Below are 72089 nucleotides of genomic sequence, written 5' to 3'. Positions count from 1 at the left end.
AACAGGACCAAGGACTTAGTCCCTATAATTCTGTAATATGAGGAAGTAACAGGTTCAGTAGTGAACTGGTGGGCATAAAAGCTAGTTGCATGAGGCTAAGATGTAACAGAATTGAGGAAGTGAAGTAAATTAATATTCTTTTGAGGACAAGCATGATGATGGAAAGAGAACGGAGTGACAGCTAAAAAGGGAGATTTAAATTTTCTTTTAATGAATGAGGACTATTAGAGCATTTTTCTAGGTGATGAAGGATCCAGTGAGGGGAGATTCAAGATAGTAAAAGAAAGTATAACAGTCTGTTTTCCAAAAGTCTCATTGTCATGGACATATTATCTGTAACTAGAAAGCAGGGGTTCCTCAGACAATGTGATTTCATAAATATGATAATCAAAAGATCGCTCAAATTATTTTTTTAAAATGAAAACTTTGGGGCCAGAGATATAGGACAGGAATTAATACAATTGCTTGACAATTGGTCCACCCTCTTTCAGTTCTTGGTACCTCATGGAGTCCCCCAAATATTCCAGGAGTAAGCCCTGAGCAGCACAGAGCTAGAAGCACTGAGCATAGCCACATGCTCCTCCCCAGATCATAATAAAATAAATTAAAACCATTAACCTAAAATGGTCATATCTTTGCATTTGGATTCCAAGTCAATAGGTAAAGTGAAATTTCAAGGTAACTTTATGTGGTTCAGTAGAAAGCCATTTCCAAGGGCCATGGGGAGTGGGCCAAAATGATAGCACAGTGGTAGAGCTTTGGCCTTGCATGTGGCTCATCCAAGACGAACATGGGTTTGATCCCTTGAATCAGATATGGTCCCCCGAGCCTGCCAGGAGCAATTTCTGAGCATAGAACCAGGAGTAATCCCTGAGCACTGCCGGGAGTGCCACCCCCCCAAATAAGGGAGATGGGGTACATTGGTGGCGAAGTTTGCATTGGTAAAGGGTATATACTTTTTTTTGTTTGTTTTTCTTTTGTTTTTTGGGCCACACCCTGCGGTGCTCAGGGGTTACTCCTGGCTGTCTGCTCAGAAATAGCTCCTGGCAGACTCGGGGGACAATATGGGACACTGGGATTCGAACCAACCACCTTAGGTCCTGGATTGACTGCTTGCAAGGCAAACGCCGCTGTGCTATCTCTCCGGGCCCAGGATATGTACTTTTTATGACTGAAACCCAACTACAAACATGTTTGTAACCATGATGATTAAATAAATATATTATTGTTGAAATAGAAAACTATATCCAGCACCTAAAAATGGTAAAATTTGAGAAATTTATATTCAAAAGTTATTCCAGGAATACTTTGCTTCTATTCATAGACCCTGTCATGTAACCTTGATCACCTCCCCCCTTGTATCATTTCTTGGATCAATTCCATCCTACAGACACTCCTAGATTATGACAGTTTGATATATAGGACATTTTGATAACAAAAATTCTTTAAAAATATTTTGAACTAGAGAGATTGTACAATGGATAGAATGCTTGCTTTGATGTGTTCCAATGGAGTTAAATCCCTGACATCCTATCTATTATCTTCAGAGCATTTCCAAGAGCCCAGATCCCTGAGCACAAAGCCAGGAGTAAGCCATGAGCACCATTGGGTATGGTACATCTCCCCCCAAAATTTTTGCCTTAAATTTCCAATTCCCTCATAATCTTTGTCCTGCTTCAAGTAAATTTTACTTGAGAAGTCAGATCTCATATAAATTAGAATGACACACCTTTTCTGCTCTCCCTTCTTGCTTTTTATCCAGAAGAAAGAGACATGTAAATTACTGCTTTTACTGTTTTTATCAAATGTAAATGCATACATTGTTTAAAGACTTAGAGTATCATATTACTGGTTATTTAAAAAATAAATCAGTTTCCACTCTTCTATTCCCTCATCCCACTTCAAATTTTTCAGAGAAAAATGCATATAATACTTCAACCAACTTTTGGGGGGCTAGGGAAAGTACCACATCTCTTAACAGTCATTTCCTTATTTTCTCTTTTGATTTTCACAATTGAATATAGGAGTTTAACTTTCTTCTTTTCTTTCTTTTCTTTTGCTTTTGGGCCATACTGGGTGACTCTCAGGGGTTACCCCTGGCGATGGGCTCAGAAATTACTCCTAGCTCAGGGGACCATATGAGATGCTGGGGATCGAATCAATCTCCATCCTGGGCAGCCTCGTGCAAGGCAAATGCCATACCACTGTGCTATCACTCCAGCTCTCTTCTTTACTTTTCAAGCAAAAACAGATTTTACTCAGAGGTACTGGAGTGAGAGAATAATGTGTCATGGGCTCAAGAAATAGAGAGTGCTTAAGAGCTTCTCCAAAGGCAGAAAGCCCTGGTACACAATCCAGGGCTTGAAAGCATGAAAGTAGTAAAGTACACATCTAAAGAGAGGAGAAGAGCTTTGGGCCACATGTGGTTGGCTACCATGTCACCAGGCAGTACATGTGCCAGGAATACACACACACACACACACACACACACACACACACACACACACACACACACACTTCCTGAACTTGTTTGCCTATATCACTGTTGCAGACAGCAGTGGGGTTTGAACTTGTGACCACAGCCTTGAGCTTGGCATATCAGCTCTTCAAGCACTGAGTCATCTTCCGGACCCTTAGACCTATATCATTATGAAATCAAATCCGCGTTTATGTTATTTTGATCAAAATATTATATATATACATATGTTGTATAGTTGAGTATAATAATTTGCTTTCCAAAAGCATTTTTCTCTCTCTGGAGTTTCTAACTGTGCCATTTGTCACTTCCAAGTTGTTCATATATGTCCCTGAGTTAATCTGGTTGTGTAAGTCTCCTCTTAATATATTCCAACCCATTTGGCCTTCCATCAATTTTCTGATAGAGAAAGGTTTGCTGAGCCTTGAAATCTGCCTGTATTTAGGACTGGCTGAATTCTAGGTCTGCTGTATAGTTGTCATTTTGGAGTCCTGCTTCACCACTGCTGGAGAGTCCCTGTTACCTCTTATCTTGCACATTTTTATTCCAGAATTCCACCTTTTCCTCTCCCTTGACTTTCATGAAATCAATGAAGACGCCATTGCTTTTCCCCATTCTTCTGTGGATCTAATCCCCCAGTACTTTATTGAGAAAAGGTGCAGGGAAGATGCCATTGGCAAGGATTTCTCCTCCCTGGGAGAAAGCCTTCAGTGAGGACACATGAGAGTTATGTGATAAATACCCCAGTTTCCTCACTCATTACCAGGAATAATTCTGAGGCATAATTTCTACATTGCTCTCCTGGAGTTCCCCAAAGGAATGAACTTCACAGTAACTTGCTGAATGTATTAACTTCCTTGTTTCACTTCCCCGCTATCACACAGTGTTTCCTGGGATTAGGTCCAATTATTTTGCTTTTCTTCCTTCCGTTTTCCATCTCTTATCTTTTTGCTTTACCTATTACTTGCCAAATCTTCAATTGCCCTTTGTTTTGCTTTGCAATCATATTGCAATTCTAAGACCTTTTTTTCTGATTTCAAAGGGACCCTTCAAAATGTGACCTTCTGTTGTCATTCATGTTTGCATCAACTCCTCTTATCTCCCTGAGGACCTTAGTAATTTTTTTCTTTTTCTTTCAGAAATATTGTTGTTTTGGGGGCCGAAGTGATAGTACAGTGGGTAGGGCACTTGCCTTACAAGAAAGTGCATCCCATTTGGTCTTTTGAGATGTCCAGGAGTTATTCCTGAGGGCAGTGCCAGGAGTTATGCCTGAGCAGTCAAGGTTGCAAGCAGAAAATAAACAAAAACAAAAAAAGAAATGTTGCTACTTCTGCATCAGCTTTATGACATTTTTCTTCTGTGAGCCAGGATCCCAGAGAAGGATTTTTTAATTTTTTGGCTAAATGTCAGGTCCTACAATTTGATTAAGGTTAACACTTGCCCAATTTTTAGAAAAAGGTCACCCAATGCCATCCTATAAATCTATCTTCCTTAAGTGAACAAATAAGAAATCACCTGAAGCTAGTACCCCCTGATCAATCTAGCACCCTGGGGAGCATCTCTTGATTTGGGAAGGTGGTAGGTGTCTAAAATAAATATTTTAGCCTTCTACTCCATTATGTAATCATGTTTTTACCCCTTTCTGGCTCACCCTTCAGTCTTTAGCTCTGGTAGGGAAGAGCCAGTTTCAAGGAGATTTTGGGAATCTCACTGATTCTGAGCTGACTTTCAATTCAGCCTACTAATTTTAGCCACACTATTATTTGCAAAATTCTCTCTAAACTACCTGGAACCTAACATCAGTTATCAAGCAGGAATATTGCAAAATGTACAGCAAATTTCTCTAGTTTTCTCTTCTGCTGCCTTAAATTTTAGCTTCCTTAGATCTCCTGATTCAGTTACAATTCATTCAGACATACCCCAGTTTTTATTTAATTCATGTTCTTTGTTTTTATAGATTTTCTTTTTATTAAAAAAAAATCACTTACCAAATGTTTATGTATTTCCATAGGTATGTAGAAACCAAAAACTAATGACAATGTCCATCTGCACAGGAAAAAGGCAGAACCTGGGCCAAGGAGAGACATGGATGGGGAAAATGTTTGCTTTGCCTTTTCACAGTTTTTGGTTGAGAGCAAAGTGAATATATTATTTAATCAAACATTAACTTTTGACTGAGTTGTAGGAGAGGGTGGTACACACCTCAGGTATTTATTCTGCTGTCTTTTAAACCAGAAATCTCATGTTGTTTTTTGAATTAGTAGTTTCAATGTCATGACCATGAGAAACTTACCAACCAAAAACCATCGGAAGCAAATTTAGAAGCCATAACTCAAAATATGGACAAATTCAACTTCATGAAAATTAAATGCTTCTGCAAGGTTAAAGACAAAAATAAAATTAACTCAGACAACTAAAAAATAGGTGAGAACCGTCCTTCTGTAGGAAGAACAGGCGCCTTGCCTCCATGCTATCCCTCCGGGCCCCACTTTATTCCTTTAATTATGCCCTTTATTTAATCCTTTTATTTTCTTTTAAGAAACTCTTTTTTCTTTAGATATGTGTGAGCACATATATTTTTAGCTTCTGTCATGGGTCTGTTTTCTTCTCTCTCCACCCCCAAATCCACCAGCAATATAATGTAGCACCACTTCTTCCTGCAAAGGCATATTAAAAATAGGGGAAATTTTACCTACTAGGGATAAGAACTTATACGTTTTTACAACACAAGGACATCTCCCACACTGAATGTATGTCATGGGGAACCAACCTAGACTTCAGGGAAATAGGCACCGACCGTCCAGCCTTGACTCCTGGATCCCAGACATAGAAACGACAGAGTTCTCCACAACAGCTCCAGGAACCAAATCCCCTCCAGGGCAATCATAATGCTGCTCTGATGCCAACATACGCCAGTCCTAAATTGATAACCTGACAACGAGGAAATGGGAACAACTAGATCTAAGAGCAAGTTGTCCTTCCTCACCAGCCAACGATAAGACAAAATCAGAAGACATGTCACCCTTTGATCTGTGCAAAAACCAAGATTGCTATATACAGGTGACTGGTTGTTACAACCAGGACTGGACAGTACGCATCCCGGGACCAACAACAACAGCAACATAAAGCTCTAACCTAGCTTTTGGTCTACAATCTGTTCAACAAACAAGATCTCCAATTTCAGAGGTCTGACTGAGACAACTGCAAGTGAACAGGTCTTCCAGAAACATAACGAAAGACTCTGTCCCAGGCTCCATCCTAGGAGCAACATAATGACCAAGAACACCTACTACAGAAGATGGATTAAAACGACACTGAAGAAGCAGAACTGCTAGAACCACAAAGAAAGAGTCCATCATTAACTCCTTTCCTTGAGCTGCACAGTCACCAAGATCTCTAGATACAGAAGACTGATTTTACCAACCATGACGAAGCAGAAGTCTTCCATACACCACAAAATCACTGAGGGGGAGAATAAATGATCATGCAAGGAGTCTATAGTTAATCTCATGACAGTATACTTCAGGGATGGAGAAACCCTGTATCTCCTAGGCCAAGGGAATTCCCCCTATAATATCCCCAATAGTTACTGTGCCTATGCAGGGGGGGGGGAGGAAAAAAAGCACAAAATAATCATTTTTCCACATATATATTTATTGATTGATTGGTTTTTTTTTTTTGACGTCCTTATTTTAGTGTAGATATTGAAGTTGATGTCTCCTTTTTTATTTTATATTGTTTTATCTTGTCTTTTTCTTTTTGCACTCCGGCATGATTTGAATTCAGAACCGAGACTATTGTGTGGTGTTTCTCTTTATTGCTGTAGGGCTCACTGGATATTTAATTTGACATTTATTTTTGTATTGTTATGGTGTTTCAATTACCTTTTTCAAGTCCTCTCTCAAACTGAGGTTGATAGCCACTAGAAAGACTCCGCCCATTTTCAGCATTTTTAAATTTATTTTTATTTTTTTCTTCTTATTCTTTACCCCATTCTATTGCTTTTCTTTCCCTCAAACAAATCCACATAACTCGATTTATCTAGCTTAGCCTCTCAAATAGAGGGAGAAACAAGGGAGGGCACCAGGACCAAACAGATGTATGATCACTGATAGTAAGCTAGACAAAGAGGTGACCACCTACTCTAGCAGCCGGGGGGGGGGGGTGTGGTGGTGATGGTGGGGGATATGGTTGCAGGAAGGGAACGGGGATGGGGGGATGACAAATTTGGTGGTGGGTATTCCCCTGATTCAATGTTAATATGTACCTAAAAGACTACTGTGAAAGATATGTAAGCCACTATGATCAAAATAAAAATTAAAAAAAAAATAGGTGAGAAAAATTCAAGAAAACCAAAAGTCAATTGGGAAAAAATACTTGCGATATATTTGAAAAAGAATTTGCTTCTTTTAAAAAACATTTTTTACAAAAGGATTTAAAACAAACCACCCAGGTTCGATCCTCAGAATCCCATATGGTATTCTGAGCCTGCCAGGAGTGATTTCTGAGTGCAGAGCCAGGAGTAACCCCTGAATGCATAAAATGGGTGTGGTCCAAAAGCCAAAACCAAAACACAGTAAAACAAAAACAAACCACAACTCGACAGAAAACAACAGACAAATTATATGCATAGAATACCTAGGTAAATAAATATAATTGTTACTTAAACATATGAAAAATATAAGACCTCACCCAAAAATTAAGACAATAAACCAACCTTTTACCTTCAGATTGGCAAAACCTGAAAATACTTAATTGTGAGCCAGGGATTTAGAAATATAGGGAGGTCAAGATATTGAAAATTGATGTATGAGAGATTCAAGGCCCACTTTGAAACAGTCAAAAATAAATTTTTTTTTGAAACAGTCAAATTTTTAAGGCTATACCCTTGGTATATTTTACAGCCATAAAACATATCCTGTTAATATTCTTGCATCACACATTTAGTCATATTGAAGACATATTTACAAGACATACAGCCTTATGTATAGTCATCAAAATGGCAAGGAATACAACTGCTCTTTGTAGAAAGTTAATTAAGCAAAATGGAGTATTGTCATTTAATGAACCACTTAGCAGTCATTAACACGAGGAACCTATTTATTTATGGTACATGGAATGCTGCCAATATGCATTGGTACATTTAAAAACAACCTATAGAAGAATGCATATGGAATGAATGCACTGGTATAACTGGTGCTTTATTTTCATTGATTTATGTGTTAGTAGACCTCCCAAATGGTGCTCTAGAGAACCAGGAGTCACTCCTGATGCTACTGATTCAGAGTTGGACCTGGTAATGTAGCATTGCTCAGGTCCAGAATAGGAAAGGTCACTAAGGTCAACTCTCTGAGGTGCAGAGGGTAGTAAATGGTGCTGAGGGACAGTGGTCCTCAAACTATGGCCCGCGGGCCACATATTGTATTTGTAGCTGTTTTGTTTCTTCATTGCAAAATAAGATCTATGCAGTGTGCATAAGAATTCGTTCCTAAGTTTTGTTTTTACTAGAGTCAGACCCTCCAATGGTCTGAGGGACAGTGAACTGGCCCCCTGTTTAAAAAGTTTGAGGACCCCACATGCAAAGCATACTCTCTTCAGGTTATCTCCCCAATCCTGAAGGTTTCTGAATTCTTTTCTTATATACACAAAAAAAATATCTCTAGAGGAATATATTTAAAACTAGCAATTATGGTTAACTTTAAAGATGGAGATTACAAAAATAAGAAGTCAAGAAAGAGAAGGAGACTTGTTTCTGTTTGGTGGAATTTTTTTGGTCTGAAATACATATTTTACATTTTTTTTTATCCAAGTGCATGTTGGCTGTTTTTTATTTTAAAGTTATGATACAGGGACATGAAAATAGCTTAGAGGTAGAACATTTGCTTTGTATGGGCCCGGAGAGATAGCACAGCGCCGTTTGCCTTGCAAGCAGCCGATCCAGGACCAAAGGTGGTTGGTTCGAATCCCGGTGTCCCATATGGTCCCCCGTGCCTGCCAGGAGCTATTTCTAAGCAGACAGCCAGGAGTAACCCCTGAGCACCGCCGGGTGTGGCCCAAAAACCAAAAAAAAAAAAAATTTGCTTTGTAGACATGAGGCAGTGAATTTGATTTGTAGAATCAATCTACATGCTAAGTTTGAGCCACATGTCATGGATGCCACAACTAAGCATGTGTGTGCTACAACCCAGTGTTGAAGGCCTGGTTATCACAACAATAAGCACTAAAGAAAATAAATAAATAATGGACCTATTAGGGACTTGGGTTGCAAGCAACAGAAAAAAATGCCAGATAATTTAAACAGAAAGAAGAGGAATTTAAGAGTATTGGATAGCTCACTAGCTCTTCAGAAGAAATAGGGACCCACACCTAGAAACAAGGTAGTTGAAAATGATGTCCACGGCTATTTTATAGAACAACCCAGTGAAAATATTACATGAACATCAGTACTCAGATGGTAGACCCCTCATGTCTTGATGTTGATCCTTTTTGCTAAAAAGACTGCCGCTGAAACATCTGGAAACTATTTGTGGTTCTTGCAGTTAAATTCACTCTTTGCAGAACAGACCCAGCAGGCTTTGCAATTTAAAGCCACTAGTTCCTGAATCAAAGTTCAATGCAAATCCTTGTGTCTGTGGACAGCTGCAAAGGAAGATGAAAAATAAGTGTTTTTCATTTTCAGGTTCTAGGTTGGGAGACTGTCTTTGGTTAACATCAAGACCCATAATTTAGGGGAATATCCCCAATCCAGAGAATTTAGATCAGTGTTCTTTAATCGCCATGCTGTCTACAAGTTTCTATTGATCCACAAGGATATGAAGATTGAAAACTACTGCCTTGGTTATCATCATTTGTTCATGGATTGGTTTGAGGAGGGTTAGGTGTAGGTCTACAACTATAAAAGATCAAGGAATGCTGGTTTAGATAGCTAGAATCAGGCAAGGAAGAGAAAAGTATAGAGAAAGGAGTTTCTCAATTTCCACTAAACTTTGAAAGACAGTATAAAACTCTCTCCTGGTCCTCATTAAACAGCCACTTTATTGGTTGAATTTACTGTAGGCACTGTATTCAAAAGCATAGACTTTTCCAGGACAATGGCAAGATAGGTCATTTGGGTTAACTTTGCTTAATTATGGATAAATCCAAACTCAAGTTCAGTTTGAGCAAAACAAATGTCCAAGATTAGCTAGTAATAGTCCATGATGTGTGGTAAGGGACTGTTAATTCCTGTCCCTGTTCTTTATAGAACCTTTGTGTCCTTCAACAAAGCCTCTAGTATATAGTATCAAGATGAATAGTTTCTCTGGTAGGGTCCCTTTATAAATAAACTGGTACTACTTTTGATAAGGATCACTTAACTATTTGAAAAGAACTTGTAAGATTTATTTAAAATAATTATATTTTAATTTCTAAATGATTTACTTATTAAAACACACAGTATAGAAGAAATTAAAGAATTTGTTTATTTTTATTTTTTTTTGAAATTAAAGAATTTAATTTAAGAAATTAAACCATAAAATTTGTAAACTTTTTTTTTTTTTTTTTTTTTTTTGGTTTTTGGGCCACACCCGGTGACGCTCAGGGGTTACTCCTGGCTATGCGCTCAGAAGTCGCTCCTGGCTTGGGGGACCATATGGGATGCCGGGGGATCGAACCACGGTCCGTCCTAGGCTAGCGAAGGTAAGACAGGCACCTTACCTTTAGCGCCACCGCCCGGCCCCAAAATTTGTAAACTTATACAATGCTTTTTACCTTCTAGTAATATGTTAAAATTGTGGTGAAGATTTCTCAATTATTTCTACGGCTTTATACATAACATTTATATATTTTTATAGATGCAGGTAATATAATCTTCATACATAATATGGCTGTTGTCTCAGTCTATCTAAAACTTGAGATTACACATGCCAGTGAGTTGATGGCAGGCAGGTTAGAAATTTATATGAACTTTCTGTGTCTAAGAGGCTTATTAAATACATATTAAGAAAAGTTTTGTAGCGAGGTGATATTTTCCATGCCATTGTTCTCACAGAGTCATTCAAATGGTAAATTATCTCATGTAGAAAATGGTCAACTTCTATATTCAAGGCTGTTTCAGAGCATGAGAGAACCTCCAAAATCATCTGTTCTAACCTGACTGGTTGTAAGGAAAAACTTTCCTGGGGTAGGTGCAAGAGGAGAAAGACAAATATGAGATTTCTCCCCAGATCACACAGCCATAAGATTGTCATAACTAGAACTTTCTCCAAGATCCTTGCTCATTGTGCTATTTCCTTCTGTATCTTTAAAAGAGAGAACAAGAGGAAGGAGATGCTTAACTTAAAAACATGCTGATGTCCAGATCACATGTGATTTCTCAAATGGCAATATGGTATTGTCTGACTTTGCGCTCTTGAATTCTTCCATGCAGTTTAACTTTTGCCTGTTTTATAAATTACTAGTTACCATTAACTATGTTCTTCCATGAAGTTTTCCCTTTGCCTTATGTAGAGTTATGTAGTAACTCTCTGTCTTGGGACAACCTATCTTATATTTTTCAATCTTTCATTGTGATGCACATTTTACCTCTCAAACACCGTTTTATTATTTACTCTGGTCTTGGCAGAATGCTGAATGAAATATCATATCAGTGATAAGAGGAAAGGAGAAAATAAAGACAATCAAACTCAGATAGATACCAGATCCATTAATTATATATCCAAAAAAAACCCATAAAGCCATATTTTAAAAATAGATTCTTGTAGTTGACTGCAATGTAGATTGGAAGGCATCATTTTAAGCAATGAAAGAGAAGGAAGGACAGTACCAAGCGAAATCACTCATCTATGCTATAGAAAAAGACAGAGCAAGGAAATAGTATCAAACAGAAAAAGGACAACCCCTCAGCCTTAGACTACAAAACTCAACTCAGATTATAATCTGTAGTAGAGGAGGGAGCCATTTTGGAAATGAAGAGGCAAACTAGAAGTAATATTGTGTCTGTGGTACAGGACCTTGGCACTTCTGTGATGGGAGGATGAAGTAATTTATACATCAATACCATAAGTGTTAATAGATTGTAACCAAGGTATCTTGACTATCATTTTTTCAGGTAAAATATTCAGGGAATGGTCATTTAGTGTAAGGTAATTACAATGGAGGCTGGACTATGATCAGAGCAGGATGTTTAGCCCTCAAGAAACACACTTTCAGGCCCGGAGAGATAGCACAGCGGCGTTTGCCTTGCAAGCAGCCGATCCAGGACCAAAGGTGGTTGGTTCGAATCCCGGTGTCCCATATGGTCCCCCGTGCCTGTCAGGAGCTATTTCTAAGCAGACAGCCAGGAGCACCGACCCTGAGCACCGACGGGTGTGGCCCAAAAACAAAAAGCAAAAAACAACAACAACAAAAAAAGAAACACACTTTCCATAATAGTTTCCTACAAACTTTCATCTGGTCACTCTATCAAAAATATTGAAGATGCACCCCAAATAATTGTATATAATGATAGGCTATATAGTTATATAGAGGCATTTTATGTATATATATATATATATATATATATATTATACTGGTACATTTTGCAAATATACTCATCTTTAAAGATCATAAAGATTACTTTTTCATATTTATCACTTATAAATAAATCGAAGTAAGTAAACAAGTATTCACATTGTTTTGTTTTGGATCATACCCACCAGTGCTCAGAGCCTACTACTGATTTGGTGCTCAGGGATCACTCCTGGCAAGAATCAGGGACTAAATGCGGTGCCAGGAATTGAATCTGGTTCAATCAAATTTAAGAAAAGTGTCCGCCAGATGGACTATCTCTCTAGTTCCCACCTCTCTCCTCCCTACAATTTAATTAATAATCTTAAATACCCCATTTAACCCTCTGTTTTGTAACCTACTGTTTTAATAGAATTCTGTCATATCCTTTAAAAAAAATCTACAGAAGAGTCCAAAGAGGCTTTGAATATCAGAATAAATAAAAACTCCTTAGACCAGCCATCAGCCACTGCCAAAAAAAGAGAAACTGAAGTTAAGACCAGTCCTGAGACTGGCTGGACTCCGAAGCACATGCTCTGCCCACTCAGCCGGCCTACTAGCCATTATGCCCGCAGAGGTAAACAAGTAATCTGAACCCCCGAGTTACATAGGAAGCCCTGCTTGGCTGAAAATAAGTTTCAGTGGTCTAGCTCCAAAACAAACTTTTCTCCACCGCCCTGCAAGCCAACAATGTGAATTGGGTTAGCAAGAAAAAGTAGAGGAAGAGAACCTGAGAGTGAACTTCTCTATTTTTATTTCCTAACAATAATTGTAATAGTCAGGAAAGAAGAGCCTGAGATGAGAAATGAGAGCAGGTTTGCCCCAAACTTTGTGTCTTTGGACATCCTGCTTTGAACTGACGTTAGTTTTCTTTATTAGGGACACTAATAAATTATTTCTTCAGGGTCTTCTTGCCTAACTGTCTCCCAGCTCCACTCACCCACTACTCAGCATTCGGTCCTTGCCCTAAACTCTGGAGGTACTTGAGAATAGGGAGACAGAGACTAGGGTAAACTGGGACTTACTAAATTTAGTTGGGGGTGGGGGGCACAACAAAAGGTGCATTGAGCCTGTCCCCAGAGCATCTGGTGGGTGGGGGCCAAGCAGTCATGAATTATAAAGCGACACTGCAGAGAAAGTTTCTGTAGTGGTCATTTCCCTTGTTGACTTTGGGCAGTTCTGTCACTTTTTAACTGACCCTTCCCAGATGAGATGGTTGGTTTTTTCAGCGGGGAAAGTCAAAACCTGGCAACTGGATGGGGTGTTTGAATTCTCCGTGGCTCTGCAGTTGGAGACCCTGGCAACTGGGTCTAACCCCCTCCTTCTGGGAAGTGAAGCAGGCCTGCAAAGTTGCTGACAGTGGCCAGCGGCTGCAAACCAACACATCCCCCTCTCTTCCATCTCTTTGTAGCAGTGAGAAACAAACAAAAGCCACAAGCTTTCCACAGCAGGGAAGGCTCCGGCCATTCCCTTCTCACTCGGGGGTACAAGGTTCTAGTTGCAGTTACCATGGATAAGTGCTGATCTGTGTGTTTGGGGGGCTGCAAAAAACTTCAGATAGTTTGGTGCAAACCCCAAAAGTGCCTTATTTCTTTGGCTTGGCTTTCCATATGGAGTTTGAATATTCTAGCTCTGGCTGTTTAAGAGTCAGAGTGAAGGAAATCTCATCTGCTTACTACTTTCCCTAAACTTTCCACTTCATTTTGGCCTTGGATACCCAAAGAATGGATTCTTTTACGCCTCAAATTGGAAACATCTGGCCGTGACATTTGAGTGAGGCTGGGCTGAAATGGGGGCAAAGCCAGGTGGAGTGACCTGTCTATCTGAATTGTGAATACTTAGCACTGATGGAACCAAAAGTTATGAAAATCAGCCTTTCTATTTTACAGGCAGGCCCTGAGAGATTAGAACTTAATCAAAACAGTGAGGATATAGGACTGAGCGAGCAATGTACGTAAATTCCTGCTGTCATAGAGCCCAGATTCTGAGGGAGAACCAAAAAATAAACTCAGAAACCAGATAAAGAGGCTAGTGCAATGGAGAAGAATAAAAGAAGGAAGGAGTGAAGGAAGGAAGGAAGGAAGGAAGGAAGGAAGGAAGGAAGGAAGGAAGGAAGGAGGAAGTGAGGAAGGAAGGAAGGAAGGAAGGAAGGAAAGAAGGAGGAAGGAAGGGGGAAGGAAGGAAAGAAGGAGGAAGGAAGGAGGAAGGAAGGAAGGAGGGAGGAAGGAAGGAAGGAAGGAGAGAGGGAGGGAGGGAGGGAAGGAGGAAGGTAGGGAGGGAGGAAGGAAGGGACGGAGTCAGGGAGTAACTAAGGAAGGAAGGGAGGAAGGAAGGAAGGGAGGGAGGGAAGGAGGGAGGGAGGGAGGAAGGAAGGAAGGGAGGAAGGGAGGAAGGAAGGAAGGAAGGAGAGAGGGAGGGAGGGAGGGAAGGAGGGAGGGAGGGAGGAAGGAAGGAAGGGAGGAAGGGAGGAAGGAAGGAAGGAAGGGAGGAAGGAAGGAAGGGAGGGAGGGAAGGAGGGAGGGAGGGAGGAAGGAAGGAAGGGAGGAAGGGAGGAAGGAAGGAAGGAAGGAAGGAAGGAAGGAAGGAAGGGAGGAAGGAAGGGAGGAAGGGAGGAAGGAAGGAAGGAAGGAAGGAAGGAAACTAGGAAATACTGAGTTACTGAGTCCGGGATGTTGAGTAAATTTGATTCCAGCAATCAGAGAAAGAAGTTCTCAAGTAGTGTTTGGAGGTTCATATGAGGTGCCAGAGATCAAACTCTGGGATTGGGTGTGTTGTTCTCTCATTCTATAGTTTATCTTAAGAAAATGAGATGTGCAAAAAGTTTGAGATCTAATCTAAATCTTGTAAAAGTTGGTTATCTATTTTAGCACCAACTATGAGCTCTGAGCGGAGATCTGTAGATGGTAAAGATGCAAGTCAAATGAGTACCTGGCAGAAGAAAGAAGAGTGAGTTCAAAATAAGGCAGGAGAAGGTAGGACAGCAGGAAATAAGAAAAGTGACACTCGATGAAATCAGAATAACAAATGAAGTAGGGCTGGGACCTACAAACTGTGGAACTGATGAAAGCTATGGAAGCTTTTATGTAGAAGACATTGACGTTTCTAAAGGATGAGCAGTTTAGTGAAGGTGACCAGGGACCAGGAATCAAGTGTGAAAGCAGATTTGCTAAATGAAATCTTCCTGTAGTTTTCCTGGTGAAAAATGATGTGACGGGTCCAGAATGGTAAGGAGGTTGTGAAAAGTAGTGAAATTTAGAATCTGGTTTTAATGTCGAGTCAGTAGAATAATCTACCATTTTTACATGTCAGGGGTCACAAAATTTGCTTCTATTTTAGACACATATGCAATTCTGTTTGGCCCTAGAAAAGATAACAAACTATTACAGTTTTAGATTAGATTTCAAATTTTTCGCATGTCTCATTTTCTTAAGATAAACTATTGGACCAGAGTGATAGAACAGAGGTTAAGGTGCTTGCCTCGTACAAACCCAATCCCAGAGTTTGATCTCTGGCACCTCCTATGGACCTCCAAACACTACCATGAGGGATGCCTAAGAACAGAGCCAGAATTAAATCCTGGGCAACTGATGGGTATTGCCCCCAAATAAAATAAGGTTTAGAAGTTGATTGTTGAATCAAAAAATGTGCTTGGTATTATAGTCATTTTACACAGTAAAAAATTTCCAAAAATTTTCCAAAACTTTCCAAACTCAAGCTTTTCTATCCTCAAATCCATAGCATCTCTGGTCTTCTTTCCCACTCTGGTTTTCTTTTGGGAAGAGGGAATGGGGTGAGGGAGAAAACGTCTTCTACTCTCCTTTTGGGGGTCTGGAAAAGGGGAAGTAAAACAAAGATGGACAAAGATGCCCCAGAGAGAGTGAAGAAAAGACAAGAAGGAATTTCTTCATTAATTTTTTTTTCTTGCTTTCCACTCCTGAAAAAGGTCCAGCTGTTTCCCTTAGCTAAGAATCTTCCTCGTAAGAATCAACAAATGAAGGATTCTGCTTGCTTACTCAAAGATCTTTTCATTTTCTTCTAGGGAGATCAATGAACTTAACAATTTCAATTATCTTTCACAAGGTCCCCTGGTGCTAGATCAAACTGCCTCGTCTGAACAAACATTCCTCTCCCCAGGATGGCAAGTTTACCAAACTTTTTGGCTCTTTTATTCCTCTACTCCCTAAGCTTGATCTCCGTTTTAAAAAGCCCCCCCTTAAGCCCCCAACACACACACACACACACACACACACACACACACACACACACACACACACACACACACACACACCCTATTACCACTTTTCCACACTTTCCGAGCAACTCAGACCTTCTCTCCCCAATCTCACTAATCTTAAATATGCATGGTTTTCTTACCATGTACTAAAAGTGGAGGCTTTCTGATAAATTTGAAGATCAAATTGTTCATTTCTGCTGATGCATAAGAAATACAAGGATCTCAGAAGAGCCAGGTAATCTTGAAAAACAACAGAGCTTTCAACAAATCTAATTTTAAAATTCAAAAGAAAAATGACAATAACCAAGACAATAGGTACTGGCATCCACAGACAGTGGATCAAAATTAAGAGCCTATAAGTAAACCCTGATCATTAAAGTCAATTACGTTAATTGACATTTTAATAGGGAAAGAATAGTCTTTTCAACAAAATATGTTAGAACAAAGAGGCATTTACATGCAAAAGATTAATTTAGACTGCTCCCAAATATCACAAATACAAACTAACAAACTCAGTAGATTGTAGATCTAAATGAATCAGATGAACCTAAAAGAAAATATATTTATGTTATCGATTAATATAAATATAGTATATAATAAGTGCAAATCTATACCATATGTAGATTTATCTTTTATAGAAATATATAACATTTATATTTTAATGTATTTATGTCATATATTTATATAAATATAATATATATGTTTAGGTTTTTAGCCACACCTAGCAGCTCTCAGGAGTTACTCCTGACTTGTGCTCAGAAATCACTCCTGGCAGGGTTGGGGACCATGGGATGCTGGCATCAAAACCAAACTGAGGTTGGCCACATGCAAGGTAAACACCTGCTATGCTATCGCTCTGGTCCAAAACCTAGAAAACTTTTAGAAGGCAATGCAAGAGTAAGTTGGGGGCCAGGGAAAGTTTGATCAGATATGCCACCAAATGCAAAATGACAAATAAGTAATCAATTGAACTTCATCAAAATGAAAACATTTTGTGTTTCCATTGACACTATGGACAAAATAAAGGACAATCAATCGAATGAGAGAAAATTTTGACATTATATATTTGATTTGTTGTTAGAATATTAAAAACACTTGCAATTCAACAATAATAGGACACATTATCTTTATATAATAGTAATGCAAAATTTTCCATAAAGAAAATATAAATTTATAAGAAGCATATAAAAAGTCAGTATGGAAAAAAATTGAAATTGCAAGGAAATACCACTACTCAATCACTACAATAGTGTGATTAAAATTGCAAAAACTAACAAGTTATGGAAGGGATGTGATGAAACTGGAACCTTCATACACTGCTGATGGGGATGTGAAATGATGCAGACTATTTTGAGAACATCTTGACAACTCTTTTATTAATTAATTTTAATTAGTATCTTAACAGGAAATCAATATTTATTTTGCTTTATGTATGCAGTATTTGGCAGACCTTTCAAATGTTAAAAACTAGAGTTGCCATATGGCCTTGACATTCCAATCTCAGGTGTCTACCTGAGAGAAATGGAAGCACAAGCACACACAAAAACTTTCAAGCAAATGTTTATAGCAGTTTTATTTGTATAGGAGTCTCAAAAAAACCAAAACAACCAATTGTATTGTCCATCAACTGATGAATTATATTTATAAAGTGATATAACCAGGGCCCAGAGAGATAGTACAGTGCCTTGCATGCAGACAAACAGGGTTCAATCCCCAGCATGCCAGCAGTATTCACTGACTACAAAGCCAGGAGAAACCCCTGAGCACTAGTTGATGTGGCTCCACAATTTAAAACAAAACCAAAAAAACAATAGAGGGCAATATTGCCATGTAATGCAATATTATTTGACAATAAAAATGAAGTTCATGGGGCCAGAGCGGTGGCGCAAGCAGTAGGGTGTTTGCCTTGCAAGCATTGACCTAGGATGGACCTCGGTCAATCCCCCGGCAACCCATATGGTCCCCTGAGCCGGGAGCAATTTTTGAGCGCATAGCCAGGAGTAACTCCTGAGTGTCACTGAGTGTGGCCCAAAACCAATAAAATAAATAAAATAATAATAATCATAATAATAGAACAGTGGTCAGAAAGAGAAAATCATAATCTTGCTATTAAGAAAACAATGGATCCACATTAACTTTCAAAGAAAGTGCTCCTTGGTCTATGAACAAATTCATGTCTATAATTTTAATTTATACAGCTTAATTTTTTGTTTTTGACTCCCAAGAATAGGATATTTTACTTAAAATTTTTTGTTTCTGAAAATGTTTGCCCTAAACTTAAACTTTTTTTTTTAGAGAAATGGATCTGAAAGTTTGTAAAAAATTGTACTACCTTTCAAAAAAGTAATTTTATTTTTTAAACTTTATTTATTAATTTATTGATTGGGTTTTGGGCCACACCCAGTGGCGCTCAGGGGTCACTCTTGGCTCTGCACTTAGAAATCTCCCCTGGTGTGGGAATATTGCATCAGTGAAGGGGGGTGTTCTTTACATGACTGAAACCCAAGTACAATCATATTTGTAATCAAGGTGTTTAAATAAAGATATTGGGCCCGGAGAGATAGCACAGCGGCGTTTGCCTTGCAAGCAGCCGATCCAGGACCAAAGGTGGTTGGTTTGAATCCCGGTGTCCCATATGGTTCCCTGTGCCTGCAGGATCTATTTCTGAGCAGACAGCCAGGAGTAACCCCTGAGCACCGACGGGTGTGGCCCAAAAACCAAAAAAAAAAAAAAAGATATTAATTAAAAAGAAAAAAGAAATCTCCCCTTGGTAGGCTGGGGGACCATATGGGATACCTAAATCCAGATTCAAACCAGGTCTCTCCTGGGTCAGCACCTCGCAAGGCAAATGCCCTACTGCTACGCTCTCTCTGGCCCCCCAAAAGTAATATTAAAATATGAATTCAGGGCATGTTAACCAAAGATTTAATGCATTGTATCTAGAATGACACACCCTCAGCCACCACACACATGTGCTTTTACACACACACACACACACACACACACACACACACACACACACACCTTTCTCCCAAAAGTTCAAGGCTTGTCAAGATATGAATCACACTGCCATTAGCCTCCTCTTTCTCCTTGTGAGTCTTGGTATAGCCTAGTCAGAAGCCCATCTCTTCCTTCACAGCTCTATGACACAGAAGGTTGAAGAGACAGACAAAACAGCTGTCACCAGGGCTTACTCATTTGTAGTCATCAGACAGGGATACAACAATCAACATCTGTAAAGGGGGTTGCTATATACACACAACTATTGGGCATTTGATTTCAATTTAATTTTAATCTTTACAGAAACCTCTCCCACTTCTCAGACAAAGGAATCAAAGCTTAGGAATGAAATGACTTATTTGCAATTTGTCACTCTGCTTTTAAGTACATTAGTCTGTCCTGGGTCAGAAAGATAGAAAAGCAGGGAAGGCCCATGCCTTTTACACAGCTAACCTGGATTTGAACTCTGGCATTGCTTAAGCTCCCCTGAGTACCCCCAAGAGCTATCAGTGAGTTCAGAGATAGGACTAAGCCCTGAGCACACCCTGTGGGGGCCCAAACCTCCCACCCCATTTTTTAAAAAGTCTAAATCTACCCATACAATATAAATTTAAATCAACAAACAAAAAACAATTCAGTTGAAGGAAAAAATTTTTATTTCCAGCTGACAGCTGACAAATCTCTTTTTTCCACAGATAAGTTTTTCAAAACTTGACTCACTCACATTCCCTGTCTAAGTCTCCTTTTTTCTTTGTCTTGTCTTTTTTGATTGTTTTGGGGCCCACACCCAGCAATTCTCAGGGCTTATGCCTTGCCTCACAGTGCTCAGGGGATTGTCTGAAAAGTCAGGAATTAAACCCAGGTCAGCAGGGCACTTAGGGCAAGCACCTTCCTTGCTATTCTCTCTCTGGCCCCACCTCTTTGCACTCAGATTATTCATTTTCCTTGGCCCTGAAAAGATGGTGCCTGGGAGGATCCATGGAGCTCAGATAGCTCAGAGTTAATAAATGCAACTTCAGGGTGTGACAAAAGGAATGTCTTTAACCATGAAGAAAAAGAAGCTTCGTTTTCTTTATATATAAAATATTTACTTAAGCACCATGGTTATAAGCATGATTGTATTTGGGTTTCAGTCATAAACAGAACACCACCCCCCTTCACCACTGCAACCTTCCTACCATCAAGGCCCCCTATCTCCTTTCTCTCTCAACACTTGCCTGTATTTGAGACAGGCATTCTACTTCTCTCACTCATTAACATTGTCAAAACAGTTGTTAGTGTAGTTATTTCCCTAACTGCACCACTACCCTTTGTGGTGAGCTTCATATTGTGAGCTGAATCTTCCAGCCCTCATCTCTATTGTTTCTGGGCATTAATAAAATAATGCCCTTAATTTTTCTTAAAACCCATACATGAGTAAGACTATTATGTCACTATCTCTCTCCCTCTGACTTATTTCACTCAGCATAATAGAGTCCATGTACACCCACGTAAAGGAAAATCACATGACTTCATCTCTCCTGATGGCTGCATAATATTCCATTATGGATATGTGCCAGAGTTTCGAAGAAAAAGAAACTTCTGTCAGGCTCTTGGATTCAGGAAGCTTGTAATATTCACTTTGAAATCCAAGGCCCAGTTCTACGTCTCACCCCAATGCCTTCATCCCCCTTCCTGTCTGTAAGGGAAGAAGAGAGAGTGGCTTTGGCTTCAAAACCAAGTAATCTGTCTACAGACTCTATTCACTTTCTCTCTTAGTAGATCCTATCCAACTCACTGCTCTTAAGGCCGATAAAAGAGATGTCATTTGTTTTTGTTTTTCTTTTACCATTTGAAGTTCTGGTCTCCTGAGGAAAGCTAACCTCTTGATTTTAGAATTATTGTTTCCTTCACTTCCTTTCAGAGTGTCTGAAATTCCTCCTCCCTTCAGATATCATTCGAGATCTAGATCTGAGGAAACATTTCTTGTTTGAAGAGACAAAAGAAACTCATGTGGATAGGAGGGAGTGAGGAAAGGGGGTGTCTGTGTTTTACTTCTTGCTCAGGGAATCAGTGCCTGTCCTTTACAGAACAGAAGAGTGCTGTGAAAAGAGGCCAATGTGTTATTGCATGGTTTGGGGGTACACACGAGTCAGTTCTCTCTGCCTTCCCCGCTGCAGTAACCAGATTTCCTGTTCTGTTATCTGAATGTGAGTCAGGCACTCTGTGAAGACACAAATGTCCACTTTCAGTGAAGCAAAGCAAACTCTCCTCAAGACCGACATGGTCACCGATAATCTTTAGTTCGATCACTCTCCAGCTGCCAAAACTGGGCCCAGATCTCACCCTTGAACCACTAGGAGATTTTGAATTCAAGAAGTTTCCAAACTTAACCAATGTTTAAAATTAAGCCAGAACCTATAATCTAGTCAGCTGAAAGCAAAGAAAATCAATGTATTCAGAGTCAGCTGTAGGCAAAGTCTTAATATCTGTAAAATACATCCCCAATGTTCCTGTGTCTTCTTTGTCCTTTTCCCTCTTCTTAAGCCAGAAAAAATAATTTAAAAAGAGCCACACATATTAATGTAATTTTACAGGTTCTTAACTGACTCTCTCTCTCTCTCTCTCTCTCTCTCTCTCTCTCTCTCTCTCTCTCTCTCTCTCTCTCTCTCTCTCTGTTTTTGGGTCACACCTGGCGGTGCTCAGGGGTTACCTGGCTCTACACTCAAAAATCGCTCCTGGCAGGCTCAGGGACTGTACGGGATGCCGGGATTCGAACCACTGTTCTTCTGCATGCAAGGCAAATGCCTTACCTGATGGTATCTCTTCAGCCCCTTAACCGACTCTCAAAGGACTTTATATTCAGTTATAAAATTCAGAAGTTTTAGCGTTTGGAGATAGTCCAGAAACCAACATGGGGTTCATTCCCAGTACCATCGAGGTTACCAAACATCTCTGGTGCTTTGCCTCATTAGGAGTGGCTTAAAGGTCCTTCTCATTATCAGGGCGTCCCCAGCACCTCACTATCTCAGCAACATTACATACATAAATCCATGTATTGGGACCAATAGGCCAAGAGTCATCTATGGAACTCCCAGAATTCCTGGGCATCCTTAGATATCCTTGCCCACCCTTCCCAAATTTGGTTGCTATAAGACAGTATTTTAGGCAGATAACAAAAGATAATTTATGGAAACCTGGTTGTCTTTGACCCCCTCAAGTTCTCTGTCAAAATATGATGAGATCTTTGTGTTCACAGAGCCAGATCATGTGGGGAGTCTGGGATGGCTGGGCCGCAGTCATTCTTTCTGTGGATTCTCCAGAGACATCTAGCTTGGGTGACATTTTTTTTTTTTTTTGCCATTGGCTACCTTTTCAGGCCACTACTTGGTGTGCCAGAGAGGATCAGGGTAAGTGGAGGCAGGCAGGCTGTTCTGATGATTTCTTAAACTCTGTGGCTTCTATCTCCTCCACCACAGTCCTCTTCAGTGGGTGCGACTGGGGTCACGCTGGGCACTCAGCAGCTTTGTGGTGGGTATCAGTTTGTGCTTCCTCCCCTTTGCTTTCGATTCAAGGCTTTCCTGTCACAGTCTGAGCAGTTGCTAACCGCAGCCCCACAGCAGCTTCCACGGCATGCAAACGGGATCTACTCAGAGCCAGAGTCAAGCAACTCAAAGGGCAAGGGTTGAGCGATGAGAGGTAAGAACAGGGGGTGGAAGAACCAAGTGGAAATGAAAAAATTCCCAAGAGGGGAGGTCATGATGATAAGTCATCAAGAAAGCATTCCAATAATTAAAAAAAAATGACGTTCTATCTCTCAATCAGGTCTAGTCAAAGTCAAGTCTGATCTAAATTCTTGAATTCATTTTCATTTGAGTGTACTCTTGAATAAGAAATATCCATGATGAAGAAAAAAAAAGAAATATCCACGATGAAATAACAACTGCTTTGAGAATAAGGTCAAATATTTATTGAACAATAGGGCTAATGAAGATAGTACAGCAGATAGGGCACTTGCCTTGCCTATGGTCAAACTGGATTCAATCTCCAGCATCCTATGGTGACTCAAGTACCAGCAGGAGTTATCCCTGTGAGCACTGCCAGGTAAGCCCTTAGCACTGATGAATGTGGCCATTACTGAACTTGTGAGTTCAGTTTTGATTCAAGTTGAAGGTCTATCTCTCTGGATCCCCAGAGGTAAGTGTTTTGCATATACAAGGACCCAAGTTCAATTCCTGACACTGCCTGGTCTTCTGAATACTGAGCCCTAGAGGACCCTTAGTACAGCTGAACTCAAGTGCCATTGGATTGGAGGGACTTAGTATTGAATCTCCAGTCTGGCTGATCATGTATGACAGGAGTGGTCCTCTCTTATAAGAACTACTTAGGAGGCAAAAACTAAAAAACAAACAAAAAGTTAACATGTAAAGGGGATTTGATTGGACTTGGTCATTAGTTGAATGTGAACCATAAGCAAAGAGTTATCAAGAATAAACCTACATTTCTGGCTGCTGGAGTAGAATGGCTATTGTAACCTATATTTGAATATAAATACATTGAAAGGTACTTCGGGTACATTAGTGTTGTAGGGGAGTGGTAGTGAATAAGGTCTGCTGAGCACTGCCAGGAGTGATCCCTGAACACAGATGGGTGGGTCCCCAAAACCAAAAACGAGGAAAAAGAAAAAGAAGAAGGACGAGGAGGAGGAAGAGGAGGAGGAGAAAGAAGATGAAAAAGAAAAAGATGATGATAAAGAAGGAGATGCAGCAGAAGAAAAAGAAGAAAAAAACAAGAAGAAAGAAGATGATGATGAAAGAGGAGGAGGAGGAGGAGGAGGAGAAGAGGAGGAGATGGAGGAGGAGGAGGAAGAAGAGGAGGAGAAGGAGGAGGAGGAGGAAGAAGAGGAGAAGGAGGAGGAGGAGGAGAAGAAGGAGAAGAAGAAGAAGAAGAAGAAGAAGAAGAAGAAGAAGAAGAAGAAGAAGAAGAAGAAGAAGAAGAAGAAGAAGAAGAAGAAGAAGAAGTTTCAACATATAAATCTAGGTCCATAGACTCATACATTCCATATAGATTCTACATAATCATACATAAGAATGAGATTTCTCAGAGAATTTGTCGAAGAAAGGAAAGTCTGATACAGGACAGGTCTTGAGAAGTTGGTAGAGAAAAGGATCTTGCAAGGACTACTGAAGTTTATGCTTAAAATAATGAATTTAAAAACATACTTGAGGGGAACTCAAAGGCAAATGATCAGGTCAATAATATGAGATCTAGCTCAGAGTGAGGTAAATAAAGGTCTGTAAAACCCAGGCACAAAGTTGATCATTGTCACCTAATAGGATCCCCTGAGCCTACTAGGAGTGATCCTGAGCGTAGACCCATAAGTAAACCCTGAGCATTGCTAGGTGTGGCCCTAGCAAAACAAAAGAAGAATAAAAATACTTTTTCAATCAGTCATGAAGGACGGGGTGAATACATTGCTATCCTTCATGAAATCCCTTTCAATACACTGGGTGCTAAGACCAGGTCAAACTAGGCATGAAAGAAAGATGAAGAAAGACAAAATTTGGAGTCCACTACTTGCGTGGGGTGTCCAGGCCTTTCCTTTCCCCTCAGATTCCTTTCCTACGAGGTAAAGTCATGTACATTCCAGGATAGAGTCGAAGTGAAGGAGATTTATAAACAAACATACTAAAAAAAAAAATCTAAGGAATATATTTTCCAGAGGCAAAGTCAGCCCAGGCTGGAAGTCAGGAAGTGAGTGACTTATTCCAGACACACCAGGCCAATAAAGAAGACTGTGCACTCCGTTGTGCCAATGTGGGGGTGTGGGTCTCCATTTAGCCAAGAATGTGATGCAACTCCTAAGAACAGGAAGAGGTTTGGTTGGAATGGAAAGAAGACCGACTGACTCAAGGCTGGCAGGAGAGGGGTGACGTGGAAAACAGTACATTTTTTTTTTCTCCCCAAAGAACACTCAAGTAGACAAAAGACAGAAGGAATTAAAAAAACTAGACCTGGGCCCGGAGAGATAGCACAGCGGTGTTTGCCTTGCAAGCAGCTGATCCAGGACCAAAGGTGGTTGGTTCTAATCCCGGTGTCCCATAGGGTCCCCCGTGCCTGCCAGTAGCTATTTCTGAGCAGACAGCCAGGAGTAACCCCTGAGCACCGCCGGGTATGGCCCAAAAACAAAAACAAACAAACAAACAAACAAACCAAAACAAAAAACTAGACCTGAAAAGGCCTTCCTATCCTACCTACCTTAAGGCCGGCAGACAAGGCATCAGATTTAGAAATAGATCTCTGACTTAGTAGAAGTGGGAAAAATTGCCTACCTTAGGACTTTCAACCTAGAGCCCCCCCTTGTTTTTTAAGCTAAAAAGCAGTGATCAATCATAGATGAGAAAAATATATCTGTAGTACAGAATACTGGCTATCAATTTTCCATTAAAAAAGCCTGCAAGAACACACCTTTTAATACTATCCAGAAGAGTTCAAATGTTAAATACTAGATTTCAAATGAGCTATAAAGGCACCAGGGTATTTTTAAACAAATGTGAATAATGAAAGATTAAGTTTGGCACAGAGAATTTTTGCTCTCAATGACTAGGACAGACAGATTTCGACACTGTTAGGAAATATTCTTCAAACTTAGGCAACTTAAAAAACCAGGCTAGAACAACTTATTTTTCTTTTGCTTAAAAAATTATTTTATTTGGCCAGAGAGATTATATAGCAGATTGGATGCTTGCCTGGAGTGAGGTTGACCTGAGCTCTATCCTGGGTGCCCCATATGGTCCCCCGAACACCATCAAGAGTGATTTCTGAGCAGAGCCAGGAGTTAGTCATAAACACCATTTGTCGATGATCTAACCAAAAAAGACCAAAGTTTATTTTTAAATTAATGGTGCTGGAAAGTTAGTACAGCAGGTAGGGTGCTTGCTTTACACGTGGCCAACCATGGGAGCCAACCATGCCCCCAGAATCTCATTTAAACCCATGAATCACATCAGAAATAATTCTTGAGAGCAGAGCCAGGAGTAACCCCTGAATATGCTGAGTGTGAACCAAAAATAAACCAAAAAAGAATATTTCCTGACATCTACAAATCTGGGTTAAATTTAGGTAGGGGTTTTTGAGTGCCTAGATGAAATGATTAAAGTGAGATGATAGAAAGTCCAAATTACTTTCCGAAGAAACAGAATAGGCAAAATAAGAGTTAAAAGGAATAAGTGTTATTGTGTTGACTATCATGAGGGTTTGCAGTCTCTATTTTCCTCTCACGTTGCTCTTGGAAATGCAGCAGAGAAGCTTCAGGCTGGCGACTTGCTGCCCTCTTCTGGGTACATTTAGTCATGACTTGAAAAAGTGGGAGAGGAAAATGCTACTGGTTTCTAAAGTTTCTGTATCCAGACAGACCTGGAGAGAAACCATCAAAGCATAATCATGGACCCAGGTCGTTTGTTTGCAGAGGAACAGTCAACACTGCACTCACTATCCAAAAATATTGTTTTTGTTTTTTTGTTTTGGTTTGGTTTTTGGGCCACACCCGGCGATGCTCTGGGGTTACTCCTGGCTGTCTGCTCAGAAATAGCTCCTGGCAGGCACGGGGGACCATATGGGACACCGGGATTCGAACCAACCACCTTTGGTCCTGGATCGGCTGCTTGCAAGGCAAATGCAGCTGTGCTATCTCTCTGGGCCCTATCCAAAAGTATTTTCTCTGAATAGTTAGGATAGTAATAGTGACCCTTCAGTAAAGGCCCTACCACATTCTCGGCTTTGTGAAGTACATTATCATTTCCATTTTTAACCACAGAAGCCAAGGCACATGACACCTAAATGCCTTATTTAAGGCTCCACAGCTGTAGAGAGGTGAGTTGTATCTAGAAGTCAACAATCCTAACTTGGACTGGAGAAATATATGCTTTGCATGCAAAGAAATTCAGGGTCAGTGTGTGATCCCTAAGCATGGAGCCTACTACCGAAAGAAAGAAAGAAAGAAAGAAAAGAAAGGAAGGAAGGAAGGAAGGAAGGAAGGAAGGAAGGAAGGAAGGAAGGAAGGAAGGAAGGAAGGAAGGAAGGAAGGAAGGAAGGAAGGAAGGAAGGAAGGAAGGAAGGAAGGAAGGAAGGAAGGAAGGAAGGAAGGAAGGAAGGAAGGAAGGAAGGAAGGAAGGAAGGAAGGAAGGAAGGAAGGAAAGAAAGAAAGAAAGAAAGAAAGAAAGAAAGAAAGAAAGAAAGAAAGAAAGAAAGAAGGAAAGAAGGAAAGAAAGAAAGAAAGAAGAAAAGGAAAAATAATCCAACCCCAACCCCCCAAATATAAACAGATTTATCAACTCCCATTTCAACACTATGTACTTCGATAGGCCACAGCTACATGTTATATCACTAATTTGTTTCTGAGTTGTCTCTCATGTGGTTTTATGTTTTTATCCTTCAGCTAAGTCTTATGCTCTAATATTCAACTAATTTAATATAAATCTGTAGCACAAGTTATTGTAGCAAAACATCTACATAAATCCTACAAACTAATGATGGTCTCTACTAGAATGTCCTAAGCTTTTTCCCAGAATTTTTGCATATGTGTGTGTGTGTGTGTATGTTTTTATATTTAGCAGTTTTGTTATATTTTAAGTCCTAACTTTGATCTTAGGGAGAACTGAGTTTGAAAAAGATGAAAGAGGGCCTGGAGAGATAGCACAGCGGCGTTTGCCTTGCAAGCAGCCGATCCAGGACCAAAGGTCGTTGGTTCGAATCCCGGTGTCCCATATGGTCCCCTGTGCCTGCCAGGAGTTATTTATGAGCAGACAGCCAGGAGTAACCCCTGAGCACCACCAGGTGTGGCCCAAAAATCAAAAAAAAAAAAAAAAAAAAAAGAAAGAAAAAGGTGAAAGAAAGTGAACATACCCAACTACTGGTAAGATAGCAAATCGATGCCATAAAAATTAAAAGAAGAAACTTGTTCAAGAGAAACAGAAAATATTTACTAATTATGTCATATGTTCAATTTGCAGTTAAAGTTTTAGTTGATGTTTGTAGTACATTAAAATTATATTTGTTGTTCCATCAAATAAATGATACCTTTGCTTGTAAAAAAAAAAAGAAAAAGATGAAAGAATACATAGAATGCAGACTAAAAAAACACATTGAAAATAAAAATTCTAATTGTACAAATAAATACACTGCATATTAATGTAAGTAGCTAAACAACATGGTAGCCTTTTAAGAAATATGCTCTCCAGTTCTCATTATAGATGCAGTACTTCCTGAACTTGCATGCTTTGACCATGGGATATCATTGCTTAACTTGCACTTTGTGCGTGTAAAGAAATTATTGGAAAAGTCTGGCGGATGCAAATGTGGACAGAATTAAGACAAACTCACCAGGAATTGAATGTGTAAGCAATGTGCCAGGCAAGCTTCCTATTCACTGTACTATTGCTTCAGCCTGCATTCTTGCACTTTTTTTTTAAAACAAAGATCTATAGGGCCACAGATGGCAGTGCATTATGTAAGCTGCATGCACCAGGGTCACGCCCATTCGTGGTGTGTGTGTGTGTGTGTGTGTGTGTGTGTGTGTGTGTGTGTGTGTGTGTGTGTGTGTGTAGACTTTGGAGAGGGGACGGAAAGATGACACAGGATAAACACAGGTTTGGAATGTGCTCCTCCACTTGAGCTATCTCCCTGGCCCCTACATTTTTTTTTAATAATGAGATTCATAAATAACACTGGACATATTTGCTTTGGACAATAAACATAGAAAGATAAAAAAAGGAATAAAGGGTAAGATAAATTACGATTAAAATGTAGAAAACATCACCATTGATTTTGAAGCTCTCAGAGTTGTAAGCAAGTATTTTCACTTAGGGAAATTAAATTAAATGAAAAGGTATAAAAATCAATAAGGGGGTAAAGTTGAGAGGGGGAGTAACAGAATGGGGGGAGGATAAAAGGAGGCCTCTTTTGGGAAGGAAATATTTCCCAAAATGGTGCTCAGGCCTAAATACTTGAGACAAAGTGAATGTTAGTGCTTTAGAGATTATCTACAAGTTAATTGTAGTAAATAACCATGCATTGCTCAGGAATCTATCAGTTCTGCCTTCTACTTATGTGCCCTTGAGTAAACTGGGAACACCAGTGATAATAATAAAACAGGAAAATACTTAAAACAAAGTGCTCAAGAGATGGAAGTTATTTAAGTGTAGCAACATTGTACAAACTTAATCAGTAGGTGGAAGTCAAATGTCCAACTATTTTCCTCGTGGATTCAATTTTAACACCTGAAATAAACCATATTAAAAGGAATTAAATAGCTTGAGATAGAATTCAAATCTTATCACGCATCGCTACACATTTGAGGAATTTTAGTCCAAACTATTTGGCCCAATCAGTAAGTTACAGTGGTAGCGTCTTCAGATCCACTGCTGTTTCATTTTTGCTGAGTTGTTTCTAGGGCCCAGTGAGTTCTGTTACATACACAACCCGAAGTCTTAATTACATAGCCACCGAATGTCAGAAAAATTCCCAGGAATTTGCAATCTAAATGGAGATGTTTGGGTTTTGTATCATATACTGTGAAACAGTATATAGAAATGGTCGTCCCTTTGCTTTATTTTGGGGCCACATGTCAATGCTTGGTAGGAAATTGCCCATTTGGGGAGCCATGCTGGTGACAGGCATTAAACCTGAGCATCGCAGGCTTAGAAAACATTCAGTTCCAATCCTCCAATCCCGTTTGATCTCTTCACTTGTTTTACAAGGCTCCTATTTATGGGTCAATGTTAGGTCACTAGAATCCTTCAAGTTATCATAGCTGGATAGTGTTCAAAGCATTAATGGACTCGCCTTTAAGTTTTTTTTTTTGTTTGTTTTTTAGTTTTTGGGTCACACCCGGCAGTGCTCAGGGGTTACTCCTGGCTGTCTGCTCAGAAATGGCAGGAACAGGGGACCCTATGGGACACCGGGATTCGAACCAACCACCTTTGGTCCTGGATCAGCTGCTTGCAAGGCAAACACCGCTGTGCTATCTCTCCGGGCCCAAGTTTGACATACTGTACATCTGGAGTCAACTGGGACTTGAGAGGATCATAAACAAACAGGTTTTGAGTTCCTGTCTACCTTGACAGTGTGACCCACAGTATGTATGTATATATTGCAACTTTCTGTGGCCGAGGTATCAAGGCTTTACGTTTTCCATAACTCTGAGGAACCATACCAGACATTTAATATGTTAAGTACAATGTGCTAGATATTACTACCTCTTAACTTTGAACTTGGAGGCAGGGGAGTGTGCACACCTGGATATGCTCTGGTCCCGCACTCAGGAATCACTATGTCCAGGGATCATATGGGATGCCGGAGGTCCAACCTGACCGGCCGTGTACAAGTCAAGCTGTACTACTGTACCACTATACTATTGTTCTTATTAGGGAATAAGATTCCTAAGTAAAAGTAGGCTGAGTTGTTTGGTAACAGCTAGAGGTTACCTGTAGTTCTTCTCCCTCTAGTTCAGTGTTTTAATCCTCAAACTACTGAAATTTTACTTCTCCCTTCACTACTCTTGAAGCATTTTTGCCTATATGATCAACATGACTGTTGAACTTAATACATTTTGGAGTACTTACCTATCAATAAAAAAGAATCAGGTACCAACCAAAGTACCTGGGTTGAAATCTTCGCTCCCATCAACTTTGGACAAAGCAGGATTCGGACAACCTAGTATGCCTGGAGCCCAGAGATGGTTTTATGCTAGAATACTTCAGGGGAAAGTCTCCTTGTATTTAAGCCAAGGCTTTTCCTTTCTATTTTCCCCATATTTTGCTGGGTCTATGCAAGCCACAATTGCCATTCTCATACCATTTCTACTGTATTTCTTTAACTCTTATCCAGAGCTTACTAAACCTTCTTCTGCTAGTGCTTGAATGAGTTCATTGGTGATTCAATTTTCAAAAATATACTCGCTTTTTCTTCGTTCCTTTCTCTTCTATCTCTTTAGTTTTTTGTTTTTTTTTTTGGGGGGGGGGGTCACACCCTGCAGTGCTCAGGGATTCCTCCTGGCTCTATGGTCAGAAATTGCTCCTGGCAGGCTCAGAGGACCATATAGGATGCCAGGATTCAAACCACCATCCTTCTACATGCAAGGCAAACGCCTTACCTCCATGCTATCTGTTCGGCCCCAGTTTTTCCATTTTTTTTTTAATAACTTTGCTTTAGGTCATGTTGAAACAAATGTATTAGGATCAGTTATGTCAACTATGTGATGCATTTTATTTAAATACATTTATTAAAAATTACTTGAAATTCTTTTACGCCTCTTAAGTGATCTACTTTCCAAAGGGTCAACTTTCAGAAGGTGAGAATGTCAGTGTAAGAGTAAGCTGACAAATTTGTCATTGGAGTTGGAATAGTTGCTTTTATTTTTCATTGTTCCCCCCACCCTCCCTCTCCTTGCAGTTGATGCTCAGGGGTTGCACAAGTGGCTCTTTCTGGTGCTTGCCGGAAGCTTCCCATCAGGTCAGTGCTTGCAGATGGTTGCGATCCGTTAGCTGTGGTGCTTACATACGTGGTCACCGCAAATGGCTCTCTGGTTGTGGTCTTCACACATTCTGAAGCACTTGCTGAAGGTTGCTGCAATGCTCACAGATCTGCTTGACACAGATGGCACCTACTGGCCCTAGTCTTCACACCTCCTTGTGGCTAGTGCCTGCGTCACACCCTTTCGTTGTAGGGCCTACACACACCTGACTGTGATACAGCAAGGAATTCACTTACATCAGCTGGAATCAGACAACAGTTACTAGACTCTAGCAGTGTTGCAGGGATTCTCAGTGCCTGTGGAGACACTACTTGTCCTTACAAGGCTGGTAATTCTATGTTAACAAGCTATTATGCCAGGTCCCGATAATTCTGGAAAAATCACCTGTCTCCTATACCTGACTTCAATGGCTCCTTAGATCATGACCCTACTTCCAGGGTTAGCCCTTTTCTAGCTTTCTGATGCCCAGAAGGATTTGAAACTATATATCCAAGGGCATCTCTTACCAGGTATCAGTAGAACATTCCCTAATATAGTAGGTAGGTTCCTTTAATATAGTCTACTTCGTCCTCAAGTCACAATTGGTTATATTTACCCTAAGAGCTATGTCTAAACTCACGGAAACCCTCCAAAAGGTCTACTCTTTTCATCTGTGATCTTGAACACGCCACTGGTTCTATACCCCGTTCACCTTCTCTTGTCACTCCCCCGCAAAGAAATGAGGCTTCCTTTCTTACTGTGTCCCTAGTAATCTCGTTTCTGAGATTTCTCACTTTCTACTTCAGATATCTGGTTGCTGATACATTTAACCTCCCACTAGAGTCGTGAGATCTGCTCATTACCTCAGATAATGAACAAAAGTGGAAGATGTTTTTGTCCTCTCATTTTTTTTTAACCATTATCTTAACATTACTTTTATTCTTATTTAGTTAAGATACTAAGTTCAGCAGAAATGTATCTAGAAAGGCTCTGTGTACAAGCATTAACTAGGTAACACTTCATACTGAAGGGGAGCATCCTAGATGCATTTGCTGCACTGCTGACCATCTGATGCGTGTGCATCTTCCAACAAGGTTACTGCTCCTTAGAAGCACCTGATTCTATGGTACTACTTAGGTAAACCTCCTTTCGAAGGCTTTCATCAACGTCAGTACCTAGAGACAAGCCTTGTAAGATCTTAATTATTATCTAGTTTTTAAAAAGTTGCTTGATTATTTCATGCATGGAACTCCAATTAGCAGATCCACCCAAAATGGAAAGGAAAGAATTTTAATTCTGATTCTGAGGATGGAGAATAAAAGCAGCATTACTCCTTGCCCTGTTAATAAGGATCTCCAGCCCCACCCCTCCCTTCCAATCGAGACAGCAGCTTCAAAGATCCCTCTGAGTCATAAAACTATTGACTGGTTAAAGTTCTTTGTTGAAGATGTTAAGTGGGCGGCTGGCTCATTATGCTGGACTACTTGAAGAACATATCTGCAGTTTGTAATGGCATTACAGATTATATTTTGGACTCGTCTTGACAATATGTAAAAGGCCCATTCTCCCTCTTTAAAAAATTCTATCTCAGAAGGTAAAAGGGAATACCCTCATCCCTGAGCAAAGACGGGGAAAAAAAAATCACAGGTACTTTTGTTAATAGAAGCTACTGCAAAGGATTTGGCTGCCTTTAAGATATTTTCTGAGAATATCTGTAAATCAGAATAGGTATGAGTTGCTCTCAGAGGCTTTCCTGAAAAACATATATGGTAATGTGAGTAGTTGCTCTTCAAAAATGTTATTTAACTGTACACTCAAGCGTCTTCCATCTTGAAACTGGATAATAACTCTACAAAAAAGTTTATGAGATATAAATCTATTGCAAAAGAAGGGACTCTTTAAAAAATGATGCTAAATTGTGGGAGAAGGAAAACAGAATGGGGAGAACTTTAACTGACAAAGTGAAGACGAGACAGGACAAAGTTTTCACTATGAACTGGATATTACCATTCGTTCAGGGGCTACTTGTTCTGTTTACAATCTTCACTCACACTTACAAATCAAATGCTGAAAAACTAAGAATTAAGAGTGACTCAAACTACTTTAACTCTTTCAAGGAGTAAATAACAGGAAACAGTTCGATTTCTTAATCAAGGGGTGCTATAATTTCAAGGCATCTTAATATAATTCATTTAACCCTAAAGCAATTGTGCAAGAAGCAAAATCTTATAAAAGGAAAAACAATAAAGGACAACTTTCTCCAGGGGCCAAAAGACAAGATTGTTGCAATACAGCAATTAACCTTCACTTACTGGAGTCTTGTTTAAAAGGCCATCAAAAATCTCAGATTACTGAAATCATGTTACCAACAAAAGGAATGTTGATTAGATAGAGTCCAGGACCTTCCCAAAGGGCTGCCTTCTTTGGAGAAATTTCAGACTGGTGCTAACACAGATAATTCCACCCCCCACCCCCCCACCCCACCCCCAAATCTCACTGATGGCTCCGTGAGAAAATGAGAATGCCTCAGTCAGTTTTAAAATGTAAAAACTGGGAGGGAGAGGGAAAGAAAACAAAACAAAATGAAAACAATCTACTGTTCCCTAAGATATATGGCTTAGCACCCAGAGAAAGCCTCTGCACCCCCAAAGAAACTTTCTACCAAGGGTTAAGCGTCGTAAAATGAGGTGTATGTAGCCTTTCACTTTCAGGACACCTTTTCTTGGAAAGTCTTGAGAGACAGAAGTTCTGCTTGGATTCTAACACACGTCTCTGTGAGCTCAGCCTCCTGAAAACATACACCCGCTGGATTCTAGCTTCTCTTCTCCTTTGCCGGCGACTGGATCCAATACTTCACAGCCACCAGAATCGCACATACACTATAAACATGATGAAAAACACAGCTACTGCTGCCAGTTTGGCGTAAGTGGAACGCATGTTCAAGTACTTCGCATCCTGGCGGTATTTCTTGGACAGACTAGACAAATTGTTAGCCTTTGAATCCAATGCTGTCAAAGGAAAAAAAAAAAAAGGAAAGCATTAATTAGTTCCTGGAAGCGCTTTATCAAAGAAGACATACAAATAACCAAAGAGGGTTATGCCATTTTGGTCGCTTACTGTACCGAACCACCATTAAGCTTTAATGGTTTTCATTTGAACGGTAAGACGGAGACCTCCAGGATCTTGAAGCAATGTAAAACCACAATAGATTTCAAAAATGATTTGAGCAAATTATGTTCAAATTTGTAAGGTTGTCTGTAGAGTGAGGTGGTTAGTAATTTGGGACTCGGGCCCCAAATTTCAGCTGTACTAGCCTTCTGACAATGGTCACATTTAGTCCCTTGCCATCCAGTTTCTTCATCAATAATATGGAGTTGATAACACTAGTTTATCATAGGATTACAGGTATGTGAGAATGTCAGGCGAGGACAATATATCTGCTGAGCACTTGATAAGGATCAGCTCTTAGTAGTCATTTTCATAATTAAATTATCCTTATTATCTGATTTCTAAGTCATAGTCACAAACTATTCTTTCATATTTTCAAAATGACAGTGTATTAAAATTCAGGTTCAAAAAAAATCCATGGATTAGACAGTAAATTCCAAGGGATATTTTTGTGGGGCGGATGGGGGGACACACCTATGGTGCTTAGAGCTTACTCATAACTCTGAACTCAGGAATTACTCCTGGAAGGGCTCACGGATCAATTAGCCAAATACAAGGCAAGAACCCTAATCACTGAACTATTATTCCAACCTTAAATACTGAACTTTATCTCGTCAAAGCTACCCTATTTTTAGGACTCCTTTCAGAAAAAAGGTCATCATGAAAGTAAAGTTATAAAAACTGACACTGGAAAGAAAGTTGAATTGTGCATTTTTTGAAACAATTTTTTCCCTTAAAGTGGCATTTGTAAGTCATTTTATTAATTCATTTCTTTATAATTAACTGAACACTTAAGAGAAACAGACACAAATTAGGCAGGGTTCACTTACAGGGCATATTTAAGTAACAAACCCAAATTCTTAGGTTGATACAAATAAATTCTTAGCGTGCAAACTTTTCATTGCTTTACATTTTCTAAAAAGTGCATTTCACAACTTAAACTTGTTCCTTGGAAAATACTTTTGGAATATTTGAAATTGCATAACAGAGACTGGTTTGGATTGAGAAATGTGGCATTACTTAGTAACAGGCAAGCTGCTCTCACTAGCAACTTGTGCTAAAGAAAAAAATGCCCAACTTAACTGTGAAAAAATACAGAGAGAGTGAATTGTGACCGCAAATAATCTTTCAGACCAATCTATGAAAAGGAACAGTCCATTAGACAGAGATCATTAAATATTTTTTAATTATTGTGTCCATGACTATATCTCCAGTAGATGTCTAGAATAAGGCCTGGCAGCCAGATATCTGTAAGAACCTGCTGAGAATAACTGAGCAAAGAAAACACCTATCAGTGGCCAACAAGACTAGCAATAAGACAGTCAGTAGGGTGCTTGCTTTGCATGTGGCTGACCCAGGTACAATCCCTGGCACCTCATATGATCTCCTAAGGCTACAGGAATCATCCTTGAGCAAAGAACTCAGAATAAGCTCTGTGCACTGGCAGATGTGGCCCCAAAACACACCAAAAAAAAAAAAAAAAAAAGAACCTATTATTAGGTCTTATAATAGTTAAAAATATTCTCTACATAGAAAACAGTGAAACCTGTGATATACAAATAAAGCTTGCTTAAATAAGTCAGTTAGCAAATATCTACATACTAGATACCATGCAAAGTCCTAGACTCAAGCATAAAGATCAATGCACACAAAATTTGCTTGACTTAGCTAACATCTCTGTCCACCCCAGAGCAATTTACTGCATGGTGGGGTGACTATTATAAGTGAACAAAACAAACCTAGTGACTTATGAACAAATAGACATATATTATACAGTTTTAAAGAAAGATGGGGGAGCATGATTTAAGCAAAAAGAACCCATACAAACTATCATTTTGACCTTAAGTGTATGTAGACTAGCTCCAAAACTAAAAATTTGTAAAAGACACACACACACACACACACACACACACACACACACACACACACACACACACACACACACACACACAAAATAGATTCTTACTGTGAAGAAGCTTAAAGAAAAAAGCTTTCTTTGGGATTTGCTGTTCTTGTTGTTGTCTTTAAATATGATCTGTACAAACACACTTTCTCCTTAAAATACATTCCTTAGGAGCGAAGGCAATAAATAGTACAGTAGGTAGGGCATTTGCCTTGCAAGACGCTGACCTGGGTTTGATACCTAGCACCCTTTATGGTCCCCAGGCCCCACCACAAGTGATCCCTGAATGCAAAGTCAGGAGTAAGCCTTGAACAGCCCAAAACAAAACAAAAGCTAAATACATATTCTTTTATGATCTAGCTAAATTCAAGACCTTGTTCCTGGTTTTTTCACAGTTCATCTTCTTCCCTCTATGTTCTTATAGATAATTATCTATACACCTACATAAATTGCCAAACATTCAAACATTAAACATCTCTTGCGGGCAAGAGATCAAAATATTACTCCGTGCTAGCAAATGTGACTTTTAGAGCAAGCCAGTTAACTATTCAAGTCTCTGCATCTTTATCTATAAAACTGGTCTACTACTATCCATTTGGTAGAAAACTAATCCAAGAATAAAATATGATATATGCAAATAACCCTTAGTATACTGCCTAGCAAACAAAGCACTCAATTGATAAATGTTCCCTTATGTGACATATTACATGTTCCCCCAGGGGTCCTCAAATTTTTTAAACAGGGGCCAGTTCACTGTCCCTCAGACCACTGGAGGGTCTGACTATAGTAAAAACAAAACTTATGAACGAATTCTTTTTTTTTTTTTTTTTTTTTTTTTGGTTTTTGGGCCACACCCGGCGGTGCTCAGGGGTTACTCCTGGCTGTCTGCTCAGAAATAGCTCCTAGCAGGCACGGGGGACCATATGGGACACCGGGATTCAAACCAACCACCTTTGGTCCTGGATTGGCTGCTTGCAAGGCAAATGCCACTGTGCTATCTCTCCGGGCCCTTATGAACAAATTCTTATGCACACTGCATAGATCTTATTTTGCAATGAAGAAACAAACCAGATACAAATACAATATGTGGCCCGCGGGCCATTGTTTGAGGACCACTGCTACACGTTTCCTATATTCTTAATCAGATGAAATTACTGAAGGATAGGAATATACTTCATTTTCTTTTCTTTTCTTTTTTCTTTTTTGGTTTTTGGGCTACACCCGGCCGGTGCTCAGGGGTTACTCCTGGCTGTCTGCTCAGAAATAGCTCCTGGCAGGCACGGGGGACCATATGGGACACCGGGATTCGAACCAACCACCTTTGGTCCTGGATTGGCTGCTTGCAAGGCAAACACTGCTGTGCTATCTCTTTGGGCCCATGGATATACTTCATTTTCAATTGCATATCAGCTTTATCTGAGCATTAGAGGGGGATTTTTTACATGCTTTATAAATTCAAAAATATATTGATTTAGAATTTAAGAAAAATTCCTATGCTTTATCCAGGTAGAAAAAAAAATTGATAAAAATGTAGATTCATTCAGCCACATATGATTTTGGAAGAGTATAATGTTGTATTCTGGGATATCTGCTGACTACTCATATAAAGGTTGAAATTGAAATTCATAATAAAAATCAGTTTACTTGTGAAATAAATTCCAAGAATCATTACTGTGAGAGAAATAAAAGAAGTATATAAAATAGTACTGAAAATGTCCAGGATGGTAAGAAAGATGACCTGGCTGAGGAGGAATGTTTGAGAACTAGAGAGAAATGAGAAACATTTGTACTGTCCTTCTCTTTTATGATAGAGAACACAATGTCCTGAACATTATATGACTCAATCTAGGACAGTGGGTAGGTACTTATTGTGCACATGGCCAACCCAGGTTTGATCCCTATATCCCTAAAGGGGTTTTGATCCCCTTTGGTTCTCAGAGCTCTGTCAGGAGTGATCCCTGAGCATTACCAGATGTAGCCCCAAAACAATACAAATAACCGAAAAAAACCCAGCAAAACTCTCAATAAAATATAAGTTGATAACAACTGGATCTTCTCTTGCAGTCACGAATTTTAGTTTTTAAGGAGAGGAATGCCTTGTTTTGGGGCTAGAGAAATAGCACACAGCAGGCAGAATGTTTTCCTTGCCTGAAGCCAACAGGGGTTTAATCCCCAACATCCCATATGGTCCCCTGAGTATAGATAACCAGTAGTGATTCCTAAGTGCAGAGGCAGGAATAACCTCTGAGGCATCTCTGGATGTAACCCCAAAAACCCTAGACCAGGGGTCTCAAACTCAATTTACCTGGGGGCCACAGGAGGCAAAGTCAGGGTGATCCTTGAGTGCAAAGTCAGTAGTAAGCCTTGAACATTGGGGGGGTGTGACCCAAACAACTAAAACAAAACAAAACAAAAAAAGATTCCTCTAGGGCAGGGCCCCAAAATGTTGTACGGAGGGCCATGAATTTGAGACCCCTGCGGCCTAGACTAATAATGACAATCATGCTGTTTCACAACATTTGTTCTGGAAAAATCTCTTATTTTGTAATGGCTTCAATTGCAAGAAATCTGTGGCAATTTTCTTCTCATATTTTTAGGTCTTTAACTAATGTGGCTCTGTAAGTACTTATTAACTTCTAAAAATATCTCAGAAACAATGTTGTTTCTATTATAGATGAGACCTTTACAATGGTCCTCCTCAACAAAAAAGGAGTCATGAGGGGCCTTGAACAGTACCAGGTGTGGTCCCACAACAACAGCAAAATAAAACAAGACAATAACAATAAAAGATACTAGAAGCTAAGCACTATAACGCATTTTTAAAAAAAAATAATTGTTAGCAGTCCTAGATAGATCACGATGACATAAACAGTTTATCCGCAATAAACTATCCTTGCCTAAGGGATGGGGCATTTCTTCCTTCGAGACTCTCAACGCATTTAGTACCTGACAGTGCTTCTCCCCGCTGCAACACTTCTTCGATGTTGGCCACCATGATCCGCTGCACATCTTGTAATTCGGTGTTGATGGAGCCCAGGTTTCTTCGAGCACGGCTATCAATGTAGAGCTTCTTGGTTTTCTGAATGTAGGTATCTAGGATAGTTTAAAAGTGACTATTAATATCTTCTTTTAAACCCATCTTTTCTTACTGATGCAGACCAAAGGAAGTTCTGAATTTAATCCTTATTTTGTTTGTTTTGGTTTTGAGGCCAAATCCGGAGGTGCTCAGGGGTTCCTCCTGGCTCTGCGCTCAGAAATCGCTCCTGGCAGGCTCGGGGGACCATATGGGATGCTGGGATTGAAGTCGGGTCAGCTGCATGCAAGGCGCCTTACCACTGTGCTCTCTCTCTGGCCCCATGCACTGTCCATTGTTAATTAAACTTAGATACTGAACTTTGAATCGCCAATTCTTCATTTGTGAGTTTCAACATACTAAATGACTACTACAGAAGTAGAGGGCCATACAACAAAAATAAGTCTTCTATGAATTACAAGAATCTGCTCTAAGACTCTAAGAGAGGGGCTGGCAAGACGGCTAAAAGATGACGACATGATTTGCTCACAGAAGTTTCAGGTTTGCTCCTCAGCATTGCATGGTTCTCTGAATCCTGTCAGTAGTGGTTCTGAGAACCACTAATCTATAAGCACTGCCAGGCGTGGCTGTCAAACCAAACCAGAAAAACCCAAACCAGATAGTGGTGTAGTCTGATATCTGTTGTGACTTCCTCTGCTTACCATATGTAGGACCCACTTAACCCAATCTGATCAATGACGAGTCTTTCTATAATTCCAGTATCCATAAATCTAGTAAAATTTAAAAAAGTATATGACCTTAGTCTACTAAGAAAAAACCCACCATTTTTCAAAATTCCAGATTTTATTGATCTCCTTAAAAATGAGATTTAAAGCGAAAATCTCCATGAATGTGCATACAAATGTGTGTTATGAAAGAACTCAGCTGTTGGAGCTGGAGTGATAGTACAGAGGTAGGGCATTTGCCTTGCACACAGGTGACCCTGGACTCACTCAGGTTGATCCCGGCATCCCATATGGCTCTCCAAACCTGCCAGGAGCGATTTCTGAATGCAGAGCCAGGAGTAACCCCTGACCACCACGAGGTGTGTCTCTCTCCCACCCACACACCCCCGCCCCCCAGAACTCAGCTGTTCACATGTCAATTAAGTAGATATTTGGGCACAGTTCTCATCACACACAACCTAAGAAAGAATAGAAATAACAAAAAGGTCAAAGAACAAAAGCTCTATGGGGAAAAGATCAGAGAAAATTATGAGCTGAAAGCCTCAACTCATTTGAAAGCAAAGACAATATGGAAAAAGAGCAAGAACCCAAACTATCAGCAAGCAAATGTGCTTAAAGGCTGTTAGCATAATAGAGAGAGGGAAGACATCCAAACTTACCGAACTCAATAAAGGAATATGGTCTCGAGACGGTCGGCACCTTCTTCCCATGCTGTTCATCAAACTCCGAGTGCAAGTCTTCTAGGTAGGCAAAAGCCAGCTTTTTCGGGAAGGCCGCTTCACACAAAACCAAGTAACACACCCCCTGCTCAATAATGTAGCTGAGGAGGAAGAAAAACAAAAACAAGGAAAAGGTTGTTCATAGACAAACAATTTCTCCAAAGCTGAAGCAGATTCTTTGCACCATTCAAATAATTCTTCTAGCTTCACTTCTTTGAAACAAGCTATATGAGAAAAGCAATTTCTGTTTTGTTTTGGTTTGGTTTTTGGTTTTTGGGCCACACCCGGCAGTGCTCAGGGGTTACTCCTGGCTGCCTGCTCAGAAACAGCTCCTGGCAGGCACAGGGGACCCTATGGGACACCGAGATTCAAACCAACCACCTTAGGTCCTGGATCGGCTGCTTGCAAGGCAAACTTGCTGTGCTATCTCTCCGGGCCCGAGAAAAGCAATTTGTAATGGTGAGGAACATATATAGTACTGGGTGCTGGGGATTAAAATCAAGAGTCAGCAGGATGCAAAGCAAACACCTTAACATCTTACCTGCTCCCCAGTGCCACACTCCTTGCAACTTTAAAAAGCAGTAGAAATACAAATTATTTTTTTTGTTATTGTTGTTTTTTCTTTTCTTGTGTGCTTTGTTTTTATTTCAGGACCACGGTTATTGTTTGGTTGTTGTCTTTATTGCTGTGGTGCTTTTCAGGTTGTTTCGTTTGGGTTTTTTTGGTATGGTTTTTATGTTTTTCTTCCTTTTTCCCTTTCTTCTCTTAAATTAATTTTTACAGCCTCTAGGAGGACTCCTCCCATTCCTTTCTTGTTTGAAAGGACACAGAGGGGACCACTTATACTAGCAGCCCAGGGGTCAAAGGAGGGGGATATGGGATACAGGATGCATGCTGGGAACAAGAGTGGAGAGAGGACAGCACTGGTGGTGGGAATGCCCCTGATTCAATGTCACTATGTACCTAAAATATTACTGTGAAAGATTTGTAATCCACTTTGGTCAAAATAAAAATTATTTAATTAAAAAAAAACAGTAGAAGTAGATTTTGGTAGATATTTAAAAGTTAGAAGTTAATGTCACAATGTTTATTGGGTACAGATACTAAAGATTTCATAATAATATTCTTCTCCAATCTCCAGAGTATACGTGGGAACATACTTAATCACAAAACTGACTTCCTTTTGCAAGAACTAGTTCCCTGACTCTCTGGAAGAAGCTAGATGATGCTTCAGATATTCTTGGAGAGAGGTTAAGCTACTGTATGGTGTTCCAATATCTTTTAACTCACAGGAGTCTTTATTTTTATTAAAAACTACTCAGAAGAGTAACAGAGCAAACATTAGAAGAGGTTCCTTAGTTTAAAGGCCCAAAGCATTCCATATACCCATATCTATGCTCTTCCTATATAGATCCTAGGTAACCTAGAACTCCACAGAGTATCAATTTTTTGAGGAGGGGAGAGAGAGGGTTGTTTTGGGGTTCTACCTGTTGACACTCAGAGACTATTCCTGGCTCTGTGATCAGGAACTGATTTTGGTGGTGACTGAGGAACAATATGTGACATGAAGTAACTGAACCAGGGATGACTGCATACAAGACAAGGACCTCAACCACCTAACTCTTTATTTAATCTCTAGGCCTTATTTCAAATCTATTAAGAGGAGGCAATTAGGAGGAAGAGAAAGGAGGGAAGGGGAGGAGAGAAGAGGGAAAATGGTGTGGGGAGAGAGAGGGAAAGAGAAGGAACAGATAAGGAAGAAAGGATGATGGAAGGGTAGAGAAGGAAGGAAGGCAGAAGGGAAGGAAGTGTGGAGAGAAAGGGAGGGAAATAGAGCAAATAATCACTTTTGAATTGTTACAATTCTGCTACCTGTTACAAGTCTGTATCCAGACTTTTTTGTTCTTGCTTGGGCACTAGAATTAACAGTCTCCTTGACTCGAGTCTAAACTTTCAGTTTTATTCCTAAAAAGTAAATAACTTTGCTTAATATCTCCAGGGGTCTCTTAGTATCTATAAAATAAATCTGTCTGTCTGTCTGTCTGTCTGTCTGTCTGTCTGTCTGTCTATCTATCTATCTATCTATCTATCTATCTATCTATCTATCTATCTATCTATCTATCTATCTCTATCCCTACCTACCTACCTACCTACCTACCTACCTACCTACCTACCTACCTACCTACCTACCTACCTACCTATCTATCTATCTATCTATCTATCTATCTATCTATCTATCTATCTATCTATTTCTATCCCTACCTACTTACCTACCTACCTACCTATAAAACTTTAGTACCTATCTACCTACCTACCTACCTATAAAAGTTTAGTACCTACCTACCTACCTACCTACCTACCTACCTACCTACCTACCTACCTACCTACCTACCTACCTACCTATAAAACTTTAGTACCTAAAAAACATATGTAGCAACCCAAACACTATTGTTATCAGTCTTTTTTGTTTGTTTGTTTTGTTTTGTTTTGTTTTTTGGGTCACACCCGGCAGCGCTCAGGGGTTCCTCCTGGCTCTATGCTCAGAAATTGCTCCTGGCAGGCTCGGGGGACCCTATGGGATGCCGGGATTCGAACCACCGTCCTTATGCATGCAAAGCAAATGCCTCACCTCCATGCTATCTCTCCGGCCCGATTGTTATCAGTCTTAACACATCATACCATTCTCTAAAAACAAGCTGGGTTCTCTCACATTCCTACAACTTCCTGTGAAAATTTTCCTTATTTTTCCTCCCTCTCTACCCTTTCCTCAAACTGACCTCCTGCAAACGAGTAACTACAGATCACTGTTTGCAAAGCAGTTCATTTAGATACCCATTACTGCACACGTTGCTCTAATTTGTCACTACGTGTAGTTATTGGTGTGTCTCTCTCTACTAATAGGATAAGCTCATTAAAAGGTAGTCATTAAAATATAAGACTTAATATATAGTCTAGCCGAAATAAGTCTTTAATAAATACCTTGTGGATGAAAGGATTAGATAAGATTATAGAGCTATAGGATCAAACAGTATCTTTCAATTCCAAATAGCTTTCTAGGTCTTTGGTTTCCCCAATCCACATCAAAAAGTATACTACATAATTAAATAGCTATGTTCTTTTCTTTTTTTTTTTTTTTTTTTTTTTTTGTGGTTTTTTGGTCACACCCGGCAGTGCTCAGGGGCCACTCCTGGCTCCATGCTCAGAAATTGCTCCCGGCAGGCACGGGGGACCATATGGGACGCCGGGATTCGAACCGATGACCTTCTGCATGAAAGGCAAACGCCTTATCTCCATGCTATCTCTCCGGCCCCAGCTATGTTCTTTTCTATAAATATTTTTCTAGATCCTGGCAAGGTGTGGGGGGGTCATATGGAGTTCCAGGGTTTAAATCCATGTTGGCCACCATGTTCATGGCAAGCACCCTACCTGATATACTCTACCTGATGTAGCTCTAGCCCCCACTTGTTTTGGTTTGGTTTTTTTTTTTGGGGGGGGGGGCAATATCCAGTGATGCTCAGTGGTTACTCCTGGCTAGGCACTCAGAAATCACTCCTTTTAGCCCCATTTTTTTTTTTTTTGGTTTTTCAGGCCACACCTGTTTGATGCTCAGGGGTTACTCCTGGCTAAGCGCTCAGAAATTGCCCCTGGCTTGGGGGGACGCCAGGGGTTTGAACCGTGATCTTTCCTTGGCTAGCACTTGCAAGGCAGACACCTTACCTCTTGCGCCACCTCGCGCCGGCCCCATTAGCCCCATTTTTATATGGTTTTCTATGAATATGCTTTTTTTTCTCTTAAAATTAGAGAGGAAGTTCTTCCTAAGTCATTATAATCTCAGTACAAAATGTCTAAGACAGAAAGGATTATTTAGTTAAATCTTTGGTGATTTCCTCTGATTATCTTGTCCTCTTTGCTGGAATTTATCCGACTTTATCACAATCAGATCTGATATATTTAAACATTCAATAACAATTATTTCTAGATAATTTCTAAGTCCCTTATTTCTCTTCTTCCATACAATCAGTGACTGAGTTGTCTTTTATAGACAACCTTTTTTAACTTAACTTTTTAACTTTTTACTGTAAGACACTAATTTGTCTTTTATAATTTCTTCTTTTCTAAATAATTAAACTTAATGACTAGCTATTTTTTCTGAATCTGGGAATAATATTGATATAGATCAATTTTCTTAAAATCCTCAAAAAAAGTAAGGAAATCATGTATTTTCCCTAACTTATAGAGAAAATTGAGACCCAGAAAACTTTATGGTAATTGATTATGATAATTGCTTAATTTATGGTAATATTGTTAGTAAATGTTGGCTACAGGTGTACGACAACAAGGGTAGGTCCTAAAGCAAAAACTGAATTATTGTATGATGGAGGGAGCATTCACTAGATAAATGATTCAATAAAGCACTCACTAGTGAAATTACTGTGTGCAAGTTGAAAAGCAAGCCAAGGTTTCAGTTTAGATGCAAGGAAGTTATTTCCATGAATAATTTTTGGAAATCATCTCTATTTATTAAAAAAATTGTTTTTCCTCTTACACTGCTATATGCTATTTATTATGCTGACTATATTTCATAATGTAACAATGGTAAACGAATTGCAATTATACTCACTGAAAAGTCATGGCACCAGCTTCCAAGGTACATCTATTGGGAGACTGCTCATTTAACTTTCGAAAGAGTTGCTTAGCTTGACTCTGGTATTGCTGAAGGTCCCGGCCAGACTGGAAAAAGACAACCGCATTTAAGAATTTTCATGGCTAAGGGCCAGAGAGATAGCATGGAGGTAAGGCGTTTGCCTTTCATGCAGAAGGTCATTGATTCGAATGCCGGCATCCCATATGGTCCCCTGAGCCTGCCAGGAGCGATTTCTGAGCGAGGAGTCAGGAGTAACCCCTGAGCGCTGCCGGGTGTGTCCCAAAAACCAAAAAATAAAATAAGAATTTTCATGGCTAAAGAAACTGTGGTAATACACATCTAAAAATAAAAGTAACATTCAGATAAAATTACAGGCAATATTTTCCTAGTTAGTTCCTTAATAATTTTACAATTAAAAAAATTTTTTTTTTGTTTTTGGGCCACATCCAGTGACGCTCAGGGGTTACTTTTGGTTATGTGCTCAGAAATCACTCCTGGCTTGGGGGACCTTATGGGAAGCCAGGGGACAAACCACAGTCCACCCTAGGTTAGTGTGTGCAAGGCAAATTGCCCTACCGCTTGCACCACTGCTCCAGCCCCAAAATTATTTTCTTAATTAAGTACCATTATTTGCAAAGTTGTTCATAATAGTTTCAGGCATACAACATTCTAACTCCAATCCCAGCAGCAACAGCAATTTCTCTCCATCTATGTGTCCAATTTCCCTACTGAACCACCTTATCTCTTTCACAGGCACATTTTTAAGTTTGGTTATTGGAGTTTGTGTCTCATGCTTACAGTGTTCTTGTCTTGGCTCCCGGGTTTACAAAAAAAAAATATATATACATCAAACCCTTTCACCACTGAAGTGCCTGAGGCCCTGGCTCCTATAACCTCCCTTTTGCCTCTTCTTACTTTCCCTGTCAATTTCTTTCTTCCCAGTCTTTCTTATTCCTATAACCTAGGATGAAATGTAATTTAGGTATTGGTAATTTAATTAACATTTTCTGTACCTAAAATGTTGCCTTTCACTTATTGAAAAATATTTTATTTAAGATCATCTATAAGGTGTGAGAAATGTTAAATATTCTTTAGCTTATACTGCTAAAGAATATTTAACATTTCTCACACCTTATAGATGATCTTAAATACAAAAAAATTTTAAACTCAGCCTGGTAAAATGGTGTGGCAAGCATTGCCTGTGAATATTTTACTAACATAATACTATCACATAAACTCAGAATTTTCTTTTAAATAGTTATTCAGGAAATTAACGTGTAAAAGTACCCTACGTGTGTTATCTGGTAACGGTACTTTTGCCAACCATTAAAGTACAGAAAATATATTATTAGTAAAAAAAAATTGTAAATTATGTGTGAAGAATGATAAAGATTAAAACAAAATCACAGGTCATGAAAAATATTCTATACAATGAACTAATGAGTTAAGAGTAAAATTGAGGCTGGAGAGATAGCATGGAGGTAAGGCATTTATTTGCCTTGCATGCAGAAGGTCGGTGGTTCGAATCCCGGCATCCCATAGGGTCCCCCGTGCCTGCCAGGAGCAATTTCTGAGCATAGAGCCAGGAGTAACCCTTGAGCACTGCCAGGTGTGACCCAAAATCCAAAAATAAATAAATAAATGGAATAAAAGCAAGGGGCTGGAGAGAACATAGTGGTAGGGCATTTGCCTTGCAAGCAACCTACCCAAAACAGATGGTGGTTCGAATCCTGGCATCCCATGTGATCCCCCATGCCTGCCAGAAGTGATTTCTGAGCATAGATCAGGAGTAACCCCTGAGCGATGCCTGGTGTGACCCATAAATCAAAAAAAAAAAAAGAAAAGTAAAATCAAAGCAGCAATAATAAAGTCATTTAAGTAGCAGAAAACTAAAATGTGCATATAAAAAATTCTAAGCTGTATTTAAAATGGATGGTGAGTGGAAATTTCAAAAGTAACCCATGGTGTTAAGCAGAAGTCAGTAGAGTAGCAACCTGTAGGTTTTTCTTGTTGAACACTGCCCTTAAGACAATGATTTGTTATAATTTGAGAAATATTTCTGTATTAATACAACATACTATGTCCTAAACTATATTATAGTAATATGATATATTGACATTGTTACAAATACTGCCAGTACACACACACATTCCTTCTCCCTACCATACCTTGTCTTCCAGTACAGTGAATACTATTCCATGCACAATATCCTACATTACTAAATTTGATAGTACTTGCCATCTTTTTGCTTCACCAATGCCATTACATGGCATTTAAAAAGTGATACTGCAAAAGTTGATAAAGAGGAGTAAATAATGCTGGAAATACTACTAAAATGCAAAGAGATACTACACAGACAAAAGGCTTTTAACCTTTTTTCAAATTACAGTCATGTGAGATGCTAAAAATAATTAAACATACCAAATTTAAGCCCCCAAACCAATTAAGTGAATCTCAGTTGTTAAAATCAGATACTAATTATAAAATAAACACCACAGCAGGCAGTAAATATAGAATTATCAGCTAACAGCAAGTGTTTAAAAAGAACTAGCTAAACGCCAGAGGATGTGGTTCAGTGACAAAGTACAAGCCTAGAATACAAGAGATCAGCTTTAAATCCCCTGTACAGAAAAAAAGGGTTAAAAAAAAAAAAGGGAGAGGGGCAGAAGCGGTGGCGCAAGTGGCAAGGCATCTGCTTTGCGAGCACTAGCCTAGGACGAACTGTGGTTTGATCCCCTGGCGTCCTATATGGTCCCCCAAGTCAGGAGCGAATTCTGAGTGCATAGCCAGGAGTAACCCCTGAGCATCAATGGGTGTGGGCGAAAAGCCAAAAAAAGGGGAAGAAATTGTCAGTACATGTGAATACTATTGTAAACATTCCACCTATACTATAATACAATATATTTTTAAGAGGTAGTGGTAGGGTGTGATAGCCACTTTGGTGGTGATGCAATAACTTTGTACACCATAGCTGGGGAAAATGTTAATACTATTGTATTATGCTGTCTACACTACAATAAAAAATTTTTTTAGTAACTGGAACAGAGACAAAGGGAAAAAGCTACAGTAAAATAACAGGGAATAAGAGTGTTACACAACCACTGATTTTGTAAGAAATACAGTAAACACCCCCCAAAAATAACAACCAAATCACTACAAAGAATTATAACTAAAAGCATGTTGCAATTTTTAAAAATTGTAAAGAACAAAGTGATTTTCAATGTAAGACATTAAGGAGCTGTCTATTACAGATATCCTAACATGTCCATAAATATATTACAAGCTGGTTCAAATATTCCGAGAACACAACACCGGCACACTCTAGCAGTATGCATTAGAATTTACGAAATTTGGCATATGTAAACCAACAATTCCACATATTTGAAAACACGTGTATATCATATGTGTTTTTAAAGGCCAGAAGAAATGGCCAAAGGATTAGGGCATAGGCTTTGTATGTAGAAACTTTAAGTTCAATCCCTAACATCAAGTAATCCCTTGATCACTACTAGATATAACATACAAAGTAAAAAACAAACAAACAAACATGGAGATGGCACATATTTCTACAATGGAATACCATGTGGCCATTAATATGCTGTTGTGTAACATCTGATATGAGAAGATATTCCTCATATTCACAATACCAAATGAAATATATTATGTAGGATAATCTTGCATTACGTATTATTATTTACTAAACACAGCTTAATGTTATATGTCAACATTAATATCATACTGGAATTGTTAAAAGTCACCAGAAGTATTTTGGTTTTATTTGTGCATAGTGAATATATTACAATAAGAAAAGATCAATTTTGTAATGGGAAAAATTCCATTCATCCATTCCTTTTTTTTTTTTTGGTTTTTGGGCCACACCCAGTGGTGCTCAGGGGTTACTCCTGGCTGTCTGCTCAGAAATAGCTCCTGACAGGCACGGGGGACCATATGGGACACCTGGATTCGAACCAACCACCTTTGGTCCTGGATCGGCTGCTTGCAAGGCAAACGCCACTTGTGCTATCTCTCCGGGCCCCATTCATCCATTCCTATTTATTATATCTGTCTACTGACCCGAAGGATGTTACAATTTTAGTCTAAGAACTGTAAGGAAAAAACAAACAGAATTAAAAAAGAGTCTTCAGAAATAGGACTTGGAGAGATGAGACAGGGGTTAATTAAGGTGTGTTTGCTGCATATACAGCAGACCCAATTTAGGTTTCTGAGACCATATATATTTCCCTGAGCATAGAGTCTGAAAACAGCTAGGTATGACCCGAAAACAAAGTTCAAAAAGTGAGCAATTAACTTAATTCTGTCAAAATGTTCCTATCTGATTTCTATCAGATTCTAAACATTTTATATTGAATTTTCAACAAACTTATATAAGAAACTTTACAACTTACACTATAAGGCCTTATCATATACATATTATAGAAAGAGAATCTCAATATTTTTCCTACGACGACATACAAATAGTCAACAGGTACCTAATTGATGTTCAACATAACTACCATCAGGGAGATGCAAAATGAATAATATAGTGTAGTGATTACATTTTGGAAATTTATCTAAAGATAATGAAAACACTAACCTGAAAAGCTATATGCACCACATGTTTACTGTAGTATATTTTACAATAAACAAGATAAGATAGAATGAAAATGTCCTGTGATCAGAGGATGATCCCTGAATAAAGAAAATGTAATATACATATATAATCGAATGATATTAAATTATAAAAAGGAAAAATTTCCAATTATAACATGGATGGACCTAAAACAGGAAACTGAGTGAAATAAATCGAACAGCGAAAGACAATACCGAATGATCTCCCTTTTAAGCGCAATCTAAAAACAAATTTTAGAAAATATAGCTACTGGATGCAGAGTCTGAACTTAGTGCATGCCAGAGACAAGGGGTGGGTAGACAAAATAGGTAAATGGGTAAAGATGGTTTAACGAAAAAATTTTAGTCATAAAATAAATAATCACCGGGACTTATTCCATTGTGACTGTGATTAGTAATAGTGTACTGGACATATGAAAGATAGTAACAGGATAAATCTCAAATGTAATCCTAAGGGGAAAACTTTTAACTGTGGTGATGGTGTTACTGTGATCACTTCGTAATCCATGAGTTTCTTAATTGGCCTAAAATGACTGCTTTCTCGGTTGATTCCAATAAAGACAAATTTTAAAAATTATTATGTCCATTTCCTATTTAAGAAGTCAAACTTGCTTAGGATTTAAGGCCAACATGTGAGGAGATAACTAGGATTTGAACCAAGACAGGAGAGTTCTAAAATCCATGGTCTACTTCTACAACAAAATTGTCAGTGACAATGGATCCACCTTCTGAGTGAAGCCCTAGCATTTTAATATCTACTAGGAAATGGTTGAAAAACCAACGGACAACAACAGCTAGATTTCACAAATGACAGATAGTTAGCCAACATAGAGAAAACAGTTAGATTAGAGATCCTAATTCTGTTTTCAACTTCCTGTAGCTCAAATGAAGGTCTCTACTAGTAATTTAATAAAAAAAAAAAAAAAAAAGGATATTTGGACAAATTCTGATAGTAAACTGAGGTCCCCTGATAGCACGTTTAATATTTGATTTTATAAATAAAGGATAGCAATCTGTCACATAATCACAATACTTTTGATTGCAGTTACCTACATTTACAAAACAACTAGTTGTATCAAAGGCTATCTTGGTTTCTACAAGAATGTTTAGCCAAGCTCTTATCATTTTAAATTCCTGCTGAACTCAGCTGGCCAAAGACCAACATCACTAAGAAGCAATCATCTTCCTCTAAAATCAATTACAATAAGATAATGAATCAACCGGACTGGGGGAGTTTGGCAGGAGTTTTAGCAACCCAACATACAGCTTTCTTGGAGCTGGTTCCCCAATACCTACTTGGTCAAATTGAATAACTTTCTTTAAATCCAAAGAGCTGGGACAAAATGAAAGAAAATACAATTCTTTCAAGCTAGAACGGGAAGATAGATGAAGAACGTAGAAGCATCTGAAATGGGCCGGAGCGATATCTCAGCGGTAGAGCCGACCAGGACAGACCCTGGTTCGATCCCCAGTGTCCCCTAGGGTCCTCTGTCCCTGCCAGGAGTGATTTCTGAGCATAGAGCCAGGAGTAACCCCTGAGTGCCGAAGGGTGTGACCCCCAAAGAAACAAATAAATAAGTAAAACTAAAACATCTGAAATGGAGAAACATGTTGGTAAAAAAGAAAAGCAAGGTTTATCTCTTCACTCTATTTCATTTGAAGAACTTCATCTTTAGCAACAAGGAACCTTGTGTGGGGTAGCACTTACTAAGCATGATTTTAATGATCAGCTAAGTAACTGAAAGGACAATTAACTGGCCTGGACAACTGGGGTACTCAATTATAAAACTATTTAGTGGGAATACTCATTATCTTTTTTGGGGGGAGGAGGGGAAAGCGGGTTAGATCCAGCAATGCTCAGGGCTATTTCTGACTCTGCACTAAGGACTTACTCCTCGCAGTGCTTTTGGGATCTATGGGGTACCAAGGATCAAACCCAGGCCAGACACATGCCAGGCCAATCTCCTACCTGCTTTAACTTCTAGTGCTCTGGCCTGATATTGATATGTTACGAAATTATTTCCAAACTAGGAGGCAAAGATAAATCCCTGGCTCCAGATTATAGCTAGACAAAGGCAAGAAACTGACTGGAGGAGGAGAACCACACATTTGAAAGGATGTGGGGCAGGGTCAAGCGGTCTCAGATGCAATGGTGGGGATAAAAAAGGACAAAATTAAATATCCAAGTCAAAGTCAACAACAATGGAATCAAAAGACTCAAACTTTAACAATCTAAACTTAAAATGGACCCATTATACTGGCAGGTTGGAGGTCAAAGGGTGGTGGTATGGATCCACTCTGGGAATTTTTGGGAGGCTGATGCTGATGTGGGATTGGCTGATTTGTTGTATGCTGAAACCCAACTATAAAGGACTTTGCAAATCACAATGGTTACAAAACAAACAAATGAACAAACAAAAAACAGGGCTGGTTGGGGCCACAGCAATAGCACAAGTAGGCCGTTTGCTTTGCACACAGCTGACTTGGGTTCGATCCTCAGCATCCCTTACTGGAATAACACCTGAGTACGCTGAGTGGGCTCAAAAACCAAAAAGAAAACAACAACAACAACAGGGTTTGTAAAGCTAGAAAACAAGATCAAAGTCAGAGATGGACACAGAGGCAGGCTTCTTACCAGATCCCAACTCAGTGCTTTTATTCCTCACAGTAAGATGACTTGGAAAAGATCCTCGAAAAATCCTGAACTCTCATGAGAAAAACAACTGTGACAATGGGGCCTATAACACACCATAAAACACTGTTTTCAAAGTCAGGAAGATAGCTCAAAGGGATGGAACATATGCTTTGCATATGGGAAATCTAGATTTGGCCCTCACCGCCACATGGACCCCCCAACACTGTCATCTGATTTTTAGACCCACAAAAATCAAAGCAAAGCAAAAACACTATTTTGAGGCCATCACTGAGTATTGCAATGTATTATTTATCTTGAATTCTGTAATCTACTAATGCTTTAAAATTCTGAGTATCACCTTCTTTGCTAGTCTTTCAGTGAAATGAAACAGTGACTGTTGCCATGTTTAAATTGTACTTCTAAAAAAATAAACGAAAAGAGGGAGGAATTAAATGCAGACAGGGAGGAGTGTGGGAGTGAAACCAAGGACAGTGATGGTGGGAAATGTTCATGGGTGAAGGGTGGTGTGCATTGTAAGGCTCAATCATGAACAACTTTGTAATCGTGGTGTTTATCTGGAAAAAAGCAAAAAGTCAAATAAAAGGAGGCAAACATATTAAAGTCATATAACAAGGTAAAGTACAGTATCTTGCATTAGGGTTCAATTGATTTAAGGTTCTAAATTGAGAAAAATCACTCAGTAATTTTTAATCACTGAGAAAACTAGAGACAATTTTTTTGTTTGTTTGGGGACCACAACTGGTGGCCACTCCTGGCCAAGTATGGGGGACCACAAGTGATGCTGGGGGGTGAAACTGGGCAGCAAGTACCTTACCTACTTAACTGTCTCCTCAAAACAGTGATTGTTAATCAAGGATGGTTTTATATTTAGCACTACACGCCCACCCCAGATCCCTTTCCCTGGACTTGTGGCAATGTCTGGAAATATTTTGGGTTGTCACAACTGGTGAGAGAGAGGGGAAGTGTTACATCTGGAGTATCAGAGACATAGATACTATCAGATATCCTTCAATGTACAGGATAGTCTCTCAGAACAAATAATTATTATCCAAAATGTCAACAGTGTTCAAGTTAAGAAGCCATGATGAAAAATTCAGTTATAGTACTTAGTGACTTATTAGATGTGACTTTGTGAAGCCTGAAATGTTCCTTATCACAAAAGTGAATAATAATTACCTAGGATAATATAGCTGGTGTAAAGATGGAATGCATTAGTACACTTAAAAGACGCAGTACAGTACGTGGTACGCAGCAGGCATTCTATATGTCTTCCGTATACTATTCTAATAGCCCAGAATTCATGTTACTTGTACATATTAAGTTCAGGAAAGGTTTTACAAACCAAAGTCAAAATCTTGAAAATCACTATGGAATTACCACACCCACACAAACACACATACGTTCTGACATAGCTGGTTGTGCTCAGGGCTTACTCCTGGTTCTGTACTGCAATACCACTCCTGGAAGGGCTTGGGCCATACAGGATGCAGGGGATCGAAGGTATGCTGCCTGGAGGGGAGGCAAGCAGCAAGCACCCTACCTTTTGTACTATCATTCAAGACCCTTACCAAAAAAAAATTTCTGCATGGAAATTATTTTCTTTCTTATCAAACAAATCAACCCATTTTGGTAAAGCTATTTTTGACTTGGCATTAGATTAAGAAACATACACTACAGATCAATAGAAAATTAAGGCAAAGAGGAGCTTGCTAAAATTAAAAAGGCTTTCAAATCTACTTTACATTCTTTGGAAATCAATGTAACAATACAAATGACTAGACTTCCCTGTTCTGCGAGACTACTTCTCAATCAAACACTATGTTCTTTAGATAAACTGTTTCAGACCAATTTCCTGTGTGTAAACAGATAAAACTATCCCACTATGTTCCTGCATCCATTTGAAGTTTTTCTTCTCCAGAGCAACCTTGGGAAATTCTTCACATATTAGAAGAAAAAAATTTCACAATGGGTAGGCTATATTTTTCACAAGTTTTCATCATTGCACAGGCTTTGTTTTGTGGAGTGAAAAGAAAGTCTTTCACTTTCCATGACTTGCAGCTTCATAATTTGTGTCACTATAATCCTAAAAGTGAAAGGAAATGTCCACAGAGAATTTCCACAGTCAATCTAAAAAGGCTTAGAAGAAAACAGAAGCTTTCCTTACTACTAAGGAACCAATGAGAACCTTCGATGCTATCTCCTCTGGGAAGACCTTCCCAATTTCCCAAAATCAATTTAGATATCCATTGTACCTGAACTTCCATTCCCATATTTATCATACTACACTGTAAATGCAGTTCACTTACATGTCCTTCCATGCAATTCTACAAAAGTAGCAACTGTGTCCTCTAAACCAGGGGTCTCAAACTCGTGGCCCACAGGCTGTTAGCGGCCCTCCGTACAACATTTTGTGGCCCTGCCCTAGAGGAATCTTTTTTTGTTTTGTTTTGTTTTAGTTGTTTGGGTCACACTCCCCAATGTTCAAGGCTTACTACTGACTTTGCACTCAAGGATCACCCCGACTTTGCCTCCTGTGGCCCCCACGTAAATTGAGTTTGAGACCCCTGCAAACCCTAGCAATAATAATTTCAACACATCTGATTTCATCAGTGGCGATTTATTGCTACATGAATATATATGAAAGGATAATTCCAAGAAGAAGTCTACAAATATTTCCCCCCAGAACTCATCTTTGACACTTGCCCTTTTTTATCCCCCATTAAGTTGAGAAAGTAAAACAAAACTGACCACTTCTCACAAATAACCTAAATTCAGCCCTCCTTGCTCCAGGATCCCTCAACTGTGTTTCTGAAATCTGTCTCATGAGAAACTCCCCTTGTGATGCAATATTATCAGGCACCCAGTTTTTTGATTCCTTTGCAGCTCTCGGGAGCTGCTTTTACACCGATTCCTTTTTATCTCGGAGCATCTATGAGCACAACGTTGAGGTTGTAAAAGCTGTCAGGACACAGAAATGATGAAGTGGCTGGAGGATCAGGGAATTCAATGTACCCACAAAAGGAACATCGCAAAATCCCAGAACATCTCGGGGACATTTCCTGGCATATAACTCCACAATCAGCCGGGCCTAATAAATAAATAGCAAAGAAGGGAATTGGGCCTAACCTCGAGGGCAGGTATTATTGGACTTCAGACAGGTGCCTATATGTGGCAAGATGACCTCACCCACTTTCCAAAGGTGTCAGCAGCTGGGTCAAGGATCAGGTGCGACAGACACTAAAGAGACAGCCAGGAGCTGATTTTTTTTTTCTCCCAGGGCCTGTCAGCCTAATGTTAACCCTGGTTTAAAAAAAACAAATACACATTTTAAGACATTCTGAATTGGAGAAAGTTCCCTACAGAGATCACCAGAACCTGGGTGATCACCTGTCCAAAAAATTCCTGCAAGGGGTTAGGAAAGGAGGAAGATGGATGGGGGAGCATTGGTGGTGGTGGTTGGGGGGGAAAGCTTGGCCTGATGAAGGGGGTGTGTGCATTTTATGTCAGAAACCCCATTACCAAACATGGAACTTAAATAAATTATTTTAAAAAATAAATTATTACATAAAAGAAAGAAAAGAGATATGTTGGGGAGGGCACTGGTGAAGGGAAGGGGATAATGTTCTTTTTTTTTTTTTTTTTAATAACTGAAACCCAACTACAAGTGCTGTGCTTGAATGAAGCAGAGTGCTTTACATAAAGGTATCATTAAAACATGAATAAATTAAAATAAATTGAAAATAAATAAGCATACCAGGGCTTCTGGAAATGACAAGTTTCTGCTCTGCCCAAAGCCCAAAAAGCCCACCAGAGCGGTGGAGGGTGGGTGTGGGTACCCCAAGAGGGACTACCCCCCAGGGGTGAGGTGATGTACTTGATTCAAGCAGGGTGCCTTATTTACATCAAGGTATCATTAAAAATATGACTTATATTAGAATAAATTAAAATAAATCAGAATAAATTAAAAAAATTAACAGCATCAATAAAACACATCAGGGCTTCTGCAAATGACAAGTTTCTGCTCTGCCCAAAGCCCCAAGAGCCCATCAGAGAACAGTGGTGGGGTGTGTGTGTGGGGGTGCCCCAAAAAAGAGCACCCCCTTGAAGAACCCCCCAAGGGAGCACCCTCCCAGGGGGAGCACTAATGAAGGGAAAGGAGTGGGGTATTCTTTTTTTCTTTATATTTTAAATAACTGAAACCCAACTACAAACCATGTGTATTCATTATACTTAATTCAAGCCTGCTGCTTTACATAAAGGCATCATTAAGTCACGAATACATTAGAATACATTAGAATAACTAAAAAGATCAATTCATCAATCAATAAACCAGGGTTGTACTTTTTTCTTTCTTTCTTTCTTTTTTTGATAACTGAAACCCCAACTACAAGCCATGTGTGTTCCATGGACTTAATTTAAGCCTGCTGCTTTACATAAAGGCATCATTAAGTGATGAATAAATTAACATATATTAGAATGAATTAAAAACCAACACCCCACCCCTCCATCCATCAGCCAGGGCTTCTGGAATTGACAAGTGTCTACCCCAAGAGCCCAATCAGAACGGTGTTGGGGTGTGTGGGGTGTACCCCAAGGAAAAGCAACCCCCCAAAGGGGGAGCACCCTCTGGGGAGCACTCCCACCCCCCCACCCAGGGGGAGCACCCTCCAGGGAGCACTCCCAGCGACGCCCCCCGTGGGGGTCGCACCTGTTCGTCCTCCTGCATCGAGGCGGCGAGGGGGAGCCCGTCGGCCACCCGGGCGATCATCGTGAGCAGCACCATCTTCTCTCTCTGGGGGTGTCCGGGGAGCCCGGCCACGTCGCCCGCTCGCTCCCTCCCGACGACCAACCACCAAGTCTCCGCAGGCCCGGAGTCTCCACTTCCGGTGAGCTGGCCGGAAGTGGGTATGCGTCACTTCCGGTCCTCGGGGAGAACGGCCCCCCAGCGAGAGCTGGCGCTCCGGCTCAATGAGCTTCGCGTGAGGTGGCCGGAAGTTGCGTCGTCACTTCCGGTCCGTAGGGTGAACGTGCCCCCGTCGGAACTAGCGAGAGCCGACATCTTTAGTTCCGGGAGTTTTTCGGCCTGTCCCTTTTTTGACAGCGTCTGAGGCCACGCCCACTTGGGGGCGGGGCCTGGTGCTCTGTTGGAGATGGGCGGGAGGGAGGCTGAAAGTGAATTTTTTTTTTTTAATGTAATTTTTATTTTGATCATAGTGGCTTACATATTGTTGACAATAATATTTTAGGTACATATTTACATAAAATCAGGGGGGATTCCCATCCCTAAATTGTCCTCCCTACACCTCCGTTTTTGACCTACCTCCCATTTCCTCTTCCCTCTCACCCAGAGCGTCTAGAATATGTGGTCCCCTCTGTATCTAACCTACTACTTAGTAGTCTTGCATCAGTTTGGTCTTGATGCCTCCCTGATTTCCCCCTCTAAGTGGGGGCAGGGCTAGCTAGTTCAAGTTGCGTGGTTTTGCCTGAAAAGGTGAAAATATATAAACTGGGGGTAAAAGTCTAATACCCCGAAGATGGGCAGAATCCTTCTAGAGGTTCTTATCATCGATTTGGGAAATGAGTGAGAGAAAGAATGTGAAACACTCCACCAGTACCAAAAGAAGTGTCAAATATCCAGTGAGGACTCCAGCTATATCGATAAGCACCACAAAAGACAGATAAACAAAATAAAACAAAACAAACAAAAACCAAAAACAAACAAACAAAAAAAAACACGCCGTGGTCTTGAAATAAGAAACATGGCGTAGCCCCTCTCGAAAGAAAAGGAAGAGAGAAAAGAAAAAAAGTAAATAAATAAGGATATCTGGGGACAACGATTTCAATAATCACATCCAAACAGAGAAATCGACCAAAATAGCTAGGTAAATAAAAATAATAATAACAATAATAAATGAAGGTAATATATATATACATATACATATACATATATATATAAATGTCCAAGGTTTTGTGTTTTTTTTTTCCCTTCTGCCCTGGCACAGTAAATATTGGGGTCATTCGAAAAGGAATTCACTTGCCCTATGCGATATGGGGTTTCTCCGTCTTTGGAGTATACTGTCATGGGATCAACTCTAGTCTTTGCTCAGGATCATTACTCTCCCGGTGGTGGGTTTTTTTATTTTTTATTTTATTTTTTTTTTTTGGTGTGTGGAAGACTTCTGCTCTGTCCAGGGTGATGCAATCAGAGCTCTGTGTTTAGAGGTCTCAGTATCTGTACAGATCCTGAGATGGGACTTATGGTGAAGTCAGTCTTTGTGAATCTAGAGGTTCTGTTACCTCAGTGCCATTTTAATCTGTCTTCTGTGGTTGGTGATCTTAGTCTTTGCCCTGAACCTAGGATGGCATCTAGGATAGCGTCTTTCTTTGTGCTTCCAGAAGCCCCTTTCCGTTACAATTGTCTCTGCCGGACCTTTGGAACTGAGGATCATGCTTATTGTGCAGGTCTTAGTTCAAACCCTAGACTAGGGCTTTTTTATTGGTCCCAAGATGTATACAGTCTGGTCGTGGTTCTCGTATCCAGTCATCTGTAAAACACAATCTTGGCTTTTGGACCTACCAAAGGGTGCCACGTCTTCTGGTTTTGTCTTGTCGTTGGCTGGTGAGGTAGGCTAAACTGCTCTGAGGTCAAGTTGTTCACATTTTCCTCATTGTCGGGATATCGTGTTTAAGCTGGCCCTTGTTGTTGACCCTGCAGTACTAAGGCTGTCCCAGATGGAGTTTGTTTCTTGCAGCTGTTGTGAAGAGCAACAGGGTTGCTGGGATCCAGGGTTCAAGGCTGGTTGAATGGTATCTAATCACCTGAGGTCTAAGTTGATTCCACATGACATATTTTCAAGGTAGGAGATAACCCTGTATTGTAAACAACTATGAGTTCCTATCTTTAGTAGATAAGATCTCTTTTTTTTTATATGTAAGATTTCCCCTTTATTTAGTGTGCCTTTGCAGAGGGAAGTGGTGCTCCATTATATTGTCGGTGTATTTGGATTGGACAGAGTGGGTAACAAAAATAGGTCGCATACCCAAAAACGATTATAAAAAAAAAAAAAGAAATAAAAGTGTATGTGCCCACAAATATATATGTAGGGCAAACATTTAAAAAAAAAAAGAGAGAGATAAAATGAGTTAGCGAAGTTTTTAAAGGACCAAAGTGGTGCAATAGACTACTTTACATTTGGGGGAGAACATGTAAAGAGGTGGTGTATTACAGGTCTTATGCCTATGTTGAAAGTACAGTTTTTCCCGTTGTCTTTTGGATTTTTCTTGTGGTGTGTGGGTTCCCAGGCATCTTCCAATCACTCCCCCTGACCTTCTTCATATTGGTAAAAATTTGCGGCAGGGAATTCTTGGAAGAGTTCTTGCATTGGGGATACTATTGGACCTAAGTCCGGTTTCAGGAAACAGTCCACGTTAGGGGGAGATGGTAGGGAGGGTCTCGTAGCATGAGTCTTCAGGGAAGTTGGCTGTCTTTTCTTGCAGGAGACGAGGTGTGGGATTGGCTGGGTGTCCCCTCGCCTGGGTGCTGGGTACTGGTTCGTTGGGTAGGAGGTCGATCTTGATGCCTAAGAGATTAGGGACTGAGGGTGGAGAGTTTTAATATGGTGGGAGATCTGCATGGGATTGAGGGGTGATGGGATAGTTGGATTTCCGGGGGGGGGGAAGGGGAAAGTGAATTTTTTCCCTCCAGATTTTTCATCCATTTCTTTTCAGGTTTTCATGTTTGTTTGTTTGTTTTTTTAATTTGTTTTTTGGAAGTTATTTTTTATTGAGGTTTATTTTTCATTTAAATGATTTATTTAAATTAAATTATTTGAGCTATTATTAAATTGTATTAAACTTAAATTGAATCGGATTAATTAAATTGAATTGTTTGCATTATTATGGAATTTGATTAAATTAAACCAAATGAATTAGATTAAATTAAAATTTATATTTAGATTATTTATTTAAAAAATGTATTACATGGCTAATATCACTGGTCTAATTCATTTGCCTTGGGGATGACAGAAAGCTAAGTTATTCAGGAATAGAAAGAGAACAGAGAATTTTTTTTATCCCACCTTACCCCAGAACAGAGAATTTTTTTTAAAAAGTGGAAGAAAAAAATTGAAGAAGGGGAGAGAATTTATTAGCAGTATATATATATCAGTATTTATTAGCAGTATATACATATACATAGAAGTTTATATGTATTTCTTTCAAGTTTTCATATTTTCTTTGTTCTTTTTGTTTGTTTAAATGTTTTTTAATTTAAATGATTTACTTAAAGAAAATGTATCACATGATTGACATTACTGATCCTAATCTATTTGTTTGGGGATGACAGAAAGCAAAGTTATTCAGGAATAGAAAGAGAACAGAGAATTTTAAAAAAATGGAAGAAGGGGAGAGAATTTATTAGCAGTATATATATTTCTTTCAGGTTCTCTCTTTTTTTTTTTTTTTTGGTTTGGTATAGAGTTTATCAGTTATCTACATTAACAACTACCATGACAATGTTAATGAGTTAGAGAAGTAGAATGCCTGTCTCCAATACAGGCAGGAGGTGGAGGGAGGAAGGAGATGGGGAAGCAATGGTGGTGGGGAGGTACATTGGGGAAAGGGTGGGGTTGTTATTTTTTTTTTAGGACTGAAACCCAACTACAAACATGTTTGTGATCATGGTGCTTCAATAAAGATAGCATTTAGACTGAAAACAAAAAATAAAAAGAAACAGAATTTTCTAGAGCTTGATACTTTAAAGTATGGGAGAGTGCTGGGAAGGAGGAGTGCTATGTAAAGGAATGGGTACTAATTTAATTAATTAATTGGTATTAATTAATATTGATTATTCATACTACTTTAATTAATGACGAGTATATGGAAAACCTGAAACTCAGAATGTGAATCTTAACATTTAATTTTTCCCATTTTCAGCATAGCATATTCTCTGTGGAGTAGTTCCTGTGTTTGTGTATTTCTAGGCAGAGATTTGTACTTGGTTTGTTTGTTGTTTTTTTTCTTATAGAGTCTGGGTTCCCAGATCCTTGAACAGTTTCTGGTTTGATCCCCTGCATCCCATACGGTCCCCCAAACCAGGAGCTATTTTTAAGCGCATAGCCAGGAGTAGCCTCTAAGTATCACCAAGTGTAGCCCCCAAACAAAAGCAAACAAACAAACAAAAAGAAGTAATCCTCCTCCTCATCATCATCATGCTTGTGGGAATAAATGACCAAGTACTGTTACATGGATCAGAGAAGCAGGAAAAAAAAAAAAAAAGAATGTAGTCAGCAAGCTCAGAGATTTGGGGCAAGAGTCCAACTTCTTTCCATTTTCTGACTCTACTGGTAAACATCACTATCCCACAGATTCTAAGAAGGCATTGTTTCTTTATATTAAATCCCTCCTTTTTCCCAGTTCTTATTACTTACAACTGTCATCCATAAAGATTTGGGGACTGAGTGACTTTGGATCAACGCTTTTTCAAACAACTTCCAGCCAGACCTCTATTTTTTTCTTCTTCTAGATTATTCTCATACTTTTCAGAGACAATGAAATTATTGGTCCAAAGAGAGAATAGTGGTCTTGGGTCACTAAAGTAGCCATTAGGAGAAAACCTAAGTTGTCTCTGCTTGAAGTTGACTAATAATTAGATCTCATCAATTCTGTAGTTTGAGTTGAGTTTTAGTTTGAGTTGCTTTTAATTTGCTTGTATCATTTTAGTCACACACCCAGGTATCGCCTCTCTGTTGGTTCTTGTACTACAAAGAACTGTGTAATAATGGTGAGCCAGTGCTATTGCTCATAATTAATCAATGCATGGAAGGTTTTCAATTATTTTACATTGAAAAAGAGTACAACAAAGCTATTTGGAAATTTGGAATTTATAAAGCTCATGTTTATCTTGTGTATATTCTGAAACCTGTAAGAAATCTTGTGAAATAAGTTAAAAAAATCAAGAATCTTGGAGATTGTAAACTGTACCAAGGAGAAAAAAAGTAAACAGAAGCCTTGAAAATCATAGGGCTGCCAATAAATTCTTAAAACTATATATGAAAAGATGGAAAACAAGGGCCAAGAGGTCTCAGGTGTATTGGTGAAGTTAAGAAAGGACAGAAATCCTACAAGCCACATAACTCTACAACAAAGAAATCATGAGACTCAAACTTTATCAATCAAAACGTATCCATTTATTTATTTATTTATTTATTTATTTATTTTGGTTTCTGCATCACACCCGGCTGCGCTCAGGGGTTACTCCTGGCTCTATGCTCAGAAATCGCTCCTGGCAGGCTTGGGAGGGACCATATAGGATGCCAGGATTCAAACCACCGTCCTTCTGTATGCAAGACAAACGCCTTACCTTTATGCTATCTCTCCGGCCCCTTATCCATTTATTTTTAAACAACTGGGCACCTACTTCTATGTAAGACATTGAGGTAGACAATAAAAATCAACAAATAACAGTCCTAGCAATTTGTGGCCTGTATTTACTCACATACAATGCTTCAAAGAGGCCTGCAAGTAAATGGTTCCTGTTTGAATTACATGATGACATAGAATAAACTATTTTCAGGAAAAAAGAACAGATACCTACAATCTCTAGAATGACATCCAACCACATGCACTATTATGACCGAAGCTGTTGCTTAAAACTGCACTCAACTCGGAGAGACTTCTGCAGTGTCTGAGCTGGTGGTTACTGGAATGACCTTCCCCGACCAGACTATGTGGTGCCATCTCCTTGAAGGCAGAAACTTGTCTTGGTCCTTCTTGAATTCGCTCACAGCTCTAATCTGTGTCATCCATTTACTCAGTCCTGACATTAAATTGAAAGCAAACATTTGGGGAGGCAAACAAACTTTGCATTGTAAGTAACGGAAAGTCTATGTTGAAAAACATTGCTGCCTTAGACAACCTGTTTCAAACATTGAATTTTTGCAAAGCCCCCCCACCCCTGCCTCGTTGCAAGGTCCCCAAAGTCAGGCTGAGAATGCCAGCTAACTCATTCCTTTGACTGTGGGATGGAAGGAGGGGGTAGAGTAGTTTGAGTAATTTCTATGACTTCTAAAATACTTTGTTGAACTTAATTTAAAAAAAGACTTTTTCTTCTCTCCCTATTAGGCTAAATCCAGTCAGAAGAAAGCAGCCAATTGTTATTTTACAGAGTTTGGTATTTTATATCTGGAAACTGACTAAAAACAAATTGATGTTTATTGATTAAAATGACAATGAATGACAGATTCATGGAGTAATGAGTTGTACAAAGCATACTTTTCAATCGGTATTGTACTAAATAAAGAATATCCATTAGTTATTCAGCAAATATTTATTCTTCAAGTACTATACGTTAGGAATATAGCAGGCTCTGGGTTATATAAAAGGGATCAAAAACAAAAGAAAAACAAAACAAAACAAAAATTATGTTGTTTTTTGGTTGAAGGCACATTCTACTTGCTTTCTCTCATTACCCTTCAATTCAGCTCTTTTTTTCAATGGTTTTCCCACCTGTGGGTGAATAGTAATAAAACCCTTTAGCAGTTATTTTATTTTTACACCAATCATTCACCCAGAATATTTATCAAAAAAAATTTTTTTTGTAGTTTTTGGGTCACACCCGACAGTGCTCAGGGGTTACTCCTGGCTCCATGCTCAGAAATTGCTCCCGGCAGGCATGGGGGACCATATGGGATGCAGGGATTCGAATTGATGACCTTCTGCATGAAAGGCAAAGGGCTTACCTCCATGCTATCTCTCCGGTCCCATATTTATCAAATTTACACCCCTCTGACTTCTGTACATTTGAGGTAGGTTGAGTTGTTACTTGAAGCTATTAGAGCTCCCTGACCTTAGATGCTATTTTCCCAATAATTTCTTCTATTTCTCAGCTTCCTCCTTTTATCATCTTCCAGCTGCTCCTGCTTTTATTGGGCCCTCTCTTTATCATGCATACCAATAGTTTTGGAACTTGGAAAGAAACTTTCTCTGTGAATGACTTTGAAATCTTAGTCAACTATATTTTTACTGGTAGTCTTTTTCATCCTTCCATATTACTTTTTTTTTTTATTAAATTAAGGAAATGTTAGTTCTATTTGCCAGAGAACTGAATTCACTATGATGTTAAGTGTGTTGAATGAAGACCCACTTTATATTGAAGTTAGCATTTTTCTGTGACTCTTGACAATACCATGGGATGTGTAAAATCCTAGAATTGTGGAGTTGATAAACATTGTAAAAAAGTAAACAGAAGGGACCGGAGTGATAGCACAGAGGTAGGGCATTTGTCTTGCACGTGGCTGACCCAGGACAGACCTTAGTTTGATCCCCAGCATTCCGATTTCTGAGTGCAGAGCCAGGAGTAATTTTTGAATGTAACTGAGTGTGGCTCCAAAACAAACAAACATACAAAAAAAAGTAAACAGAAGCCATGACTATCAGATTGCCAGCAAGTTTTTAAAAATTAGCAAAGAGAGGCCAGAGAATAGTATAGCAAACAAATAAGGCCTGTTCTTATCTGGGGTGACCCAAGTTTAATTTTTAGCATTATATATGGTTCCTTAAGCTGTCAGAAATGACCCTTGAATACAGATCCCAAAGGTAAGCCCTGAGAAAAGTTGGTTGAGAACTCAAAACAAATAAGCAAAAACATGAAACTTAGAAATTGGGAAATGATGTATCATAATCATTGACTGAGTTCCAAAGTCATAATTTTTACAAATAAATTCTTCTCTACCTTTCAAAGCTGTATTTTTGTTAGTACTATTGTGGCTTTCTTTTTCTTCTACTCCATTGTCTCCAACATTATCTGGTATGAGATTTAAAGAGTATCAAAGTCCAGTTCCAGAAATTGCACAGTGTGACCGAAAGGTTTGAAGAAGGGCCTATCTCAGAGATCATAGGCATAATGTGTTCAAAATCTTAGAAGTAATTCCCCTATTTAATCTTCTGTAGATGCAACTTGTTGCTTTTTTGAGAATATTACACTAGCAGCTCTGTGTTGGGGATTTAGAGAAAAAAAGATTACATCTTTTCCCTCTTCTAAATTGAGAGAAAAATGTCAAAATAGACATAAGAACCAAACAAATTAAATTCTATTTTTATTCCTGATTAAAAAACATGGGAGACATGGATTTGAATCTGTGATGACCCAGAATTATTAATAGCATTGCCTCTCAGAGTTAGGGAGACTTATTCATCTAGCTGGAAACTAGTAGGCCTCCAAAGAGCAAGCAGGCTGGGATTTGTTAGTTTTTGACTTTATTTTCCTTCTCTTTTTTCTTCCACTTTTCTCTTTCTTTTTCACTCTGTGGTTATTATTTGGTGATTTATTTTTTTATTTTATTTTTTTATTTTTGGTTTTTGGGCCACACCCGGCGGTGCTCAGGGGTTACTCCTGGCTGTCTGCTCAGAAATAGCTCCTGGCAGGCACGGGGGACCATATGGGACACCGGGATTCAAACCAACCACCTTTGGTCTTGGATCGGCTGCTTGCAAGGCAAATGCCGCTGTGCTATCTCTCCGGGCCCATTGGTGATTTATTTTTACTTTTATTTTTATTTGCCGGGTGCATTTTTAATTTATTTTTTATTTTTCTTCTATTTTTCCTCTCTCTCTCTCTCTCTCTCTCTCTCTCTCTCTCTCTCTCTCTCTCTCTCTCTCTCTCTCTTTTGGTAATTGTTACCAAAAATTTTTTTCTCCCTTTTTTCTTATTCTTTTTATCTCCAATGATGGTAGAATGGATGCTCAATCTACAACAAGCTGTAAAGTGGAGACCAGTTGCACTAGCATTCTGGGGGGTAATGGAGGGAGATATGGGATACATGCTGGGAACAGGGGTGGAGGGAGGACAGCACTGGTGGTGAGAATGCCCCTCATTTATTGTCACTATGTACCATAAATGATGCAGTGAAAGATTTGTAATGCACTTTGGTCACAATAAAAATTAAAAAAAAAAGCAAGAGGACTCATTACTACAGGGCAAAAATAAAAATGGTAATATATTATATATTATTATATAATATATATATTGTGTATGGTACATAACATATTTGAAAAGAGGCCAACATCTTAAAATTCCTAACCTGCTGGGGCCAGAGAGATAGCATGGAGGTAAGGCATTTGCCTTCATGCAGAATCTCAGCATCCCATATGGTTCCCCGAGCCTGCCAGGAGCGATTTCTGAGCATAGCTCCAGGGGTAACCTCTGAGCACTGCCGGTGTGACTCCCCCAAAGGAAAACCAAAAAAAAAAAAAAATCCTAACCTGTCACTGGATACAATCCCACACAGAGGATAAAAGCAGAATCTCAGGATATTAGCACCTTCGTTTTCTTCTAGTTTCAAGGGTGACAGTAAAGTAAAATAGCATTTTTTTCAAAATAATATTTCTATCATGGATTTTTTTCATATGCAGGAATGACTATGGAGGCTACACATAAAATATTAAAAGTGTTACAAAAAGGAGCAGCAAACTAAAATTTTAGCCTAAAATACATATAATTTAAAAAAACAGAAGCCTTTAATTTAACATTAATTTCTTAAAAATGCCCCAAACATGGCAATTATATAAACAAATATGACTTCATTACTAGTAAAACAGTTTGTTTCTATAAAATATTCAAGAAAATAAAAATACGAAGCCGGAGTGGTGATGCAAGCAGTAGGGTGTTTGCCTTGCATGTGCTAACCTAGGATGGACCACAGTTCAATCCCCTAGCATCCCATATGGTCCCCCAAGCCAGGAGCGATTTCAGGAGTAACCCCTGAGTGTCACCAGATGTGGCCCCCCCAAAAAATATATAAACTACAAAAAGGGAGAAAATATTTCATAAATCACACAAAAAAGGAATCTATCAAAAATATTCATATTACTCTATTTATAGTTATAAACTTTTATAACTCAATGAGGAATTAAGAATGAAAACAGGTATATAAATAGCTAGTAAGTAAATGAAAATATACTATTATTGAACATTTAATAAATTTATCCAGTCTTATATGTTTATTTTGGTTTTGGGGACATGGTGATGCTCAGGACTTACTTTTTACTACTCAGGGGACCAGATTCTGTGCTGGGGATGAACCCTGGTCAGCCACATGCAAGGCAAGTGGGGTACCCACTGTAATATCTTTCTGGCCCCAGGATATGCAAATCAGACTCACAATAATAAACAACTTTACATTCTCTGGTATGTATGGTTATAAAAAAGAAACTTCTTCATAACAATTATTAGTAGAATGTAGAATTGGAACTCTCATGCACTGTTTGGAGAAATGCAAAATAATGCAACTACTTCTGAAACTTATATGATACTACCTAAATAAGTTAAATAGAATTAACACATGACTCATAAATCTACTCCTAGTTATATTCTCAAAGTAATTGAAAACATTCTACTCAAAAGTGTGAACACCAAATCCAAAGTCAACGACAACAGAATCGATACCCAATCTACAACAGGCTAGACACAGAAGAGACCACTTATACTAGCATCCCAGGGGGCAAAGGAGGGGCAATATGGGATGCATGCTGGGAATAGGGGTGGAGGGAGGACAACATTGGTGGTAGGAATGCCCCAATTCAATGTCACTATGTACCTGAAATACTACTGTGAATGATTTGTAATCCACTTTGGTCAAAATAAAAATTATTAATATAAAAAAGTGAGAACTGAATATCCACAATGACACCAAGAACCATAATGTGCACCGAGTAGTAAATGTACAAAAATGTGGTACTTACAATACTGTAAGACATATTCAAAAATAAAAATAGAGGGGTGTTGGGTTATACTTTGCTTTCCCCAAAGCAAAGATCACCCCTGGTTTCTTTGTATGTCTGTTTACAACTTGAGATTACAACAAGAGATTGTCTTACTTGTAAACCTGGGTGGGTTTACTTCCCCACCCAAGGGAGGTCTTTGAGTTACACCTTATTTTACCCAAGGGGGGGGGGGCTGGAGAGATAGGACAGTAGGTAAGGTGTTTGTCTCGTAAGTGGTGGATCCAGGTTGGGTCTCTGGCACTCCTGGTGCTCTCCCAAGCACTGCCAAGAGTAATTCCCGGGTGCAGAGCCAGAAATAATCCCTGAGTATCATCAGGTGTGATCCTAAAAATAAATAAAATTATAAAATATAAATAGGGTGTTGGCATATCTTACAAACCTCAAGAACAATCTGAGCCTGAAAATCAGTACTAAGATAAAGAGCCCAGACATAAGACACTGCATATTATATTATTTCACTTATATGGAATGTGGATAATAAGAAAATCTGCAAAGACCAAGAGTAGTGGTTACTAGTGGCTAGAAAAATGGCTAATGGGTCTAAGGATAAAAATGATGAGCAACTTATGGGTTATGGGAGGATGGAGATAAAACTTTCTGAAGTTAGATAGTAATGAGTGATTAACATTATGGGAGTATACTTTATTTGTTAATCATTGTTTTTAAAATTTTATGCATGTATTATCTCAACCCCACACCCATAATCAGCATTCCTGTCTCCCTTCACTGATGTGGCAAGGTCTTCTCTCCCCCACTATCTCCCACTTCAGCTATGCTCAGCTCTGTAGGCCAATTCTTAAAAAAAAAAAATTGTTTTTTTGGTGAGTGGTTGGGCCACATCCTACAGCAGTGCTCAGAAATCGCTCCTGGCAGGCTATGTGATGCTGGGAATCAAAGCTGGGTTCATCCTGGGTTGGCTGAGTGCAAGGCAAATGCCCCACCACTTGGAAATTAAACATAACAAATAAGGATTTTTTCTGAGTCAAAATAAACATAAAAAATCATAATAGCTAAACTCATTTTTAAAAGAAAACAAAAGAAAGAATCATAGTTAAGAGAGCAACATATAAATGACCAAAGGCAAAAAAAACCCTGAAGAATATGGGGACTGGTGGTGTTATCTTCCTTAATATCTATTAGCAATCATTTAAAATACTTTTGTGGCCTATCATTAGACATACATGTCTAGGAGTGTGAATTTTTTTGATGTATTGATCCCTTGATTGTTAAAAAAAATAACCATCCCTGTCCCATTTTAAATTGAAGTCCAGGTTGCCTGATATCAGTATGACCACCCTAGACATTTTAAGGAGTTTGTCTTTAAGATAGTTCTCTTGTCTTTGTCTTTGAGTTTGTGTTCAACCTAACTGTTCAAATGTGTCTCTTCTCTCAATAGAAAGTTGGGTTCAGATTTCTGATCCCTTCTGCTACTCTCTCCCTTGGTAAGGAAGTTCGGGCTATTGATGTTGAATGAGAAATATTGAGATGAAAGAATTTCTTGACATCCCTTTGGAGAAATAGTGTGTTTTTAATAATGATGGGAAAAATGAAAACAAAAAATATTTTAAGTAGGGCAGGAGGGATTCATCAACAACTTTGAAAAAGCAATAATGATTCCTAAGAAGGAAAACCATGGAATGAATGAGAATACAGTGACAGGTTTAGAGAAAGAAAGACCAAACTCTGAAAGAGAGATAGACAGAGAGAGACAGAGAGAGAGACAGAGACAGAGAGAGACAGAGACAGAGAGACAGAGACAGAGAGACAGACAGAGACAGAGACAGAGACAGACAGACAGAGAGACAGAGAGAGACAGAGAGAGATAGAGAGAGATATGTTCTGATATTTTAGCTATTGCAGAGGGGACACGATGGAGCAAGGGATGGGCAGAAAAAGAACTGGGGGCTGAAAAGACAGCTAGGTTGAGGCAGTGAGTGGAGGGAGAGGAGAGGAGAGAAGGAAGATGCTGGAAGATGGAGAGGCAAGTGGTGGGTGTTGATTTGAGCTGGAAGAGCACAATCTGGGCGGAGCAGGTGGAGGCACGCGCAGAGCTGCAGGCAGGCCTGGTCCTTCCAGATTTACGCAGTGACATTGGTCACTAGATTGCTCATCTGTGCGCAGAGGATGCGCCTTGGCAATTTGGGCGACCAGAGGAGAACCAAGCAGAGACAATAATTTATCTTGGGGTGGTCGCCAGGCAGGGAAATTCACGACAAGGAATGACAGCTGCTCTCCCAGTCTCTGCCTTTGCTACTCCAGCAGCAGCCACGGGGAGTCCCAGGGCGCTCATCACGCGTCTTACATTTTAGGGGCGCTGTCCCCTTAATCCTGGGTACCCTTTCCCAGCCGGGAACCCCAGCAGCAGCAGCAGCAGCAGCAGCAGAAACAGCCAGCCCTCAGCAGAACGGTGGAGGAGAAAGAGGCAGAGGCAGCGCCCTGGATGAGGTAAGAGCAACATCTGGAACTGGCAGGGGGTTGCATGCAGATGGGGCTGAGGTCCAGGGGACTGAGCTAGTGGTTGGCACAAGAGCTAAGAGGGTGCAAGACAAGATTGATGCTCTGGAGGCGGGGGTGGGTATGTGGGGGTAGTGTATGGCTTGAAGGGGGAGACTTCCAGGGGGGTTAGCTTAAATATAAAGGCTTGGTACAGCTCAGCCTGAGTTACCCATGAAGGTCTCCTCCTGCCATGGAGACATCAGCTCTGTGGGTGGAGATGAAGCTGAAGGCAGTGGGTCAAAGGAAAGGTGATTCAGAAATATCTGCCAGGGTGGAAGCATTTGGAATGCTTTTAAAAGATAAAGAATCCAGAAATGCGTGTGGGTGTGCATTGGAAAAAAATGTGTACTGCCTTCTCCTATACACCCTTGGAGGAAAAAAAACTCTTAGATGTCCACTGTAGGGTGTTAGAGACACCCCTTCCTTCCTAGAATGTCCTTCCTAGACTGTCCCATCCCTGCCAGATTCCTTCCTCCCTGCCTGGTAACAAAAGGGTCTGGCAGGCTTGCATGGACTCTGGTGGGCTTCCTTTGCACTGGTTTGCAAGAAAGATTCATTAAAACCAATTTCACAATGTGCAGTAGCATGAAAATATGATTTTTCAAACAC

General features: G+C 39.5%; 1 protein-coding gene across 1 annotated transcript; it reads right to left on the bottom strand.

Annotated features, from left to right (window-relative positions):
• Positions 1-34393: 34393 nt before the first annotated feature.
• SEC22B (SEC22 homolog B, vesicle trafficking protein) lies at positions 34394-57997 on the bottom strand. Its single transcript, XM_049765951.1, has 5 exons — positions 57913-57997; positions 45896-46005; positions 41215-41375; positions 39743-39889; positions 34394-34733 (listed from the first exon to the last, which is right to left on the bottom strand). Exons 1-5 carry the CDS (start codon positions 57985-57987, stop codon positions 34579-34581), a joined length of 648 nt encoding a protein of 215 aa, XP_049621908.1. The 5' UTR covers positions 57988-57997; the 3' UTR covers positions 34394-34578.
• Positions 57998-72089: the final 14092 nt, after the last annotated feature.

This window comes from Suncus etruscus, chromosome 19 (assembly GCF_024139225.1).
Source record: "Suncus etruscus isolate mSunEtr1 chromosome 19, mSunEtr1.pri.cur, whole genome shotgun sequence".
Classification (NCBI taxonomy): Eukaryota; Metazoa; Chordata; class Mammalia; order Eulipotyphla; family Soricidae; genus Suncus; species Suncus etruscus.
Note: the sequence above shows the minus strand (reverse complement) of the source record. Positions and strands in the feature narration are given on the sequence as shown.

Excerpts from the sequence above, each read along its gene's own strand:
- SEC22B (XM_049765951.1), bottom strand. The coding sequence starts at position 57,987 with ATGGTGCTGCTCACGATGATCGCCCGGGTGGCCGACGGGCTCCCCCTC. Across the intron at positions 46,006-57,912 it reads CGATGCAGGAGGACGAACAG|TCTGGCCGGGACCTTCAGCA; the intron begins GTGCGACCCCCA and ends GTCTTTTTCCAG. Across the intron at positions 34,734-39,742 it reads GCGGGGAGAAGCACTGTCAG|CATTGGATTCAAAGGCTAAC; the intron begins GTACTAAATGCG and ends TTCCTTTGACAG.